Source organism: Desmodus rotundus, chromosome 7 (assembly GCF_022682495.2).
Source record: "Desmodus rotundus isolate HL8 chromosome 7, HLdesRot8A.1, whole genome shotgun sequence".
Taxonomy (NCBI): domain Eukaryota; kingdom Metazoa; phylum Chordata; class Mammalia; order Chiroptera; family Phyllostomidae; genus Desmodus; species Desmodus rotundus.
In genome coordinates this window covers 32994295-33046941 of record NC_071393.1, presented here as the reverse complement: position 1 = coordinate 33046941, position 52647 = coordinate 32994295, and the positions used below count along the sequence as shown (strand labels likewise).

Sequence of the window (52647 nt, the reverse complement as noted above, 5' to 3'; positions counted from 1 at the left end):
GTTGATGAACTCCTTTAACTTGACCTTATCTGAGAAGCACTTTATCTGCCCTTCCATTCTAAATGATAGCTTTGCTGGATACAGTAATCTTGGATGTAGGTCCTTGCCTTTCATGACTTGGAATACTTCTTGCCAGCCCCTACTTGCCTGTAAGGTCTCTTTTGAGAAATCAGCTGACAGTCTTATGGGAAGTCCTTTGTAGGTAACTGTGTTCTTTTCTCTTGCTGCTTCTAAGATTCTCTCCTTCTCTTTAATCTTGGGTAATGTAATTATGATGTACCTTGGTGTGTTCCTCCTTGGGTCCAGCTTCTTTGGGACTCTCTGAGCTTCCTGGACTTCCTGGAAGTCTATTTCCTTTGCCAGATTGGGGAAGTTCTCCTTCATTATTTGTTCAAATAAGTTTTCAATTTTTTGTTCTTCCTCTTCTCCTTCTGGCACCCCTATAATTCGGATGTTGGAACGTTTCAAGATGTCCTGGAGGTTCCTAAGCCTCTCCTCATTTTTCTGAATTCTTGTTTCTTCATTCTTTTCTGGTTGGATGTTTCTTTCTTCCTTCTGGTCCACAGTGTTGATTTGAGTCCCAGTTTCCTTCCCATCACTATTGGTTCCCTGTACATTTTCCTTTGTTTCTCTTAACATAGCCTTCATTTTTTCATCTAATTTTCGACCAAATTCAACCAATTCTGTGAGCTTCCTAATTACCAGTGTTTTGAACTGTGCATCTGATAGGTTGGCTATCTGTTTGCTGCTTAGTTGAATTATTTCTGGAGCTTTGAAGTGTTCTGTCATTTGGCCCTTTTTTTTTTTTTTTTTGTCTTGGTGAGTCTGTTACTTAAAGGGGCGGAGCCTCAGGTGTTCCCCGGGGCGGGGTAACGCTGGTAGCTGCACTGTGACGCTGTAGGTGGGGGAGGGGCAGAGAGGGAGCAATGGCACTTGCTCCACTCTCTGCCAGATTTCAGTCACTTCCTCCACTACCCACAATCAAATTGGGCCCCTCTGGTGCTGTTTCCCGAGTGGGTGGGCTTATGCATGCTCTAGGCCCCTGTGGGTCTCTCCAACGACCTCTCCTGTGAGGCTGGGAGTTTCTCCTGTTGCCGCCCCAATCCACACAGGTGTTTTCAATCAGGGGTTTGAGGCTTTATTTCCCAGTGCTGGAGCCCTGGGTTACCTGGTCTGCTTCGCTCCCCCACTGTTCGTCCAGGTTTATCTATGCGCGAATGAGGGGCTGTGGGGTGCTACCCGCTGCTCTGCCTGTCCCGTTCTCCACCACTCTGAGTCTGGCCCTCTTGGTTTATCTGTGTGCGAAGGAGGGGCTGCAGGGGTCTGCTAGTGGTCAGACTGCCTGCCCCGTTCCTCCCACACTCCGCCAGTCTCTGTCTGGCCACGGCAACTCGAGTCCTCTCTGTCCGGCTGCCCAGCTCTGCCCCTCCCACCGGTCTGGATGAATGTTTCTTTTTAATCAACTTGGTGTTGGACTTCCTTGCCATTCGATTTTCTGTTAGTTCTGGTTGTGCGAGGAGGCGCAGTGTGTCTACCTACGCCTCCATCTTGGTTCTCCTGCAATGCAAATTTAAAAGGGAGGATAGTCAGACTAACTGTACTCTCTTCTTTCTCTTATTTTCTGAGATAGGCCTGTAATGCTATGAATTTTTCTCTTAAAACTACTTTTGCTGTGTCCCATAGATTTTTGGGCTGTGTTGTAACTTTATTTTTTAATCATTTTTATTGATTATGCTATTACAGTTGTCCCAATTTTCCTCCTTTGTCCCCCTCCACCCAGCACCCACACTTCCTTAGGCCATCCCCACGCCTTTGTTCATGTTCATGGGTCATGTGTATAAGTTATTCGCCTACTCCATTTCCTACACTATACTTTACAGCCCCACAGCTATTCTGTAACTACCTATTTGTATTTCTTAATCCCCTCAACTTATCACCTATTCTACCACACTCCCCTCCCAACTGGCAACCATCAAAATGCTCTCTATATCCATGATTCTGTCTCTATTCTTCTTGTTCGCTATTTTGTTTTTTAGATTCAGTTGTTGGTAGATATGTATTGCCATTTTATTGTTCATAGTTTTGATCTCCTGTTTCTTAAATAATTCCCTTTAACATTTCATGTAATAAGGGCTTGGTGATGATGAACTCTTTTAGCTTTACCTCATCTGGGAAGCACTTTATCTGCCCTTGCGTTCTAAATGATAGCTTTGCTGGATAGAGTAACCTTGGTTGTAGGTCCTTGCTGTTCATCACTGTGAATATATCTTGCCAGCCCCTTCTTGCCTAGAAAGTTTCTTTTGAGAAATCAGCTGAGAGTCTTATGGGAACTCCTTTGTAGATAACTATCTGCTTTTCTCTTGCTGCATTTCACATTCTCTCTTTATCTTAAACCCTTAGTATTTTAATTATGATGTGTCTTGGTGTGGCCCTCTTTGGGCCCATCTTGTTTGGGACTCTCTGTGCTTCCTGGACTTGTATGCCCATTTCCTTCACCAAATTAGGGAAGTTTTCTTTCATTATCTTGTCAAATAGGTTTGCAATTTCTTGCTCTTTCTCTTCTCCTGCTGGCACCCCTATGATGCAAATGTTGGACCTCTTGAAGTTGTCCCAGAAGCTGCTTACACTGCCCTCATTTTTTTGGATTCTTTTTTCTTCTTGTTCTGATTGGCTGGTTTTTGCTTCCTTATGTTCCAATCATTGACTTAATTCTCAGGTTTATGCACTCTACTGTTGTTTCCCTGTACATTGTTTTTTATTTCAATTAGTGTATGCTTCATTTCTGACTAGATCTTGTTTATGCTGCTGAGGTCCTCACTAAGTTCCTTGAGCATCCTTATAACCAGTGTTTTGAACTCTGCATCTGATAGATTGCTTATGTCCATTTTGTTTAGCTCTTTTTCTGGAGTTTTGATCTGTTCTTTCATTTGGGCCATGATTCTTTGTCTCCTCATTTGGACAACCTCCCTGTGTTTGTTTCTATGTATTAGATGGTGCTGCTATGACTCCCTGTCATGGTAGCATGGCGAAATGTAGGAGTGTCCTGTAGGGTCCAGAGGCACAGTCTCCCCGTGTCACCAAAGCTAGTACTTGAGGTGTGTCCTCCATGTGGGCTGAGTACACCCTTCTCTTGCAGTTGAACCTTGGCTACTGTTGGCTGGTCAATGGGAGGGATTTACCTAGGCTAGTTAGCTGCTGGAACTGGCTGTGACCACTGACCACCAACCTCTGACATCTGTGGAGGATGAGCTGTGCAGGGTCAAGGTGATGGTGCTCTGATGTGGTCTCCAGTTGTCCACTTGTAGGCTCTGGGATTTCCCAGATGGTGCAGACCAAGGTCAGCCCCCACCTGTGTTCTGTCTGAGACCACCCTTCCTGAGCTATAAAGCAATCTGAGATGGCTGCTACTTTTGCTGGGCTTCGAGATTCCCAGGCAAAGCCTAACTGTGAATCTAGGCTGGCTGCTGCCAGTGCTGGGTCTGGGGCCATTTAGAAAGACACATGGGGGCAGGGGCTGAGGGCAGCTGTTGCTTGTTTGAGAGAATTTAGGAAGTTGTGAAGTATAATCCAAGATGAGCCATTCATATGGAAAAGTCTGTTAACAGCTTGAGTGGTCCCATAAGTTGGGTGGGATGGAGTCTCAGGGGATCTCCTGGCTGGGGCAAACAGTATTGGCCAGGTTGATGGAGTCTCAGATATGGCACCCATCTGCCGGCTCTGTGGCTCCATGGGGGAAGGGCTCAGAAACAGAAAATGGCTTCTGCCTGCTTTTCTGCCTGAGAAAATACTCCCCCAGCTCTCACCCTGATGCCCGACACTTCAGTTCCTCCCTGTCTTCCACTGATGCCTTTCAAGCTGTTATCCCAGTGCTGGAGCTCAGAGGGAGTGAATCTAAGTAAGTTCATTTGTCGGTTCTTTAAGGGGAACTGCTTGAGACTCCAGAAGTTTCTTCCACCAACTCAATCCCCACTGGTTTTTGCAGCCAGAAGACATGGGGACTGAACTTCCTGTCATTGGAACCATGGGCTGGAACTCCTTGCTGCTGTGATACCCCTCCCAAATTTTTATCCACACACATGAGTGTGGGACCAGCCCATTCTGCATCTTCACCCCTCCTTCCAGTCTGGATGGATGTGGTTTCTTTAATTCCTTAGTTGTCAGACTTCCATTTAACTCAATTTATGCTGGTTTTGAGTGATAGTTGTTCTATAGTTATAATTTTGATGTGGTTGTGCAAGGATGCAAGCCATGTTTACCTATGCTGCCATCTTCCATGTTTTTATTTTAATTTGTTTCAAGTTATCTTTTGATTTCTTCCTTTATCACACCATTTACCCATTCATTGTATAGTAATATGTTATTTAGCCCCCTGGTGTCTGTGTGTTTTACAGCTTTTTTCTTGTGATTATTTCTAGTGCATAACATTGTGCATTAGAGAAATGCTTAATAATATTTCAATCTTCTTAAATTTATTGAGACCTGTTTTGAGTTCTATCATGTGGCCTATCCTGGAAAATTTTCCACGTGCACTTGGAAAGAATGTATATTCTGCTGCTTTTCATTGAAATACTCTGAAGATATCAATAAATCCATCTGATCTAGTGTGGCATTTAAGGCCACTTTTTCCTTGTTGATCTTCTGTCTAGAAGATCTATCCATTGATGTCAATGGGGTGTTAAAATCCTCTACTATGACTGTATTACTGTTGATTTCTCCCTTTATGTCTGAAAGGTTTTACTTTATGTATAGGTGCTCCTATGTTAGGTGCAAAAGTGTTTACAAGGGTTATATCCTTTTGTTGGATTGATGTCTTTAGCCTTATATAATGTCCCTCTTTATGTCTTGTTATGGCCTTTGTTTTGAAGTCTATTTTTTCTGATATAACGTTTGATTGCTACCTCATCTTTTTAAAATTTTAATTTGCATGAAATATCTTCTTTAATCCCTTTCTTTTTAGTTTGTGTCATTCATTGTAATGTAGGTATCTTATAGAAATCACACATACACACACACAAATCTTATTGTCTTATCCATTCTGCTACCCTATTTCTTTTGATGGAAAATTTAAGCAATTTTCATTTAAAATGAAATTAATGGGAATTAGCAAGTATGTATTTATTACCATTTTATTCTATGTAACTATATTCCTTTCTCCTCCTCTTCCTTCCTCTTTTTCTTGACCCTTTTAACATTTCTTGCAATACTGGTTTGGTGTTAATGAACTCAATTTTTTTTTTTTTTGGCTGGGAAGCTCTTTATTTCTCCTTCAATTTTTGACAACCTTGCTGGGTTAAGTAGTCTTGGTTGTATGTCCCTGCTTTTCATCACTTTAAATATTTTATGTCCATCCCTTCTGGCCTGAAATGTTTCTATTGAGAAATCAGCTGACAGTCTTATGGAAGCTTCCTTGTAGGTAACTGTCTTTTCTCTTGCTGCTTTTACATTCTCTCTTTGTCTTTAACCTTTGCATTTTAATTATGATGCATCTTTGTGTAAGATTCTTTGGGTTCATCTTTTTGGGGACTTTCTGTGCTTCCTGCACTTGTGTATCTTTTTCTTTTAACAGGTAAGAAAATGTTCAGTCATTATTTCTTCCAATAGGTCTAGATCTGTTGTTCTTTCTCTTCTCCTTCTGGTATCCCTATGATGTGATGTTGTTATGCTCCACATTGTCCCAAAGGTTTCTTAAACTATCCTCACTTTTTAATTTAATTTTTCTGCTCTAATTAGATGTTTTCTCCTACCTTATCTTCCAAATTGTGGGGCAGGGTTTAAAGGAGCCATCAGATGAGGCCAGCAGAGTTTATCAGGCCAAAACAGACCAAGATTTGGCCACATGAAGGGAGGAATCTGCACTGGTTGGGTTTGCAAGGGGAAAATTTCTCCCATGGTAGAGACACACAACTCAGTCTGTCCAAGGTTTTGCATGGAATCTGAGCTTAACAGAATGATGCCACTAGGAGACAGGACAATAGTTCTAGTGGATCTCCTATAAGGGAGAGGTGAAAGTAAGGGGTCAAGAAAGCACAGGGCTATGACCTCCAGCCCAGAGTCACATAAGTTGGTCTGTCCTGGATGCTGTCCAGACCTTGGGAGGGTAGGACTTCTGGGCCTCTGAGGTTGGAGCTAGTGGATTTCCTGAGGAAAAGGCACCAGACAGGTTCATGGGAAAGTGTGGGTAATGGCCTCTGCCCCAAAGTCTCACCATTCATTCACTGACACCCCCTGAGTCTTCCCAGACCTCCACACCCATGCACAGGGGGCTGACTCTTCAAAGGCCATGAGCTACACAGGGTGGGTCACCAGGGAGTCACCCAGAGGGTAGGGATATTGCATTCCCCCACAGCTGATGCCATAAGGAGTGCTCCAACCAAGAAAAATAGCGTCTGTGACATGGAAGAGGGACTCAGCACAGGTGTCCTGGTGGCTGTCCCTTCAGCTCTCTCCCCAGAACCACAAACTGCATGCAGTCTTGCCTCACATTACTCTAATCAGCTCCACCCTCCTTCTGCTGGAGCACAGGTTTAGTGTCTATGAACAAGATTTTGTGCACTGGCCTTTAAGAAGGTGCCTGTATCTCTAGCAGACACCTGCCTCCCCCAACAGAGAGAATCTCCACAGATTTTCACAGCCAGATATTATGTGGGCATTTTTTTCCAGCTCTAGTGCTCTGGGCTGGGGAGCCTGGCATGGGGTTGAGACCCCATATTCCTCAGGGGAAACTTTTGCAGTTGAGATATCTCTCCAGAATCTAGCTGCTGTCCATATGAGTGGGGTCAGCCCTTTTTGCCTCTCTGGTCTTCCTACCAATCTCGATGTGGCTTCTGCCGTAAATCCTTGGTTATAAGACTTCTGTTCCACTAGTCTTCCATTTGGTATTCAGGTTGATTGTTCTATATTTTAGTTGTAATTCCAGATTGGACCTAGGTAGGATGAGATGTGTGAAACACCAACTTACTCTACTGACATCCTAGATCCCTATGCTCTTGTAACTGAATTGTAGTACCAGACATTTGTGGTTGAAGATGCTTGATATGACTTTAATCTTCTTAACACTGTGTAGGTCACGGCTTATCTGAGAAATACAATCTCTTTTCTTAAATATTGTTACATATATTGGGTGCATAGGTTCAGAGCCATGACTAGCTACACACTTGTACATGACTAATGTTAAGCCATAACATTAAGCTATCAGCTTGGTTATAACACATGTTTCATAAGGGTGTGTGACATTCAATAGTAAATTGTATCTGAGAGATACCTTAAACTCCGAAGTCAAAGTTGGTGCAGTTGTATTTGTTTACCATAAACTTTGAAGTCAGTGTTGTCGTTGTTGTTGTTGTTATTTCATTTACCATTGAAAATGGCTGGAAAAAATATAAATATTCGATAAGCCAAGAGATGTTGAAGAACTCCAGCAAATGCTACTTGAGTCTGATGATGAGAATTATAGAGTCAACTGAGAATAAAAGAGATTTAGAAGATGATTTTGTGGAACTTCATTCAGAAGATTCAGATACTGAGCAAGATATTTCTAGTGAAGAAAGTGAAGATGAATTAGACATGAATGAAGACTGGTTTTTCAATAGCCACAGGGGAGTGGGGAGGGGATAGGGGGGAGAGGGGTCTATAGGAGCTACTATAAAGGACACAAGGACAAAATCAAGGGGGAGGGTAGAGGTGGGGGAGGGAGGTGGGACTGGCTGGGGTGGGGTGGAGGGAAGGGGAGAAAATGCAGACAATTGTAACTGAATAAAAATAAATTAATTAATTTTAAAAAAGACTGGTTTTTTTTTGAAAGAATAAAGTATCAAAATAGAGGGGGAAAATCCAATAAGAAGACAAATTAGAAAATAACAACTGAATATTTTGTGTCAACTTCCATTAGTTTGGCCAAATGCAAAAAATGCCAAGACAGAACTTGAATCTTTGAATTGCTTTATTACAAATGATATTTTAGACCTAATCTTATTATATACAAATAAATACATCAAATCTATTTTGAGCCAGTTTTCAAAAGAAAGAGATGCTAAACGAACAGACAAAACCAAACTGAAAACACTTTTAAGCCTCTTATTTCTAGCTGGTTTATATCACAGTAATCAACTAATTTTGCAGGATTTATGGGCTACAGATTGTAGTAGGATTGAACTTTCTAGATTTACAATATTTTTATGGAGATTTAGATTTATTCACAATTGTATCAGGTTTGATGGCAAACTTACCTCCTTAGAAGGCCTAAAAGTGAACAAATTTATGGCTGTGAAACATTTTCTCAGCATTTGAAGAAAATTGAAAATTATATTATTGTATGGGACAGAATGTAACAATAGATGAAATGTTACCTGGATTTAGAGGCAAATGTGGGTTTAGATAATATATTCCATCCAAGCCCAGTAATATGGTATAAGAACTTTTGCTATGGTAGAATAAAAGTATTTTACACAGGAAATCTTCAAATATATGATAGGAAACAGCCTGAAGGTCCTTACTTGATTACTAATAAACCAGCAGACATAATCAAGGGACATGAAGAATCCATTTACTCATCAGGACGTAAATATTACAGCAGGTAACTGGTACACTGATAACAATCTTATCTCTGACTTGAAAAAGTAGAGACTTTCATATGTAGGTACTGTTCATAAGAATAAACCCCAGCTATGGCCTGAATTTGTGTATTCTAAAAATAGGCCCCAAAAATCCAACTTATTTGCTCTTGGTGCAGATTGACAATTGTATTCTGTATGCCCAAAAAAGGGGAATAAACATAATATTAATTTCAAGTATGCATTTATTGATGCAAAAAATGGTAGGTATTTATAATATGGCCAGGAACACCAGAAGATGGCTTATGGATATATGAGGTCTGTCCAGACAGTATCCAGCCATGAACTATGAAGAAGAGACATTTATTGAAGAAGATACAAGATACAAGGAATATTGTACATAAGGCAATAACACCTCAGATCTCTTCAAAGTAGGCACCTCGGGACCTCACACAGTTCTCCCAGTCACATCAGCCACCCCATCGTATTTTCCTGAGTCTCATTGATGGTCTGAAATCTCTTCCCTTTCAAAGGTGATTTTAGTTTTGGGAAAAGCCAGAAGCACCAAATCTGGGTACCAAATTTGGGCTGTAGTGGGGCTGAGTCACCTGGGTGATTTGATGTTTCAACAAAAACTCTGCTCGAGACGCGATGCACAGCAGGCATGTTGTTGAGATGAAACTACCAATCACTAGTTGCCCATAGCTGTGGCCTTCTGAATCATCAGAATAGTTTCTGTAGAGGAACATTGAAGCTTAACAAAAATTTGATACAGATTTATTGCTCTACTCACTCAGTCATTTTGAATGTGACCAACACACAATAGACACGCTCACTCAATGGGGTCTACCACGCCCACTGACTAGTACAGTGAAGTCATTGGTCGTGCTTGTGCATTCCAGTCCACTCTCCTTGGCTGCCAGTTAACACTGATGTCACACAAATGGTTCTTGTTATATTAACAGTGGCTGGAATTTTTCCAGACAGACCTTGTAAATGCTCAGGCTATTCATATGCTGAAGAGCAATGTAAAGATAAGGTGCAGAATATTTACTAGAAATCTAGTAGCTTGGCAGTTGGGGCAGAGAGAACATGTGGCAAGGCAGTGACTGGCAGACCAGGTGGTGAGGCAGTGGCTGGTGGATGGGGCAGTCCCACATTCACATGCGGATAAACCAGGAGGAAACAACTGGGGAGCAAGACAGAATGTGCAACCCAGGGTTCCAGCACCAGAAAATAAAAGCCTCAAAACCTCTGACTCTAAAAACCTGGGGTGGGGGGAGAAACTGCTAGTCTCACAGGAGAGTCCACTGGAGAGGCCCACAGGGCCCTAGAATGTACATAAGCCCACCCACCCGGAAATCAGCACCTGAGCAACACCTTGAAGGGCACAATTCACTTGGGGGAAGTGACTTTTCAGTGGGGTGAGAGCAGAGCAAGAAGAATTGTTCCCTCTCAGACCTCTCTCCTATATACAGTGTTATAATGCAGAACAAAAGAAAGGCATTCAGAAACCTCTACAAGTGTGCATTTACACCTGAAACATCAATTTCAGACACAAATTGAAGGAAATTCTAATGACAATATAGATACAGCTCCCTTGACAAGCAGAAAAAAAATAGATGAGTTAGGGTCTATGACCCCAAAACAAGTCATTTATCAAAATATTTTTGCAAGTGTTGTGAAAAGTACTTATGCCTTGAGCATCAATATATATTGTTTGTGATGAGTGCTACAAACGTTTTGCAAAGCCAACTATTGAAGATTCTGATTAATTAATGTTAAATAATTTTTTGGTTATAATTTTTAGCAATATCCATGTTTCCATTATTTAAAAAGAAACATTTTTATTCTTATGAATGTATCTCTTGGATAAACATGACCTACACTGTAATTTTTTTGACTACGACCTCCACAGAGTTGTATTTATTGACACTTTTTTTATGGCCTAACATGTGGTCTATCCTGGAAAATGTTCCATATACACTTGAAAAGAATGTATATTCTGTTGCTTTGGGGTAAAATGCTCTAAAAATATTAATTAAATATATCTGATCTAAAGTGTAATTTAAGGCCACTATTTCCTTATTGATTTTCTGTCTGGAAGATCTAACCATTCATGTCAATTCAGTTTAAAATCTCTATTATTAGTCCTTCTTTCTCAAAATTACTGCAGTTATTCGGGGTTGTTTAATGATCATATTTCCAAATAAGGTCACATTCTGAGGTACTGGGGGCTAGGACTTCTTTTGGGTGTCACAATACATAACAATGTGAAAATCCAGAATAGGGAAATACATAAGGACAGAAAGTAGATTAACCATTTCGTAGAGCTAGGGACAGGGGAAGGAGATAGGAGGATAATAGCTAAGGAATATTGGGTTTCTTCTTGAGGTTGTGAAAATGTTCTAAAATTGACTGTGGTAATGGTTACATATATCTGTAAATATATTAAAAGTTAAATTATACACTTCAAATTTTTTTGAACATTTCTACTATTAGTATGTTATTGTCAATTTATCCTTTTAAGTCTGTCAATATCTGTTTTATATATGTAGGTACTCCTATGTTGGGTAAATCAATATGTACAAGTGTTATATCCTCCTGCTGAATTGATGCCTTTATCATTATGAAATGTTCATCTTTGTCTCTTATAGCCTTTTTAAAAAGTACACTTTGTATAAATATTGGCATACCAGCTGTTTTTCCTTGTTACTTGCATAAAATAACTTTTTTAATCATTACTTTCAGTCTGTGTGTGTTTTTTGAGCTGAGGTGAGTCTCTTGTAGGCAGCACAGGTGTGGGTGTTGTTTACTTCTTCACTCACCTACCCTGTGTCTTTTGATTGGATGATATAAGCCATTTACATTTTGAGAATTATTGATAGGTACATTCCTATCACCATTTTATTATTCATATTTATGTTCTGTTTTTTCTTCTTTTTCTTAAGGAAATTCCTTTAACATTTATTGTAATACTGGTTTAGTGGTGATGGTCTTTTTTAGGTTTTTCATGTCTAGAACATTCTTATTTTTTCTTCACTTTTTCAATGATAGCCTTGCTGGGTAGAAAAGTCCTGATTCTATGTCCTTTCTTTTCATCTCTTTAAATATTTTCGTCCAATCTTTTCGGCCTGCAAATTTTCTGTTGGGAAACCAAATGACACTCTTATGGGAGCTTCCTTGTAGTCAGATAATTGCCTTTTTCTTGCTGCTTTTAAAAATCTCTGTTTGTCTTTAATCTTTGCTATTTTAATTACGATGTGTCTTGGTGTGTGCTTCTTTGGGCTTATCTTTTTTTGGGTCTCTTTGTGCTTTTTAGGCCTGTGTGTCTATTTCCTTTACCACAAAATGGAAGTTTTCAGTCATTATTTTTTCAAATAGGTTCTTAATTCTTTGCCCTCTGGCTCCTCTGCTGGCATCCTTATGATGCAAATGTTGTTATTCTTGAATTCGTCCCAGAGGTCCCTTAAACTATTCTTATTTTTTTATTTTTGTTTTTCTGATTGTTTGTTACCTATTGTTCAAAATAATTCACTCAGTCTTCTGTTTCATCTAATCTGCTATTGATTCCTTCTACGGTATTCTTCATTTCAATTAGTGTTTTCTTAATTTCTGACTCATTCTTCTTTATGGTTGCTATGTCCTTTTTTATGCATAGCATCTCTTTGTTAAAGTTCTAGCTAAGTTTCTTGAACATCCTTATAACCATTGTTTTCAACTCTGTTTTGTAGATTGCTTGCCTTTATTTTCTTTAGACCTTTTTCAGGAGTTTTTTCTTGTTCTTTCATTTGAAAGATGTTTGTCTCCTCATTTTGGTTGCTGCTCTGTGTCTGTTTTCATGTGTTAGGTTGGTCTGTGGCATTGCCCATCTCGGCTGAGTGGTCTCATGTTCCAGGTTCCTATGAGGCACGATTGTGCTGTCTCTCTGGTCCCTGGAGCCCGTTGCTCCTCGAGTGTCCCTTGTGTGGACAGGTGTGCCCTGCTGTTGTGGTTGAGTCTTGACTGCTGTTGGTATGTTTGTGGGTCAGAATAACTCTCAGGCTGACTGGCTATGAGGATCGGCCATGACCACAGTGTACAAGCTGCTGTGTGAAGACTGATCACACACAGCAGGATTCGCCCCAGTGGGGTCTGGTCCCTGCCCAGATACCCTTTGAGTGTGTCATCTGTGTGGTGCTCTGTTTCAGTCTGAAACTGCCCACCAACTGTTTTGGGTCTGGGGACTCTTATGAGGAGCTTCTGTGAAGCAAAGATCGGCCACTGCCAATGACCAGCCTTGGGGCATATGATGTAGAGCTACAAAGTTATCCATGGCTGGTAGCTGCCTGTCCTGGACCTGGAGGCACATGAAAGAGGCTATGTGGTGAATCCACGGCAGCTGCCATCAATAACAGGCCTGGGGCAGCTCAGCAAAATGCACCCTTAGGCGTGTCACTGCTTTCTGGCTTCCTGTTAAGCTCAGCTGCTAAAGAGTCTAAGGCAGTACACAATTTTGATGAAAAGGTCTTAGGGGGTCAACAGGGTGGGGCAAGTGGTGTTTACCAGGTTAATGCAGATTTAGATATGGCACCAATGCTGAAACTGGGTCCATTTAGCAAAAGGTCACACTGAGGCCAGCAGCCACCCACCTGGGGCCTGTGAACCTTTGAGAGTTTTTAAAGAGACTACAAGGTGGGCCAAGGTCTGCTTCCTTCCACCAAAATAGCCTCTAGTAGTGCACAGTTTGGGTGGAGTAGGGTCTCAGGGAGTCATCAGTGTGAAGTGAGCAGGTCTCACCATGCTAAGTGAAATCTGGATTGGCCCATGTCGGGGGAGGCTTCAACACAGGAAAGACAGCGTCTGCCGGCCAGCTGTGTGGGGGAGGGCTCAACACAGGGACAGCGGTGGTTGTCCTTCCATCCCTCGCCTTGAAGTCCCCCAACTATGTTTCTCCCTTTTGTACCTCTCAAACCACTGTCCCTATGCCGGAGCCCAGCATAAGTGCCTGCGAGCAAGCAAGGGTGTGCACAGGCTCCTCAGGAGGACACCTAGGTTTCCGGGAGCCTTCTGCTTCATCTGAATGGACAGAGTCCCTGCTGGTCTTCACAGCACATGCAGTGGGGCTCCTCTTCCCAGCACTGGTGTTCCGGGCTGGGGGGCCTGGTGTGGGGCTGGGACCCTTTGCTCCTCAGGTCAGAACCGATGCAGCCAAGATAGCCCTCTGGATTCTCAACAGCCAAACATGGGCACAGGGCCAGCCGTTTTGCACCTCTAGCCCTCCTACTAGTCTTAATATGGCCTTTTCTTTATGTGCTTAGCTGCAGAACCTCTGTTCAGCTAGTCTTCATGTGGCTCTCCAGGTTCATTGTTCCATAATTTAGTTGGAAGTTTGAAGTGATCGTGGGAAGAGGCAAGCAGAGTGTTTATCTACTCTGCCGTCTTGTCCGGAACTCCCCATTCATCCACTGATGGTCACTTAGGTGGTTCTCATAACTGGGCTCTTATAAATAATGCTGCAATGAACATGCAAGTGCAGATATCTTTTTGAATCAGTGTTGTCATTTCCTTTAGATAAATACCCGGAAGTGAAATTGCTGTGTCGCATGGCAATTCCGTGTTTATCTTTTTGAGAAACCTCCACACTGTTGCTCACAGTGACTGGCCACTTACACCTCACCCACAGTGGTGAGGGCTCCTGTCTCTCCCATCCTGACAAACACTTGTTCTTTCTGAGACTTTATTATCTTTTGACACTTCCAGCTCAACAGAGGCTTTGCGGTTCACCTTGGAGGAGGAGAACGTGGGGAATCACATTCCACAAGAGACACTTACCACTTCTGTTGCCATTTCATTTGCCAAAGCAAATTACATAGCTGTAACTAACTTTCAGGGAGCACAGAATTGTGAGCTTCCCATGAGCCTGGGAGGGAAAAGAACTGGAAACCTATAGTGACAGTTGCCACACTGTCCTGAGTCAGTTACCCCTGTCTGTATCACAGAGGAATACACCCACAGAAATAAAAACAGACCCCGCAGCTAACAGTCTGCAAGGCAGAACTGGAAGATGATTCTCATTCTTCAGTGACTCTCTATCTGAAACAAATCATTCGATGTCACAAAATCTTAACTTTGCTCTCTCTCAAATGAGAACAGTAAGCTTCCTTCCAAATATTCTTATGTTTTAATATAATATGCAAATGCAAACAAATGATAGTATATATTTAGGTAACTCCAGGACATTTTTTTCTGTCACTCAAAAAATTTTGCCTCAAGGAAAGGGGGATATGCCCACCCTTAGAAAAGTTTAAAAATGAAGTTAATTTGGGATATCATTAATTTGGTATTTGATAGCAAAAGAAGCAACACCTTGGGATCTGGTATTTCTGACAATTGGGAATTCTAAAATTATTTTCTTAAATTATTTAGAAGTAGGCATATGCTCACTCAAAATCCTAACAGCAAAACTTGAGAGTAGTAACTGTTTCACATTGTCTAATATTCTAGCTATTTTACATTTACTGAGAGATTGAAGTCTAGTGAAATATTTTTCAACCAAAGGAACTAATTATCATGTAGGTTTAGGCTAATACTTACTTTTTTACTAATTCAGAATCAGTTAAGTATCGACCCCCATTCTGAACCGTCCAGCCTCTCTTCTAGAACTCCGTGTGTCCTTGCTATTCGGTTCTGGTCTGGAGAACACGACAGCATTGTTTAGGGCTCTGACGCACAGCCATCTGAGGCACAACCCAATAAAAAAAGAATCTAACAGCACCCTCTAGTGTCCTTTTTTATTTTTGCATGAAATCCAAACGTGTATTGAACCACACCAATCAAAACGGGATTTCTCCCCAGTACTTGAAACCTTAGATGCAGAAAATTACCAGAATACAGCTTTAGAGAACACATAAAATGCCAAGGGCATTTTCTGGAGACCGGTGTGAGAATTTAATGCATGCAGTAAGCATCATTCCAGGAAAATACCAGTGCTTGTCATCTCATGCAAAATTTGCCCTTAATAGTTATTTTGTTAACGTGTTGCCAAAAATAGATGTTAAAAAATGTTAAGTATTTCTTAAAAATGTTAGGAAATAATCTGATAAAAACAAAACCTAGTCAGCAGTCTTCCTTTCCTGCAGCAGAATGTGATTTACTTTCATGCGCATTAAATCCCAGCAGCAATACTGGTCTAACAGAAGGCTCTGTTTGTGATGGTTTAGTCACGTTTGCTGAGATAAACTCTTCGTATAAGACATCTCCATGACAGAGGGATATATTTATGTGCCTATGGATAAAATTAAACACAAAAGACTCATGGTTCCATGAAGAACGTGGTAATCAAATTCTATCTGCTTAGGAAACAATGGAGGAAAAGCCTGTTCATTGTACATCTTGTTGCGTGTTTCTGCCAGCAGGTGGCCTCTGGATTCGCTACTATGTTATTTGCTGGCACAGCATACTGAGTTGAAAGAATCATGGCAAAATAGGTTCAGCGACTTGCTTACAGGGTAGAGAGCCTGCCCATGGGTTTCCAAGGTTCCTCTGTGGAGTAAATCTCCTGCTTATCTTCTCCCCGTGCCATTAGACTTGACACCTTGCTGTGTTGATCAGCTCATTTGAACCATTTAGAAATAGTTTTAAAAGTTTTAAAGAAGGAACCCTAAGTAGTTCAGTCAACTGAAGAATTAAAACTATTTTTTTTAAACCACAGTTTCTGTCACAGGGGCAGAAGATATGGGAATAAATTAATGGCTTTGAGCTGTATTTTGAAGGAAGAAGCTATGAGATTAAGTGATGTATTGAATTTGAAGATAAAGCAAAGGTAGGAATTTAAAATGTTTCTGATTTGTACAACTGGATGAATTGATGATGTCGTTTACTGAGATGGAAAATTTTAGTGAGATACAATTTCGGGGAAAAATCAAGTGTGCACCTTTGTGCACGTTGAACACGAGATGTGTGTAAGAGACCCAGTAAGAGTGTCAAGTGGGCAGTAACTTATGCAACAGGAGGCCAGCAGACTAGTGTGGCATGGCGATGAACCATGTGTAGGAATCATACAAGCTTACAAAGCATTTTAAGTTTAAGGCAAAATTTAGAGTATGACAATAGAAGGGGTCTCAGTCTCAAGAGACCTAAGAATCTACAGAATCAAATTTTAGAGGTTAGGAAACAAGGGAGAAATTGCTACAGGAAACTGAAGAATGGGCAGAAGCAGCCAAGATCAAGTGTGACTGATACTGAAGGAAGGGGATTTCCAGCAGCACAGAGTGGCCAACCCTGTTCAGTGCAAGAAGATCTTGGCAAGTTGCTTAATATTTCTGAGAATCTATAAAATCTATAAAATAGGGATAAAGGGATGATACTACTTATCCCTATGGATGTCCAGCCTATTAAGTGAAATGACAGAGATAAGTCACATAACACAGGACTCCATATATAAATGTACAGTAGGGTTTTTATCTTTGCTATCCTAATATCATCAATTATTGCTGTATTGCAGAATTGCAGAAGAGAAAGCTAATAGAGAATTGTGTTTATAAGAATGCCAGTTCAACTGGCTTTTAGTATTACTCTTGCCTTCTGACATTATAAATTACTAAAGAGGTATGAGGATAAATATCACTAAGAGAGTATAGCATCAATTACTTAAAAACCTGTTTTGCCAGTATGAATAGACCTGGAGAGCGTTATGCTAAGTGAAATAAGCCAGTCAGAGGAACACAAATACCATATGATCTCACTCAAATGTGGAATCTAATGAACAAACTAAACTAACAAGCAAAACAGAGACAGACTCATAGATGGAGAGCAGATGACAGCTAGTATGGGGTGGGGGGAGTTAGTGGGTAGAGGGATTGAGCAAAAAGGAAAAAGGACTCAGGGACATGGACAACAGTGTGGTGATTCCTGGGGTGAGGGGCATAAGGGGCTAAATGGTAATGGAAAAAATACAATAAAGATTAAATTTAAAAAATAAATAAAAATAAAAACAAACCTTATTGTTGGAATATAAAAAAACAAAAAAAACCCTGTTTTCCTTTTTCACCACTTCCTATTAATATATGGCCGTCCAGTAGCATGTGAGTGGTTTTGTTTGTTTTCAGTTAATTTTATCTATAATCTGGGGAGTGACCAAATCAGCACAGTTATTAACATATAAAACTACTAGCCTCCATACTGTGAAAGCATTCTACAGACAGCTCTTGTGGGCATATTCCCCAAAAGCCCTGCTGTTGCTTCCAGACACTGAAGTGCTGTTCAGAACAGAAAACTGTTAAGCACACAGGCTTCCCAAAAAAGTGAGAAAATGAAAAACTATTACAGACACTGAGGCATTAATTTACAAGGCAGCTTTCATTTATTAAAATTCTATAAACACACACATTCATTCTATAATAATTATATAAGCACACATTCAGACCCATTATTAAGGCACTTGGATATTTTTGGTAAATATTATCAGCAGGTAGAAATATAAGATTTAAATTTGCTCTTAACTAGCATTTAAAAATAGAAAGTTATTTTCAAAATAACTTTCATTAAGTTTTCATTAAGTTTTACTACAACCAGTTGGACTGATAATTATTATATTAGCCTATGAAAAATTCAACCAATAAAAAGTTAAAGATTAAAATAAATTCCTAAGCTCATGATAAAAACCTAAGAGAAATAGAAGGACTCCTCCTCCATCCTTCTCCAAATCAAACGTTGGGAAAATTTCCCCCATTAACTAACAACATATGTTGCAATCCTTTTGTGATTCAATGGAGACTGCCTCATAAGCAAAAACAATAAGTAATTACCCATAAAATAGTTCATTAACTTGTTTGTATTTACCCAATGGATATAGAATTAATGGACAATCACCCATGAAAGAGAGAGAGAGAGATGCCCGTGAAAACCTGTAAGATGAACTGGATGCCTTGACCCCGAGTCTGATGGTTGCACTAGAGCACGCATGAGCTTGAGCTGACCAAGACACTCAGGCCCGCCCAGCTGCTCATTTTTCTCCTCCCATCTATCTTCTCACACTCTCTTCCTTCCCTTGCTCTCACCATGGTCCACAAATGTTACAAGGCAATAACAAAAACATATAAACAACCAAAAAATCTATTATTTAGAAATAAGTAGGAAAAAAGGTAAGAATATAGAGTAGTATGAAAAATTATATGCTACTAATTTTGGTTTTAAGGTTTCTAGCAAACAATGCAAAACTAACTCAATTTAGAATCTATAGTAAAAAAAAAAACTGCTTAAAAATAACTGGTAAATGAAGTAGAAAAAAATAAGTATAATCATTTAGTAACTCCAACCAATGATTCACTTTTTTAGCTGGGATCTGCACCAGGGGAGGTACTTTTTGTCAGCTATGGTAACCATTTAAACTAAGTATGAAAGTAAACTGAACTAAGAACCAGACATTACTTGTTTTGGCCTATTTGATGTATTGTGAAATACTGTTGTCCAATATTAAACTAGAATTCTATGTATAAAAAAAAGAACCAGGTGTTCACATTGCTGTATTATAGAGAGTTGTGGCCAAGATGACAGAGTAGGGAAATGCTGTGCTCACCTCCTTCCACAACCACGTCGAGCATACAACTAAATTGTAGAACAGTCAGCTTGAAGAACCATCTGAAGACTAGCTGAAGAGAGTTTCATAACTAAAGACAAGACCATGCTGAGACTGGTAGAAGGAGTAAAGATGCAAAAGAGGCTGGACCCACACGCACATGTGGCAGTTAAGAATTGGGAGATAGATTCAGAAGTCCCCTCTAAGGAGCAAGGGGTCCCAGCCCCACACCAGGCTCTCCAGCTCAGAGCACCAGTGCTGGGAAGAAGAGCCCCCACTGCATGAGGCTGTGAAAATCAGCAAGGACTCCATCCATCCACCTGAAATGGAAGGCTGCTGAAAGCCCTACATTCTTCTAAAGGGCCCCTTCACAGATGCATTTGCTCATACTCACTCACCCTGGGCTCTGACAGATGAACAGAAGCTCAGGAGGCACCACAGACATACAGAGAGAGGCTGAGTTGTATGGCTTCGGGGTGAGGGCTGGAGGGACAGCTGCCATTGTCCCTGTGTTGAGCCCTCTCCCACGTAGCCAGAAGGTGGGTGCAATCATTCCTGGGTTGAGCTGTACCCCAACACAATCAAAACTGAATCTGTATTAGCCTACTCGCTCTACCCTGATGACTCTCTGAGACTTCATTCCACCCAAACTGTGTACCACCAGAGACTCTTTTGGCAGCAAGAAGCTGGGCATGTTCTGCACTCCAGTCTTCCTTAAAAACTCTCAAGGTCAAAGGCCCCCAGCCCGGGGTGGATAGCCTTGGTGTGCCATGTGCCTTTTTTTTTTTAGGTCACCCCGGGCTCAGCATTGGTGCCAAACCTGAATCTGCATTAACCTGGTGAACACAATTGACCTACCCTGGTGACTCCCTGAGACCCTGCACCACCCAACTTGCAAACTGCACAACAAACTTTCAGCAGCTGAGCTTTATGGGCAGCTGGTAGGTGCCAGTAAGACTCAGGGTGCCCTGTGCCTTTTGATGAATGGCCTCAGTACTGGCAGTCTGGGTTCAAAGCATGGTCTCTCCTATATGCCTACAGGTCCAGCATGAACAGCTAACAATTGCAGATTGATTTGTAGCTCCTACCAGGTAGCCCTGGGCTGGTCACAGGCAGCTCCAACAGAGGCCCAAGAGGCCTCAGAACCAACACACAGTGGCTGGCTTCAGACTACAACAGAGAACCACTCAAACAGCTCTATAGGTGGCACCCACGAGGGGTGGTTTCAGCAGGCACCAGAGCCCACTGGGTTGAATCACGCTGAACTGGGTCATCCCTCATGGGGCAGCCCTTACTCTGTGGCTATGGATGATCTTCACAGTCAGGTAGCCTGAGGGTCAGTCCCATGAACAGAGGGACCAACAACAACGAAGACTCAACTGCAACAAGAGGCACACACAACCCACACAGGAATTCTCCAGGAACACCCAGCTCAGGTGACCAGAGAGACTGGGCCACAGAGCCCCACAACACACCTACTACATAAGGCCACCCTGCCCAAACTGGAAGATCTAGCAGACTTACTTAATACATAGAAACAAACACAGAGAGGCAGTCAAAGTTAGGAGGCAAATAGGCATGTCTTGAACGAGAAACAGGGGAGAAAAAAACTACAGAAAAATATTTAAAGAAAATGACAGAAATCTACCAGACAGAGAGATTTAAAAAAAAAAAAAAACTGCTATAAGGATGCTCAAGGAATTTAGGAGAAGAAGAGATGAACTCAGTGAGAACTTCAACAAAGAGCTAGTAAAAGCCATAGAAACTATAGAAAACAACCAGTCAGAAATAAATAATACAATAGCTGAAATGAAAAATACACTACGAGGATCAAAAGCAGATTAGATGAAGCAGAGAACTGATTCAACAATTTCAAAGAAAAGGTAGCAGAAAACACCCAATCAGAACAACAAAAGGAAAAAAAACCAGCCCTGGCTGTTGTGGCTTAGTGGGTTGAGCACTGGCCTACAAACTGGAAGGTTGCCAGTTTGATTCCCAGTCAGGGCACATGCCTGGTTTGTGACCGGCCAACAGGTGCTTAGTTGGCAGCATGCAAGAGGCAGCCAACTGATGTTTCTCTCACACATCAATGTTTCTCTCCTCCTTTCTCTCTCCCTCATCCTCTCCCTAAAAATAAATAAATAAAATATTTTTAGAAAATATAAAACAAACAAAAAATGAGGATAGTTTAAGGGACTCTGGGACAACATCAAGCATAAGAACATTCACATCACAAGGGTACCAGAAGAAGTGCAAGAGTAAGAAATTGAGAACTCATTTGAAGAAATAATGACTGAAAACTTCCCTAAACTGGTTCAGAAAATAGACATACAAGCCCAAAGAATGTAGCATCTCAGAAAGTGAACCAAAAGAAGCCCACCCCAAGACACATCATAATTAAAATGGCAAAGGCTAAAGACAAAGAGAGAATCTTAAAAACAACAAGAGAAAAGCACTTAGCTACCTACAAGGGAGTTCCCATAAGACTGTCAGCTGATTTCTCAACAGAAACTGTGCAGGCCAAAAGAGATTGGAACAAAATATTTAAAGTGATGAAAAGCAAGAACCTATAACCAAGACTACTCTACCCAGAAAGGCTATGAATTAAAAGTGAAGAAGAAATAAGATTTCAGACAAAAAAAAAACCCACTAAAAAGTTCACTACCAAAGCAGTATTACAAGAAATGTTAAAGGTACTTCTTTAAGTAAAAGAAGAAAAAACAGAACATAAATATGAATAATAAAATGTCAATAGGAGTGTACCTATCAATAATTACTTTAAATGTATATGGATTAAATTCTCCTATCAAAAGCCATAGAGTAGCTGAATAAGAAAACAAGACCCTTACCTATGCTCTATACAAGAGACCCACTTCAGATGAAAGACACACAGACTGAAAGTAAAAAGAAGAAAAAAGAGATTTCATGTAAATGGAAACAAAAAAACAGCTGGGGTAGCAGAGAAGGCTATAATAAGAAACAAAGAAACATTTCATTGTAATAAGGGAGTCAATCCAACAAGAGGATATAACCGTTGTAAACCCAAATTTACCAACATAGAAGTACCTAAATCTATAAAGCAGATATTGACGGACGTAAAGGGAGAGATCAATAGTAACACACTCATAGTTGGGGCCTTTAACACCCCATTGACATCAATGGATAGATCTTTCAAACAGAAATTCAACAAGAAAAAGCAGCCTTAAATTGCACATTAGACCAGATAAATTTAATTGATATTTTTAAAGAATTTCACCTCAAAGTAGCAGAATAAACATTATTTTTAGAAGCACATGGAATATTTTCTCTGATATACCAAATGTTAGGAAACTAAACAAATCTGAATAAATTTAAGAAGATTAAAGTCATATCAAGCATCTTCTTCAACCACAAATATATGAAACTAGAAATCAATTACATGGAAAAAACCCCTGAAAAACACATAAACACATGTAAGCTAAATGATGTGGCAGTAAACCAATGAATGAGTTATCAGTGAGATCAGGAAAGAAATCAAGATGCCTTGAGCCCAAAGACAATGAGAGCACCCCTGACCAGGCAGCTCAGTTGCCTTGAGCACCCTCTGATAAGCAGCGGTCGTGGGTGTGACCCCAGTCCGGGCACATGCAAGAATTACCCAATGAGTGCACGGATAAGGGGAACACCAAACAGGTATTTGTCTCTCTCTCTCAAATCAATCAATAAATAACTCTCAAAGGAAAAAAAGAAAATGAAAACACAATGACCCCAAATCTATGGGACGCAGCAACAGCAGTCCTAAGAGGGACATATATAGCAATATAGGGCTACTTCAAGAAGGAAGAAAAAATCTGAAATAAACAAAATAACAGTACACCTAGAAGAACTAGAAAAAGAACAATAATCAAAGCTCAAAGTGACTAGAAGGATGGGAATAATACATATCAGCAGAAATAAGCCAAAGAGAGGCTGTAAAACCAAAACGATCAATTAAACCAAGAGCTGGTTCTTTGAAAAGATAAACAAGACTGATGATAACCTTTCGTCTGGCCCCAGAATATAGCTGAAGCCTGCACCCCTGCACCCCCCCACGTCCCCTCGCATCCCCCGCCCCCACTGCCACCCAGCCGCCCACTGCCACCTCTTCAGTGGGCAACCTACTTGCTGGTGTCAGCTTCTGTGAGCCCACCACAGAAGAGGGCTGCAGCTCTAGCTGGCGGATGGACTCGGAGCCAGAGCCCGAGGAACCTGGGCAGGAGGCAGAGGCAAGGACAGGGCAGACACCGGAGCAGCTGCGCAGCCTCCGGGAGAGCTAGCGACAGGCCCCACGCCAGTCCCACTCTGGATGAGGTCGCAGGGTGCTGACTCCACCACCGCCAAACCGAAGCGAAGTTTTTATGCCAGGAGGCGTTCGTACAAATACCGACCCCAGTACACACAGAACTTCAAGGATACCCCATATCAAAATGACTTGAGCAACCTTCGTTTTCATGCGACTAAAATTCCTTTTAATCCAGATAGCGTTTCCGTCGAAGAAGGTGTAAGCAAGTGGAAAGGATGGAGAAGGAGGCTCGAACTTTCATGCCAAAGAACTAACGGCAAATGAAATTGAGAACTTAAAAAAAACAAAGGGTGCAATTAGAAGATTTCTCCTGGTTTATAAAATGACGTTAGCATTTTTTAGAATAAAACTAATTGATAAAACTGGAAATGTCGCTTGGGCTGTTTACCGGAAGGAAAGGTTTCAGAGTCTGAACGTGTCCCAACGCAGCTGTACGAGAGCCCCCCGTCCTCCTCCAAGGCCCGGTGGGCCTGCGCGCCAAAGTTTTAAATCTCCTCTTGTAAAACCGATTCTTCATGAAGCTCTTGTGGAAAATACTGTTCCCAATATTAGACGGAGCGCTCTGGAGTATTTTGTTGATACAGCAAGAGACGGGAGAAAGCTCCTAGGGTTCGCCTGGAAGCACCACACGCCTTCGCAGAATTCTGTCTGGGCCCAGGGAAGAACAGACAGAGGGGCGCAAAGACCAGAAAATCCCTGCCCCTCCCGCTCCAGCCACCACAGTCAAACTTCTAAGCACAAAAAAACTAAGGACTCTAAAAACTCTTCCTCAGCCGCCCATGTAGATAGCAAAACAGCTGAAGAAAAAAAAAAAGTGGCCCCTAGAGAGCCTGGAGAAGACACAGGCCCATCACAGAGCGGTAGGACCAGCGGTCGGGCGGGGGAACAGAGAGAAGGACGGTGATGCAGAGCCTGCGCATACTCAGGGAAGCACAGAAAACTGTCCCGCAGAGAGAAAACGAGTGCCTCGCCTGCTGAAAACGATGACGCAGGTGAAAAGTCATAATGAAGACTTTGAAAATCCTGTCAATGCCAGTTCCCATCACGTTTTACTGTCACAGTGAATTATCAGAAGCCCACAAACCAGTTTTGGTAAGGGAGGAGAAAACTGCTATCTAGTTTACCCTAAAGAACTGAGGCCGCATTTCAAATTTTAGCCATCTGGTTTTATTTCTGTTGTGAGTATTTTGTTATTTTTTATTTTGGATGGCAGTAAGTTTAATAAGATGTTTAATAGGAATGTATTCTGTAACACTTTTAGGATGTGAGTTTAAAAAACCAACCAACCAAACAAAAAAACCCTCAAAACAAACTCCTTGGACCAGATAGCTAAACAGGGAAATTTTAGCAAACATTCAAAGAAGAATTAACACCTATCCTTAAACTATTCCTAAAAAATCCAAGAGAAGACAAAGCTCCAAAGTGCATTTTGCAAGGCCAGCATTACCCTGGTTCCAAAACCAGACAAATAACTTTACCAAAAAAAAGTTATAGGCCAGTATCACTGATAAAGACAGATGTAAAACTCTTCAACAAAAAATTAGCAAATGCAATTCAGCAATACATTATAAAAATCATACACCATGATCAAGTGGGATTTATTGTTGGGATGCAAGTTGGTTCATTCACTATCTGCAAATCAATTTATGTAATAAACCACATAAGCAAAATTAAGTAAAAAATGATATGAGCATGTCAATAAATGCAGAAAAAGCTTTTGATGAAATCCAGCCCCCATTTATGATAAAAGCTCTCAGATCAATGGGAGTAGAGGAAACATACCTGAACATAATAAAGGCCTTGTATGACAAACCCACAGCCAACATCATATTCATTGTGGAGAAGCTAAAAGTGTTCTCCTTAGTATCAGGATCAAGACAAGGAGGTTCATCTCAACCACTTTTACTCAACGTAGTATAAAAGGCCAAGCCACAGCAATCAGAGAAAAGAAATAAAAGGCACTCAAATTGGAAAGAATGAAATAAATTGACATTATTTGCAGATGACATGATCCTATAGAAAGAACCTTAAATTTCCTCCAAAAATGTTAAAACTAATAAATGAATTTAGTAAAATAGCAAAATATAAAATTAATATTCAGAAATTGGTTGCATTTTATATACCAATAACAAACTATCAGAAACAGAAATTAAGAAAACAATCTCATTTACAATTGCATAAGAAAATAAAATACCCAGGAGTAAATTATCCATTATTCACAGAGGTAAAAGACCTGTACTGAAACAATTGTAAGACACTAAAGAAAGAAAATAAAGATACAAATAAATGAAGCATGTACTGCGCTCATGAGTATGAAGAATTATTTAAATGTCCATACTACCCAAAGCAATCTATATATTCAATGCAATTACTGTCAAAATACCAACGGTATTTTTCACAGAAGGCCCTGAATGGCCGCTGAAACCTTGAGAAAAAAACAAAGTTGGAGGTATTGCTGTACTCGATACGGTGCTGGCATGAAAACAGACACATCCATCAATAGAACAGAACAGAGAGCCCAGAAGTTAGCCTATGCTGATGTGATCAGTTAATCTATGACAAAGGAGAGTAAAATATACAGTGGAGTAAAGACAGTAGATTCAATAAATGTTAGGAGAACAGGACAGACACATGGAAAAAATGAAACGAGGCCACCTACTTACACCATATACAATAATAAATTCAAAATAAATTAAAGACTTAAATGTAAGACCCAAATCCATTAAACTAAAAGAAAACATGAACAATAAAGTTTCTGACACTGTTCTTAGTAATACTTTTTCTGATATATCCCCTGCCCCCACTTCTTTCTTCACAGGCACAGTCTCCTAAACTCTGAGGCAATGGGCATCTGGCAGCTGGTCCCAGGCTAATTCCCTGAATCTGTCCCCAAACCCCCTTTTCTCTACAGCTAGGCAGACCCACTCAGGGCCCGGCCCCTGTCCGGTAACACCATGACCTGCTTCACAACCAGGTCCTGCTCAGCAGGGGGAACTGGCTGCTTCTGAGCCCAGTGAGGAGAAGGTCCCCATTCTTCTGTCTGAATGGCGGAAAAGACTTTGGATTCCTGGGGTGCCAGTGGGTGGCAGCCAGTCCCTCAGGCCCAGGCCCTCCCTGTCCTGTACAGGACCCAGCAGCAGGTCTCCACCTGTGCTCACAGAGGGCGCCTCTGCCACCTGAGACATGACCCTCCTGAGCCAGCTGCTTGTGGGACTCGGTCGGCAGCTGGGACACTGGATCACTGCTCTGGGAAGAGATAGGAGAGGCAGGAACTTCCCTGCTCTGGGAGCTACTTCTAGGGCATCAGTCTCTACCTGTAGGAGAAGAAACACAGTGATGGTGAAACAGGGTGTAAAGCCAAAGGACCCCAATATAGAGCATGTCCCCACTCCACAGACCATGGGTTGGGGGATGATATGGCTTAAAATGCTTTTTATAACAATGGCAAGCTGATGGTTAGCTAGTAGCTGTGCTATCGCCCGGGGGCTAAAGGTGCGTACAGGCCTTCCAGAATATATGGTGACTTGTGACAAAGCCAGGGGTTCGTATAGCACCTGTGAGAAAGGCAAGGAGGAGGTTTCCTCTGCATCACTGAGTCAGTCAAGGTGGCAGCTAAGAGAATGTAAATGACACAGGAAACTGGCAAATGTAGCTCATCGTGGGAGGAGCTGCGTAGGAGGTCCTATAGGAAGCTCCAGGCCAGGATTTAAACAAAGGGCGGGCAAGGAGAGAGGCTGGTCCACCACGAAGGCTGAGGGAGGAGGTAGCAGCTGTGCTGGTCTGTAGTAAAGAGGGCAGCCACGTGAGGAAGATTCAACCACACTGCCAGTGTCGAGATAGGAGCCATGTGGGCAGAGTGAGTGTCGAAGAGAAGGAGCCATGATGTAGCAGCTAGGCTTGCAGTCAGGATCCAGCCGTTGGCCTGGTGTAGTAAGGGAGAGAATGGCATGCTGCTGCTTGGAGTGTGCCCACCCTAGCCGACTCAGTAGCCATCAAGGACCATGCCTTGCAGACCTGAACTCTATCTGGACTCTTGGAACTCAGGACACACGGGGAGGCCACTCTTTTTTTTTCTTTCCTTAATTGTCTTTTTTTTTAATTTTTAAAAAAATTTTATTGTTATTCAATTACAGTTGTATGCCTTTTCTCCCCATCCCTCCACCCCACCCCAGCTGAACCCCCCTCCCTCCCCCACCTCCACTCTCCCTCTTGATTTTGTCCATGTGTCCTTTATAGTAGTTCCTGTAATCCCCTCTCCTCACTGTCCCCTCCCCACTCCCCCCTGGCTATTGCTAGATTGTTCCTAACCTCAATGTCTCAGGTGATATTTTGTTTGCTTTTTTCTTCTGTTGATTATGCTCCAGTAAAAGGTGAGATCATATGGTATTTGTCCCTCACCGTCTGGCTTATTTCACTTAGAATAATGCTCTCCAGTTCCATCCATGCTGCCGCAAAGTGCCCATCAGCAAATGAGTGGATCAAAAAACTATGGTCTATTTACACAATGGAGTTCTATGCAGCAGAGAGGCCCCTCTTTTAGGACTTGTGCCTTTCCTGGACTCCACCATGATCCAATGCAACACAGCACATACTTTCCTAGGCGGAGGTGGAGGGCAACGTTCCCCAGATCCTGAAGGAGAGAGCTGCTGCGAGGTTGTTTGCACAGCCAGGGTAAGCACAGATAAGGAGATGGGGAACTACTGGGCTTGGCTTTGGCTTATAGCCTTTTGGGGAGCAAGGAGAGGCTGGGTCTCAGGAAAAACAGGGCTTCAAGCTGAAGTGTTTCCAGCTCCTGCAAGGTTGGAATATTGTAAATAAAAGCCTGTTTCTTCCAGTACTAATTGTTGGGTCATACACCAAGGCGCCACAAGAATGGGACCCTGTTTTCTCAGTTACAAATCTGCCTGGGAAGTTGTCTGAATGACAGTCATGAGATGCTCCTCTTCAGTGACAATGTTGTAAGAAAGGCTAAAAACTGAGGACCGAGACCTGGAGTCTCCTTGACACAGTTCTCACCAGGGAATGTGCCCTGGCTCGTGGGACCGAGGCCGTGGGAGATGGCTCTTCTTCCTGCTTCAGCCACAGAATTTACTGAATTCAATTCAGCAAACCTTTTATCAGAGTATTAAGCAAGAAAATGTTACAAAGTTCAGTTCCTGGGAAATCAGGCCCTAAGAGAGGCGACTGCCCTGATGTTATTTATTCATCGTTTGTTTATTAATTATGTTCATCTTATCATAGTTATGTATTTATGTAACTGATGTTTGCCCTAACCTTGTATTAAAATTTACAAGACATGTTTCCTATTTTTGTTATCAAATTTGCATTTTCATTTATGAAATTCTTATCAAACTTCTTGATTTCATTTATTCTGGAATTTAAATCCTTACATGTTTTCTATATAAATCTCAGAATAGTACTTGTCTACTAAGACTCAAAGAACAGTTCCACCACTAGTCAGAAAATCCCTACCAAAAGCTGAGGACCTATAGAATTAAAAACAGTCCTGGGAAATATGGAATACGTTCAGCACTTGGGTCGCAGTTGTAACTGATTTAAATTCTGGCAGCAAGGAGCAGTGGGTAGAAATTCCCCAGAGGGGTCATCCAGCCTGAGGGGGGAAAGACACACGCTATTTATTGGCTGATTGTGGCACCTGGTACTCTTCCTCCCACCCTCTCTTCAGTCCCTGCTTTACTGATGGCATTTACCCCCTTGTACAATGCCTTCCCCCACCCATCGTGCTGCCCACCTGCACAGGTGCTCTGGTTCTGTTGTGGGTTCAGCTTCAAGGTTGCTACTCAGAGTACAAAGTCAAAGGGATAGAGCAATAGTTGAGTGGAAAGTGTTTGTTTTTCAAATCCCCGTAGGCAGGGCTGCTTCTGTGAGTCCTGATGGAGATTAGATATTGGGGCCCTGAGCCAACACCACTGTCACAGTGAAGATGTAGGTGAGGTGCTGAGGTGAAAGGAATCAGCTCAGTTCCATCCACTGTCTGTGTGTGTTGTGTGAATTTCTCAGATAGCAGGGAAAGGTATCAGTTTGCGAGGATTTCTTGAATCTTTGCCCCAGAAGACCTCACCAATGCTTTAGTAGGCTGTCTAGAATTTGTGGGTAATATTTTAATACACTTTTATCCTGTATCTTTTTCTTTTCGACTACTTCTTCTCAGAGGACCAGTTTAGTAGGAGAAAAGCCTGCAACTCTTAACTTTGATGTATCTTTCTTTGATTGACTATCGCCTTTCAAACCTGTGCTTCTCCCTGAACTCCTCCAAAAACGTAAAAAGGTAAAGCAAATTGTCATTAAATTACTTAAGAAAGTAGGTCATGTTCTTCTGTCTAATCATGATTTTGTAAATTCATGACTTACTATGTATTTTTTAAATAACCCCACGATTTTGATTTCATGTGTTTCTCAGCCTATGCAGAAATGTGAGTCGACCTGGGGCTTAGCATACAGAGAGTTATGAATGTCACTTTCTTGTTCATTTCAGACTTTTCTTTGAAGATTGTTTCCTGAGGGGAGGGCATTCTTCAGCTCCGACTCTGACAACCTCCCAGGCCCAGGGGCTGTATTTCTGCTCTTTGTGGTGGTGATGGATCCTTTGCACAGACTTCCGGACAAGAACTCCCAAGCAGGGACAAGAATTCCCAAGCAGGGACAAGAATTCCCAAGCAGGGACTTCCATCTGATCCAGGTGTTCTAGGCTGTGACCAGGCTCCCGAGCAGCTGGCAGAGGAGGGAGCGGTTCCGTGTGCACGGCTGTGTCCTGCTGTGAAGAGTTGGAAGATCTGCTGGAGCATCGCATGGTGGAAGCAGGTGCGTTGTGTCTTTTGCCTGTGGGAGACAGCCCCTCCTTTCCAAGGAAATTTCAAGTCGTTTTTGTCATGTAGGCATGACGGAGGGGGAATCTTCTTCAACCGTCTACAAAAATTAGAGATTCTCCCGTTGTTTCTGCTGTGGCTCCAAAGAACAGCCTCGCCAAGGGAGCCGGCAGCAATGGAGCAGGGCAGCATCACTCCAGCCACCAGCCAGGACTAGGTCTCGGCCTTGAGCACGCCGGTGATTCAGGGGACGGCCGCCAGGGGGCGTCGCGGGCTTGATTAACACGAAGTTTCTGCAGCTGGTTCCCTGCAAGCTTCTTTTTCAGGGTTGGGTCTCAGGACAGATCCACCTTCATGTCAAGTCGTGGCCCCACCGAGCAACTTCCAGCTGCTGTAATACTGAGCAAAACACCTTCCTCTGGCGGCCCTGCCTGCTGAACCCCGAGCTCTGCCCGGGCCTTGCCAGGGCACTTCCCTTAGGTACTGAGCAGAGAACCTTGCCTTTTCTGCGCTTTCCCCCGAGTTTTCAGCTTTACTGTGCACAAAAACTCCAGCGAAGCCATTTTTACAAAGAATCCTTTACTGAGGGCTTTGAAGCTGGGAGTCAGCGTGTTTGGTTCACTTTACAGATTCTGGACTGTTTCTGCAGGAGATGCCCAAGGACTCAGAGACTGGAGCGCCGAAAGGGTAGGGCAGGACTGGGCCTTGTTGGGGCCACTGCAGAAGTGAACTGGGGTGCGGCCACCAGGGCCGGAGTGCAGGAAGAGACCTCTGTACAGGATTTTAGACTTTTATGGTGATTTTTCAACATTACAACGTTACACCAGTGGAGCAAAGGATAACTCAAGAGGGAGATCATCAAAAGAGCATTTCCTTCAACTTTTTAAATTATTAAAATATTTTAAGATTCAATATAAATATCAAATGTAAAATTTAAAAATATTTTAATGTTAAAATGTCATTGTATTAAACTTTAAAGTATGTAAATACTTTAATATTAAATAAATGTCAATATAAAATTTAAAAATTTTAATTTTAACACTCAGACCTTTGAAGCAGCATGTATGAAAGTTCAACCTTATTTAAAGTGTATCTTACTTATACCGAAACAGAAATTTAGCCCTGGCTGGTGCAGCTCAGTGGCTTGAGCATGGGAGTGGGAACCAAAGGGTGGCAGGTTGGATTCCCAGTCAGGGCACATGCCTGGGTTGTGCCAGTAGGGGGCGCGCCAGAGGCAACCACACATTGATGTTTCCCTCTCTTTCTTTCTCCCTCCCTTACCTCTGTCTAAAAATTAATAAAATCTTTTTAAAAAACATATAAAAACAGGAATTTAATGTTACTGTTTTGACTTAATGGAAAGGGAAAACACGGGAATTTCAAGATTACGTTTCTAATGGACAGTATTGCCGTGTTGGACACCCTCTCCTGACTCCATGAGAATACTGGTTAATTTTTCTTTAAGGTCACGTTACTGAAACGTGTTCACGGGACCCCACCCGTGGGTGCCAGATACAAGGCACAAGGCAGACCCATTGCCTGCTGCCACAGCGCCTCTTCCAGGCTGGTGGTCACTGAGCCCTCCCTCCGTTAAAGCCATGCTCATGCATAAGACACCAGCAGGGGGTCCTGGGGCATGTAACTCTTGTAGGGTCAGCGAGAGCTTCCAGAGCAAGCAGTGCTGAGCCCGCCTCCCCAGGAGCCGCCTGCATTAGCCAGGTAGGTGCATGGTCATCCTTTGTGGACATGTAAAGGGCAGGTCTCCTAGGGAGCAGGTAAAACAGAGGCCTCGTGTTTGGAGATGGGACCGAGTAACGACGTGCATATGAAGTCATAATTGCAGAGATGACATTTAGAACAATTTGGGGGGTTGAGACTGTACGTGCAGAGGACGAAGTGTGGCGCCTGGCTCAGAATTCTGAGGGACCGCAAGACCCCCTGAGACAAGACGGGGCGGGATGGTCGACAAAGGAAAGAGGGCAGGAGGAACTCAGAAGGTGGTGAGGACAGAGAAGCCAGGTAATGGTCAGGCTTCAGTGCAGGATGATGCTTCAGCGTCAGATGCTCCCGAAACGCCAGCAGGGCCGACAGAGGGTTGTCACTGGCCTGGGCACGAAGTGGTTTGTTGTAAACTCTGCCCCAGCAGGGCAGGAGAGAGAATGGGGAGCCTGAGGGCACCTCGCCCTGAGTGGAGAAATGAGCGGCAGGTGAAGTAGGGAAGGATATTGCAGAGAACATTCAGGAAGTTCAGGTGTGAACAGAATGGCAGGAGCAAGACAATGCAGGTGGATACAGGCCTGAGTAATGATCATACTTGGGATGAAGAAGGTGAAAATAAAGCACATGTAACATGGACCAAAAGCGGCCAGTCCACAGGAGGATGTTCTTCAGGAGAGAGGGGAGGTACCTGATAAAGCATCAGCATCTCACAAAGGCTGCTCTGCTGTCCTGCCAAGGGCTCTTTCTCCAGGGCTGAGCCTTCGAGAACTGTCTCTCTGTGTGGTGTCACAGAGGTTTTGCATGTGGGACTAGGCACCACAGGGAGGCTTGGGACAGGCAAGAGGGCCTTTGGTGCAGGAAGTGACGTGAGGTCTGAGTGTGAGAAGGAGGTGGGAGTGGAGACCCCTCGGGCTTGCTGCGCTCCTCTCAGGCCCGTCGGTTTTCTACAAGCGTATTTATGAATGTTGAGGATGTCAACACTCTGTTCCATGAACAATTTAAATAAACTTTGAATAGTTTTTTAAAAGTATTACAAGGGATTCTCTTCTGGAAAATGAAAAATACAACTGTTCGGCATAGAAAAAAAATCTCATCACATCAATAAGAACGTTTGCATATTCGGTGGCTGTGATTTCACTTTGGTATCGTGAATTAGCAAAATCAGACATCAGATTGAGGTGGGGTGTATTTTGGATGCCTCTCACACCACATGTTAAGTCTGTGTAAGCACAAACATTCATGGTAATCTTAACCATTTACAGGAATACATTGTGCTAAGGGACAGATCTTCAGATCAACAAAGTGTAAAATTAAAAAGGTGTTTAAACTGGACACACCAGTGATTTCTTTCTTCCTTATCTATCAGCTTCTGTCTGGTAGGTACTACGTGCCCACTTTCACGATACGGGGTAGGGGGTCTGCTAAGCAACCAGACAAAACGGACTACTGCCTCAAGACAAAGACGGACTGTTTGTCTCTCTCTGACTGACTTACTCACTATGCCTACTACCTACCCTCCAGGTCCATCCATGTGACAGAAATGTGCACATGACATCATTCTTTTCTGTGGCTGAGTAATAGTCATTGTATATAAGTACCACCACGTTTTAAACCACTCGACTGTTGATGGGCACCTGGGTTGCTTCCACAGCTTGGCTATGGCAAATAATGGCAAATGAACAGAGGGCGCATATATTATCCCAAATTAGTGTTTTCGCTTTCTTCAGATATATACACAAAAGTGGAACCGCTAGGTCATAACACAGCACCATTTTTAATATTTATGAGAAACCTCCATACTTTTCCCCACAGTGGCTGCACCAATCAGCATTCCCACAAACAGTTCATGAGGGTTCCCCTTTGTCCACATCCTCACCAGCACCTGTTGTTGATTTATTGGTGATAGCCATTCTGACAGGTGGTAGTGATGTTCCAATGTGGTTTCAATATGCATTTCTCTGATGAGTAGTGACATTATCTTTTCATATGACTACTGGTTATCTCTACATCCTCTTTGGAGAAACGACTATGCAGGTCCTAGCCCATTTTTTAGTTGGATTGCTTGTCTTTTTTGGTGTTGACTTGTATGTGTTCTTTATAAATTTGGGATATTAACCCCTCATCAGATGTATTACTGGCAAATATGTTCTCCCATTCAGTGGGTTGCTCTTTCATTTTCTCGATGGGTTTCTTTTGTTCCTACAACATTTACCAGTGAGCCAGTCCCGGGGGCAACCCAGGCTGGAACACCAGACACTCCTCCTCTGCCCCGGGGTCGGGCAGCCTGGTCCTGTCCCCCTCAGCATTGGTGGCCGGGCCCGGGCAGCTTCTGTCCCTGTCTGCCCCCAGAGCAGCCCCTGGTTTCACCCACAGATCCCAACGGGCCTCGAGGCAGGATTCACTACAGGGTGGAGATAATTCAGAGGACACCCATTAGGGTGGGTCAGGGTGAGTCTGAGGCCAGTCTGGGAGCCTTTCGGTTCTTAGTTAAGCCATCTGCTGGGTGAGGAAGCATCGCCTCCTATTTCTGAGGATCTGTACAGACACTATTGCTCAGCCTCTCAACAGGGATTGCAAGGCAGGAGTTGCGTGGTTTAGTTCACAGAGAGCTTAGGTAACTTGCCCGACGTCTCCCAGCCAGGAAGCTGGGGAGTGGGGCTGCCTGGGACCCCAGTCGATGTCTGGAGGGGACGTGGGGTGATGACAGGGACGCGGGGTGTGTCTGAAATTGCCTTGCCCCTGGCACACCACCCCCAGGCTGGTGGTCTGGGGGCAAATTCCAGTGAGACGCCACCTGCAGGATGGTGGCAGCTGCTTGCAGCAGGAGGAAGCCGCAGTAACAACAACCACAGTCCGGCTCAAGGGCTGCCTCAGGGAGGTGGGAACACTCTGGTAATGGATGGAGAGGGTGGTCTGCTGGCTGGGTGGAGGGGGTGCCCCCTAGGGGTCCAGCACTCTGAATGAAGACTTTCCACCAGGCCCCTCTTTTCAGCGCCAGACCTTCCACGGCTCTGCTGACCTCAAGTGCTTCGAGAGTCGTCAGCAGTTCTGCAGGGCCCCCCTGACCCTTGTCACAGCCGTCCTGCTCTGCTGGCCCTTGGGCGTCATGTCAGTGCTGCTAAACCCAGTCACTTTGGCTCCATGGCCTCCTAACAGCCCGTGAACTTTGATCGCAACCATCTTGGTTGTCTTGTGTCCCTGTCACTCTATGGGGACTTGGGGAACCAAAGGTGATAAATCCGTGGACCAATCAGACAGGGCACTCAGGGCCAGCACTGCCACTGGCCTGCCTGGAACAGATGCCCAGCCCTGGGTCAAGGGCAGGACTAGAGATGGGGTTTGGGACTGAGATCTGAGAAGCCTGAGAAGTCGGGGCCGGCAGCCCCTGCATCCTCTCCGGGGGACGGCACACCATGTGTAGTTGCTCTGGCCCTCTCTTCACCATTGCCATTCCAGGGGGAGCAGTAGCGGGCCAGGTGGAGCCACGACCTTTCCCTCAGCCTGCGAGGGCAGCAGGGGGCAGTGGGGAGGTGAGGAGGGGCCCCTCCAGGCTGTGGTTCTACCAGGCTGTATCGTGTGGGGAAGAGGTCCTTCGGGCTTTGCACCCTGGGGAGCAGTTAGAAAGGAAATGGAGGACAGTGTGTGAAGCCCTCTCTCTAAGTGGCTGGCTGTCGCACCTGTACCGGGACCTGTGTGCGTTGACTTCATGCCCTAATTCTCAGAGAGGTTTTACAGACGTGGACTCTGAGGCTCAGAGGAAGCCCAGGCATCCCTGACACCCACCGGGCGAGCCCTGGGCCTGGGCCAGCCCTCCTCTAAGTGGAGCATTTGGTCCAGTTGCCCTCTCAACACTGAAGCCCAAACATCCACGCTGACAGGGCCCGGAGAAAGTCTTGGAGATGGCCTCCCTTCCGAACAGTTTCCCCACTCCTGAGTCTCCTTTTCCTCATCTTCACCTAAGAAACTGGTCTCAGGGGTTGAGCTGAAGCTGTTTCAGAGAAGGCAATGTGCCACCGGGCTCCACTCTTGGGTACAATGGCCCTTCCACCTGCCTACGCAGGCCAGGCCTCAGGAGAGGCCATCACCAAGCACTCCCCAGATCCTGTCCAGGCCTTGACGGGGAAGTGCAGAGGTTTTCCGTACCTCCCACCCAGCGTGCAGACAGTGTTGGAGAAGGAGAGATAACTCTGAAGTGGAGGGGTGATGCCGAGACGCACCCCCCCGCCCTGGGTGCTCTGACCCCTGCAGCCTGACTTTTGCTGAGAGAGGCCCCCGGGGGCCGGTGCCTGGCCACTCGACCTGCTATGCAGTCAGGAGCCGTTCATGCCCGGCCCTCCTTTCTTTTGAAGTGTCAGCTTTCAACCTCATGGCAGAGTCCCCATGAGGGCAGAGGTCCAGAGACAAAGTGCCCTGTCACCCAAGGACATCGGGCAAGACGTGGCTGTGCAGAACCTGGAACCGAGAGCAGGTGCAGGCCTGGGCACCCCGGAGACAGCACTGTAACCTGGATTCCCAGTCCCTGTGTGTGTCCCTGAGTCCGTGAACTGCTCTCCTCAGTGAAGACTTTGCTCAGGACCCTCCCACACGCCCCTCGGGCTGCTGCAGGCTAGTTTCAGAGCCACTTCACCAGCTTTCCCTAAAGCATGGGCTACGGGCAACACATCTGTGGAACTTGGCTCTGGAAGCTGATACTCAGAGTGTAGCCCGTGACCCAGCAGCTTGGGTATCAGGGGGGACCATGGAGGCAGTGCAGACCCTCAGGCCCATCGCAGACCCACAGCATCAGAACTTGCCCAGGTGATTCATGGGCAATGCAGTTTGACAGGCAAGGGTGTCTTCAGCAACAGGACTAAGGTGGCAAATGATTGGCAGGTGGTGCACGTGCTCTCCGAGCCTCCCTGTGCTGGGATCCGGGAATTTGGGGGTGCTGGCCGAGGTCAGAGCCTCCTGGCTCCCGCAGTAGCTGGGCCTCCACACACTCATGGCCACGCTGACCAGCTGGTGCTGGGAGGGAAGGAAGTGCCAAAACCCCTGGGGTGTGCGAAGTCCTCCATTGGGACAGGATCTGCCCTGATGTTCTGCCTCAGAGCAAGCTGTGGGAGCGGCCCTGGATCCTCTACATGTGGGGCAGAGCCGGGGCTGGGACCAGGAGCCCCTGTCAGGCATCCCCGGGGTGGGAAGAGCTCAGACAGAGCCATGCAGAGGAGTGAAGCAGGCAGCCCTGGAACAGGTGGGTGGAGACAAGGACCTGGACCTTGGCATCAGGGCTGTCTCTGGGGGTGGGGGGATGGGCGAGGGCAGCACCCTCTGCTTCTCCAGCCCTCACCTGCTGCACAGCCAGGGTGGGGTGGGCTGTGAGCAGAGCCCAGGCCTGCAGGGTCTGAGGGCACTTCAGCAGGTGACTGGAGGCGGGCATTACCCACTCCCGACAGCAGGGGGCAGCAAGAAGACAAGCTGCAGAGACCCACCTACTGTTCACTGGGCCTGAGGCAGGAGGCTAGGGCTGAGCTGGGGTGGGATTCCCCTGTCGGGACGCAGGAAGGGTTTCAGGGGAAGCAGCCTGGTGTGGGAACAAGGCTGTCAGGAGCCCCTTCCTCAAAGCCCTGGGTACCCTGATGTGGCAGGTCCTGGGTCTCCCTGCGTCAGGCTGCACTCTCATCCTCACAGCCCTCCTGTCCCAATGGGCTCTGTCAGAGTTTGCTCAGTGACTGAGTGACCTGACAACTTGGCCAGGGCCTGACCTGTAGGGGACCCTCGGCACTGGGTGCTGCTGCCCTCTGGTGGCCGTGGCCGGGAGGGCTCTCCGGGGTTTGGCTGGCTCGCTCCCTCAGGCCTCCTGGAGCTGGTTTCTGAGCTGCTTGCGCCTCAATTATATGGGAGCTGTCTGTCCAGTGACGCCTGACAGGTGGGGAGACCGAGGCCTGCAGGAACACCTAATTTTTCATGAGCCACCCAGGCTCCAGACTCTGAGGCTGCGTTCCTAGTACCCTGCACCCAGAGGCCTTGTCAATAGTGCACCCAGTTAAACTTGAATTTCAGATGAACAACAAATAACCTTTCCATATTCACGTGTCTCGTGCAATAGTTCACGCCTGATTGGCTGTATCTGGCAGCCCTACTTGTCAAGCCATTGAGCTGAGCCTGCACAGCCCCGGGGCAGGTCGGCAGCTGGAGGGGCAGCTCCCAGGCCACCCCAGGGGCCAGGGCACCTGGCCCCCTGATGGAGCCACCCCTCATGCCCAAAGACTCTGGCCTCGGTCCAGCTCCAGCTCCCTGAGAACCACTGCTTAGAGGCCCTTGGGCCCCTGCTCAGCCCTCACCACCAGGACCACCGCTGAGGAAGGTCATCTCCACTCAGGTGCCACCTCAGCAAAACCTGTGGCCAGGGGCACAGGCTGCCCCATCATGACTGGATGTCACTGTGTCCCTGAAACTGTTCCTGGGTGCCCCAAACAGAACTGGCGGGAAGTTGCTGTTGGTGGGGGAGCTGGACAGTGGGCCAGCTAGTGAGGGGCTTCAGGAGGGGCCACCCCACATCACCTGCCCCCTGCAGGCCTGCAGCCATGAGCACACAGCATCCGAGCTGTCCCCACTTCCAATGGCCACAACTCCTGGTCCCCAGAAAGAAATGAACCAAAACTCAAACTCAAGGAGCTGAGATCACCAGGGCTGTTGCAGCCCTGTGATGGGGGTCCCCTGGACCCTCTGGAGCAACACTAGACTGAACTGGCCCCCTGAGGCCTGAGGGCAGGTGTGTGGGGATGGGGACAGGTGACACATCCGAGTGTGAGCCTGTCTGCAGTCAGGACCCTCTCCTGCCACGAGGCAGCTCACAGAGTGGCAACTGCAACTCTGGACCGAAAATTGACATGCAGGTATTGACCAAAAAAAAATTAGGTTTTTTCATTCATGAATTTATTCATTTGGGATGTCCTAATGAAGTGGAAGAAATCATATGTATTTACAGGTTAATGAATCAGTTTTATTACTAAAATAAAACTGTAAGAAATCAGAGAAGAGCACTTCCCTTCTGAACTTTTTCAACACGTGTGTGCTGTCTGATCCTCTGTGGCCCTCACTGTGCCTGGGTCTCAGGGGCAGGGCCTTCACAGGCCACCGTGCAGGTGCTGAGAGACAGGTGAGCAAGAACAGCACTGTATTTGGAAGATGTACAGACTTAGGTGATGAGACTAGGGAGAGGTAGGGACGATACTGGATTTCCATTGCGGCCCTAACACCTGGCCTCAGACAGAGTGGCCCACACCACACAGTGTGCGACCCATCGCAGGAGCTGTGGGTCAGAACCCTGAGCAGGTGCGTCAGGCTGTGCTCAGCCCCTGAGGCTGCAGGAGGCCCTGGCCCCTGCTCCTGCGCTGCTGGCAGAATCCACTCCTTCCGGGACAGTTGCCTCCCTTGTCCCTGCCAGAGCCGCTCCCGGACTCCAGGGGCCCCCCAAAACCTTGGCCTGTTGTCCCTTCATCCAGCCTCAGCAGGTTACTTGGCCTCCCTGGCTGACCCAGGACGGTTTACCTCCATGACCTGTCTCGCCGTTGTGACCTGTCTTAGCTCTGTGACCTGCTGTCCTGTGATACCTCACGGTGCTGCGTTGGGACCTATGCAGTGACTACCCAGCAGGGTCAGGGAAGGGCCCCCCAAGATCTTGTCATATTCAAACCCAGAATAACTGTTATGACAGACTTAGCTGGGCACATGGAGAATTGGGGAAGCGTCTCCAAAAGGGACAGCAAGTGCCCGCAGGACAGTGACAGCCAGGCTGGCTGGGGTGCAGGGCAGGTGAGCAGATAAAGGGCCCTCAGGTGGGCTGAAAGTGCTATCACAACAATGAAAGATTTTAGGCATGAGAATGGTATCACCTCATGTATATTATTTAAAGATCGTGCTGTGATCTGACATTTGAATTCCTATTTGAGGTTGGCCTTGAGAGCACAGGTAGGATTTACACAGAGGAGGGTGGTGAGGCAAGTACTTCAGGAACAGTGACCTGAGCACGAGGCCCAGAGGCAGGAGACCTGAAGACCAGAGACCAGAGTGCACGGCAGGAAGAGACCTGTGAGTGAGGGACAGGGCAGGGAAACGGAAGACCCTCCACGGAGGGGGTGGGGCAGGGGAGATGGGGACCCTGCATGGAGGGGCCAGGGCAGTGGGTGTATGGTACTCTCCATGACTGGGACAGGATAGGGGTAATGGGGACCTTTTATGGCTGGGGAAGGGCAGGAGGGACAAGGGATGAGGGACCTGTGACATCCGTGGAGGGCCCCCTGTCCCCGCTGCTGTGCCCTTTCCCAGTCTTCTGTTCCCTGCCCTGCTTCCTCCATGGAGGGTCCCCGTCGCCCATCCTCCCTTCTTCATAGAGGGTCTTCTGCTCACCTGCTCTGTCCCCTCACTCACAGACCTCTGAGGGACGGCTGCCCTGGTCTGCTGGCTTCATCTCTCCTGCCTCCTGGATGCGTGTCCACTCTCTGTACCTGAAGCACACCTCACCCTCTTCATCTGAGTGATCTCCCCGTGTGCCACGCAGGTTTTTAAAACATGAAATACCTGACTGTTTAGTCAGGGGCACTGACCCTTTTCCCTTAGATTGTCAGATTTTTAAAAAATGACAACATGGCTTCAACCAGGAGCCTAAAGAAATGTCTTTCTATGGTCTGTTGGCCACTTCAGAACTTAGGAAATGTAATGGTCAATTCATTAGAAACATCTGAGAATAGAGGAGAGAAAGAGAGAAAGGAGAAACGAGGGGAAAAATGGAGAGAAAAAGAAAAACATATATAAAAGCCTTGAAAAGAGACCAGGGTCCCTGACTAAATGGTCAGATAGTGCATGTTCTAAAACTTCTTGCAGGACACCATGTGCCGCAGCACACCGGTTAAAAACCCCTGGTCTGAATCCCACCTACTCTCAGGACACATGTCAGCTCTCATCTCAAGTGTCAAATCACAGTGTGGTGTCCAGAGGGGAAGGGGGCGGGGGGAGTGGAGAGGGTGCAGGGCGCATACATGGTGAGGGAGGGAGACTCGGGCTGGTGAAGGCACTCTGCACAGGTGATGCGGCACTGCACGGTGTACCTGACACCTGTGTGATTTGACGAACCAAGGTCGCCCCAATCAACTCAATTAAAACAGATAGAAGGTGGGGGCCTTTGAGAGTGATTAGATCATGAGGGCAAACCCCTCATGAATGAGATTGATACTCTTTTAAAAGCTACCCCATACTAGACTTCTCGGCCGGACCACTCTGTAAGTTTTATAAGTGTCTAACCACCATGCTGTAAACCTGAAACTAATATCGAATATCAACTGTAATATAAAATTTTAAGAAAATTTTGAATATATAAAAATAAATGAAGTAAACAAATAAAATTAAGATATGTAAATAAAAATATAAATCAGAGTGATCTTTAAAAAATATAAATCAGTTCATGGCATTCTCATGTCCAAAAGCCTCACTGGCTGCAGCAGCAGTCAGCTGTGCAGACGGGCTCACTGCTGGGATGGACAGACACTGCGGGAGAGAAGTGTCCTGTCTTCTCCCTCCCGGTGCCTCTGTCACTGTGCTGGTGGCGTCTGGCAGTGGTGCAGGCAGAACTGTGCTTCCTTGAGAGTGTGCTAAGCATTACTTTGGCTGCTCAGTTCTAGCATGGGAGAAGACACACACACACACACACACACACACACACACAAATTTTCTTTAAGAGCCTTTATGGTTCTGTCACTATTTTCAACCCACCCCAGAAACCTTCATGCACCGACCACAACCCTTAGCACGCCAGCACCCCTAGCCAGCCTGGCTCGCCCCACCTTGGGGTCAGAAGGCCAGGCTGGTGCACACCAAGCGGCCAGTGAACATGCTTCTGATTGGGTGTCTGACCAGAACTGCAGCTCTCTTAGGAAGGAAATGGAGGGAGGCCCCTGTAAGATCAGCTACGCACGAAGGACTAAACTGTTCTGGACCCAGTGACGGGAGCACAGCTGCATGAACCCCCCCGGGTCTCACTCCCCCATCATATCCCAGGGGACCCATGAATGACCCCAGCAGGAGGCACCTCTCTGGACTCTGAGAACCCATGGACACTCTGTAGAGCCCTTGAGCTCCCAAGGCTGATCTCAGACTGTGGGTCCCAGACACCTTAACTCCTGGGATGTGGCCAGTTTCAACCTTTCAATTCCACTCTTATGAAGAAAGCCAGGTCTGGGGGCCTTGTGCACTGCTCTAAGATGTGTGAGCACCCAGCCAAGAGCAGATAGACCTAGTGCACCCTGGACCATGTGTGAGGGGCTTTAGACTCAACACTGACAGTGCGTTCACCAGCCTGTATCAGTCTGTGAACACTAGTCACCTCTTCCTGGAGACTCACTGAGAACCTGCCTCATGCAACTCAAGTACTGCCAGAGGCTCTTTCAGGGACTGAGCCTAATAGGCAGCCGGCAGCTGGGGGCACGTGGAAGCAGACCTTGAAGTACCTTGGGACATATGCTGAGCTGCCCCAGGGCCCGGTGCTGGTAAAAGCCAGCCTTGGTGCCTTGCTTGGACCTTCCCGTGGTCACTCAGGCCCAGCAGAGGCAGCCACAAACTGGATTGCTTTGTACCTCGAAGCAGGTGGCCCAGGGTCAGTCCAGCAAGCACCTGGCATTGGCTGGCACCAAAGTCCACCGCAAGAGACCCCAGCCCCAACACACCTGGTGGGCCAGCTTCAGACAGCATCAGAGCAGATCCATTAGCTTCACCAGCAGCATGTCCAAAGGGGGAGCACGACAGGCAGCAGACTTCACTGAGGCAAATTCCACTCGGTGTGGTCAGCACCCGCCCAGCAGCTCATAAACTGTGGTCCGTGTTGAGCCTCACAGTCAGCCAGCCTGAGGGTCCACCCCACACACGAACGGGCCATACTAATCAAGACCCTGTTATAACAGGGGGACCCACATAACCCCCCCAAGGGCATTCCTGGAGCACCCCTGGGCCCCACAGGACACCCCCTACATAAGGCCACCCTACCGGGACTGCGAGCCATGGCAGATCCACCCATGACACAGAGCAAACCCAGAGGGCCAGCCGAAATGTCGAGACAAAAACACATGCCTCAAAATAAAGAACAGGAGACACCTCCAGAAAAAAGCTCAATGAAGACGAGGCAAGCAATCGGTCAGATACAGAACTCAAAACAATGGTTACAAGGATGTTCCAGGAACTTGGGGGAATAAGGGATGAGATCAGTGAGATCTTAAACAGAGGGATAGTTAGCATGAAAAAGGACATAGAAACAATAAAAAGAACCAGTGAGCCCCGTCTGCTGTGGCTTGGTTTGTCAGAGCATCATCCTGTAGACTGAAAGGTCGTGGGTCTGATTCCTGGCCGGGGTGCACGCCTAGGTTGGGGGTTTGGTCCCTGGTCAGGGCGTGTACAAGAAGCAACTGAACAGTGTTTCTCCTTCACATCAATGTCTGCATTTCTCTCTCTCTCTCCCCCCTCCCTCCCCTCTCTCTAAATGTGATGAGCCTGTCAGAGGATGATAAAAAATAAAAGGAACAATCAGAAATGAAGAATACAGTATCTGGATGAAGCAGAGGATTGAGTAGTGATTTGGAAGACAGGGTAGCAGAAGACACTCAATCAGAGTAGAAAGAAAAATTAAAAATGAGGATAGTTTAAAAGAACTTTGAGACATGAAGCATAACAACATCCACATCATAGGGATACCAGGTAAAAGAGAGAACAAGGTATCGAGAACCGATTAAAAGAAATAATAACTGAAAACTTCTCTAACCTGGTGGAAAAAAAAGACACACAAGTCCAGGAAGCCCAAAGAGTCCCAAGTAAAATGAACCCAAAAAGGCCCAACAAGACACAGCATAATCAAAATGGCAAAATTGAAAGAGAAAGAATCTTAAAAGCAGCACAAGAAAGACAGTTAAGAACAAGGGAGCCCACATAAGACTGTAAGCTGCTTTTTCAACAGAAACATTTCAGGCCGGAAGAAACTGGCACAAAATTTTCAAAGTGACGAAAAGCGAGGACCTACAACCAAGACTACTCTACCCAGCAAGGCCGTCATTTAAAATTGAAGGAACCCTGGCTGAATGGCTCAGTTGGTTGCAGCATAGTCCCAGTGCGCCAGGGTGGCAGGTTCCATCCCCAGTCGGGGCACATACAAGAGTCAACCAATGAATGCGTAGATGGGTCGAACAACACGCCTTTGTTGTTCGCTCTCTCTCCTTCTCCCTTCTTCTCTGTAATCACTAAATTAAAATTGTAAAAGATAATAAATTTGAAGAAATACAAAGCTCTCCAGACAAGAAAAAACTAGAGTTCATTACCACAAAACCAGTGTAACAAGACTCTTAAATGGTCTTCTTTAAGAAGAAAAAAAAAAACAGAGGAACATAGTTAAACAAATACAATGCCAACAAATATGTACCTGTCAATAATCACTGTACATGTAAGGAGCGTAAATGCTCCAATCCAAAGGTATGGTACCTGAGTGGATATGAAAAGAAGACCCGTGTTATACGCTGTCTACAAGAGACCCAACTCAGAATGAAAGATACACACTGCCTAGAAGTAAAGGGATAAAAAAAGATACTTTATGCAAATGTAAATGAAAAAACAGGGGTAGCAATACTTATATCTGATGAAATAGAATTTAAAACAATGGCTACATTTTTAAAAAACGTTTTCTTTTTTAAAAAAAAGATTTATACAGAGTTTTATTTACTTTTTTTAGAGAGGGGCAGGGAAGAAGAAAGAGGGAGAGAAACATCAATGTGTGGTTGCCTCTTGCGTGCCCCCTACTGGGGACTTGGCCTGCAACCCAGGCATGTGCCCTAGACTGGAAATCAAACCAGCAGCTCTTTGGTTTGCAGGCCAGCAGTCAATCCACTGAGCCACACCAGCCAGGGCAAAACAAAGGCTACATTAAGAGACAAAGATGGGCACTACATAAAGAGATAGATACTAAACTAACAAGACGGTAGAACCCTTGTGAACGTTTATGTATCCAACATAGGAGCACCTAAATATATGAAGCAAATCTTGGTGGGTGTAAAGGAAGAGATGGACAGAAATACAGCCACAGCAGGGGATGTTAACACCCCATGACATCCATGGATAGATCTTCCAGACAGAACATCAACAAGAAAACAGCGGCCTTAAATGACACCCGAGACCAGAGGGATTGACTTGGTATCTTCAGAGCATTTCATCCCACAGCAGCTGAGCACTCATTCCCTTCAAGTACACATGGAAAGTTTCCTAGGAGAGACCACACCCTGGATGCAAAACAAGTCTCAATAAACTTAAGAAGCCTGAAATCATGCCAAATATCTTCTCTGACCATAATGGTATGGAACCAGAAACCAATCACAAGAAAAAAAAGCCTGGTAGACAGACGATGTATTCTGTAGAATTGTACACCTGAAACCTATGTAATTTTAATAACAATGTCATCCCAGTAGATGCAATTAAAAGGAAAAGGAAGGACATTGTGACATATGCTACCACCTGGATGGATCTTGAAGACATTACGCTCGGTGAGAGAGGCCAGTCTCAGCAAGACAAATACTCTGATTCCTCCCATGTGACATCCCCAGAGCAGCCGTGAGTCTAGAGACAGAAGGTCCCGCTCACTCCTTGGAACTGGGACGAGTCAAGATCTCCTACATGTGAAATGCCATCAACAGTGTCCTCTGTTACCTTGGCCTCCTTCCTGCAGCAACCTGCGCCCTGCTCCAGCTCAGCACGCCTGTGTGCCCCTCCCCAGACTGCCAGGCCACTCTGTCAGATGACAGGCGGCAGGGTAGGCCCAAAAAGAAGGAAGAAAGAGAAGGGAACAGAAAGCCAGTCGTGAAGCCCTCAATTCATAGGACCACTCAGAGCTCAGAAGAAGCTGCTGAGTGCTGCACAATCCTCAGGTCCCAACCTCTCTCTTCTTCATGGATAATTTACGTCCTTTCCTTTCCAGCTGTCATGTGAAATGGCACCATTTATGAGAGAAGAGAAAGAAGTGAGAGGCGAAGAAACCCCGCCACTGGCTGATGGGGGAATGGAGGCAGCCTGGCTCCCTCCTCAGGGACGTGCCCATGAGCGTGGCCGCCACCCCAGTGGACTCCCTCCCATCACCTTTCATGTGCGTTTCCTCGGGCAGGTCGGTGCTGTGAGACTCAAGTGCAGGACCATGTTTCCCACACCACACAGCCACGGGCAGCGTCACTGTAGCAAACGCAAACTGTCACATCAGTGAGTGTAGCAAGAAGGAGGGAGGAGTTACTGATGTTCACTGTGTGTCCAGTGTGTACTAAGGGCTTTCCGTGAATGGAATGAACTTCATTTAAACCTCAAAACAGCCTGTGGTGCAGTTATCAGTGTCCCGTTGTGCGGATGTGGAAATTGAGGGTTAAACACCCTTCTCAAGATGGTAAAGCTGCGTTCAAGGTCAAACGCAGATGTTGGAGCCTGACCTTCTCCACTGAGGTGTGGCTCCTGTGGGTGCTCAGGAAGGCTCAAGGGGAGGCTGGGACAAGGGTGGATGCAATTAATCACCCTAAGGGGGCTGCTATGTTCCCGGGAGACAGACTATGAACAGAGTGGGCAGTGACCCTCACTGAAGCCTCACTGCCTGTTCCCAGGCCACTCTGTGGGCAACCAGGAAATGTGGTAATGACCCAGTGCCTGAGCTCACATACACTGTCACCAGTGCGACCAGCCCCAGTCCCGCGGTGATGCATGGATGAAGGCCTGTCCTCCTGTCTCCCCCCACTCAGACCCAGGAGCTGCTTCTGACCTGTGTCCCCCTCACACAGTGTGAGGCCTGGCCCTCAGCACCTCTATCACTGGCTGAATGGGTGGACAGATAGATGGACAGATAGATGGCAGGTGATTTAAGGTAGAGAAAAGGGCATGCCTACATCTTTTCCATTTTCTCCATGAATGCGGCCCAACACAAAATTGTAAATTTAGTTAAAACCTTTTTTGTCCTCATCAGTTTTCATTAATGTTTCTGTATTTAACGAGTGGCCCAAGATAACTCCTTTTCTTCCAGTGCACCCCAGAGACACCAAAAATTTAGGAACCCTTGGCCTAAAAACTTGAAAGCCGATGAACCTGAATTAGTTAGTAGAGTTTACCTCTGTAGCAGAAACGCCCCCAAATGAAGCACAACACCAACACAATCATCTGTGTCCTGTGAACCTGCTCGTGAGGCAAACAGGTGTGTGAGTAGCCACCTGGGACCCCAGGATGAGGCTCTGCCACCCTGACCCTGTGATGTCCACAGCTGCCCCGGTTGCCCCATATCAGCCACAGCCTGGAAGACCTGCGCTGGGTCCACTCCCAGGTTGGCCACTCCTGGTCACACCCCTGCCCCCCACCCAGGTGGGAAGTCCCCAGGCATGCCAACCCCTGCAGCACGTCACACCCACACCCCTGCGCAAGGGGACCATGTACTTGTCCTGCCTCGGGGTCAACTTCCTCCCTGCACAGGAGAGGCTCCTTGTGCCAAACTCAGGAGAGTCTTCCTCTCTTACACTTGACCCAGTACCCAAACCAGCCCTGTTTTCACTCGGACTGGGCCGTGCGTGTGTCATAGAGCGTTTCCTAACCGCCTGTCCTGGTTGAGAGAGAAGTAGCCCCGGCTTTGGCACCGTGATACTGTGCACTGCAGACCCTGCTCAGGCCCAGTCAGTCTCCTCTGCGGTGGGCGCATACTCACGCTGCACCTCCTCGGCCCAGTGGCCCCATCATTGCACTGTAACTTCTTGTCTTGCTTTGGAGCAGCTGGTTTGTTCCTTCATCCTTTGCCTTTCCTGGTCCCCACACCCCACCCTATGGAGCTCGCTACCAAGTCCATGGGTATCTTCTCTAGGAGTGTCTCTACTAAGCCCCCAAGCAGCGGGCTCCTGTGTAACTGCTGTGGTCCAGCCACCCAGACGTCCCCCAGCTCCGCAGCATCACACCCCTGGCACCTTGGACCTATTGTTTCATTCTGTGTACAAAGCAACGTGACGCTGGTGTGATCACCTGTGCCTGTCATGTGTGTCCCTGAGGGTGGCAACCGGAGACTAAATCCTAGAGTGTCTACAACATGTCCCTCTACTGTGAGAACACTTCTGGCCACGGTCCCCACGGTTCAGAGCTACTCAACCAGAGAAGCACTTTGAGCTGTAGGTGGACACCAGAAGATGACCCAAATATCTGTCTTTACAGCATCATGTCAGGGACAGACACACCTGTACCTGTGTCACATTCACATGCACACACCTCAGGAGAGACCACCGTGTTCCACCCTCCGCACTGCATCTCCCTGTCAGAGCTCTGGGCCGGATCTGACGTCTGCAGGGTCTGACATTCTGACAAGTGCTTCCGATCAGGGAAGCAACCTCCCTGAGTTGGCACCAAAGTCCTACAGGCCTCTGCCTGGGCGGGGGGTTGGGGGGGTGGAACGGTTCATTCAGCAGACCCTGGAGTCCTCGCTGGGGGCCTGGCACTGTCCTGGGTGCCGGAGAATCAGCAGATCCTTCTCCATCCAGACCGCACAGCTGACACAGGTGATAAAAGTGCACAGAACTAAACACTCTCCCGCACAGATGGGCACAGAGGAAACCTGTCCAACATCGTGGTTTGTGTCAACGCTGAAACCTCGGAGGTGAGATTTTTATGTCATTATTGAGGGACACTGGGTCCGAGTACATGTGCCCTCTCCCTATCATTTCTTAAGAACAATGTGAATCCTCAATGACAACAAAAAAGGGTTAAAAAACAACGGCAACCCAGATTTTCCTGCCTTGTCCTAGAGGTTCTGGCCCAGTAGGTCTGCCTGGGGCCTGGGCTGGGTATGAGGAAGAGCCCAGGGGTCCTGGTGGCCTGGGGGGGACTGAAGGCCCCCACCCAGAGCGTCCGCAGCTCCCGGCTCCTCCTCCCAACCCAGAGGTGCACATGCCTTGAATGAAACAGCTGGGTCTCCACCCCTCCTAATGAGTCCCTCAGGTGAATGGCTCCTTCGCTTTCCCAACTGGTTTCTTAAAGGAGCTCCTAAATGTTTTCTCTGTCTCACAAATCACAACGCAGGAGGCACAGTCCCCCACAGGGACCCTCCCCTTCATTAAACCACACCTCACAGGTGACAGGATGGGCCAGTGTCCTGACCACAGAGGAGATTCACTTCTTGGCGCCTAGGCTGGGTCCTGGCGGCTGTCACAGGCACTGTGCCCGTGAATGACGCTTCCTCAGGACGTGCAACGGTCAGACAGAAGGCGGCGTTGTTGGCAAAACGTGTGCCTTTTAATTGCCTGCAGATCGCAACTGCAGAAGCAATGTGCTCTGTCAAAGTGAAGGGATGATGAACAGTTTTTCTGTGAGTACTCGGCAGAGAGCTGCTCAGAATTGTGGTGATAATAATGCCTTGTCTTCACATGCTCTCTCCTTCCAGTGACGGCTCTGATTTCTCTTTCACCTTGGCTGTGAGTAGGGAAAAGTAATGCTGGTGGGTGAAATCAACACACCCCACAGACCAGGGGGTTAAATGAAGATGAGACACAAAAGTGACCCATCAAAAGTCTGACACGTACTCAGCAGTTGAGCCATGGAGTCTAATTGCCTGTCAGACACTCTCTTCGCAGGGTAACAATGTCAAGCTGACATAATGACTTTACAGTATCTGACCCCAGTGGAATCTACTTGTTCCTTGAGTCCCACAATGTGGGCCAAGGAGCCACCGCGGCTCTTCTTCTCCACACAGTGACTCAGGGACCCAGGGATTCTCCATCCTGTGGCTCCACCAAGTGCTCTGGAGGCCTGCTGACCCGCTGCATTCATCTGGCAATGAGCACAGACCAAGGACGTGCAGGACAGACAGACAGGAAGTGTCAGGAAGCCCGGGAGAGCCACTCGCAGCTGGTTCCACTTTTGGCCGGACTGGAACTGCATGGTGAGAGAGACTCAGAAATGCAGAACAGCATGAACACCGTGCATCTGGGAGCAGGAGACAGCACACTTACCCACTTGTCCCCACATCTGTGCAGCCAACTGCATCCACGTTCCTCGGGAAGACTGCCCACAGTGAAGAATAAAATAAGAGTACATCATGCCAACCAACGTAGCACTTCAAAGGCCATGAGAAAACATTGTCCACTCCTTTCTAAACAAAGTCTACTTGCTGTCCCCACTCACTTCCTTCCCTTTCATTTTCTTCAAGAAAGAGAGCACATCGTCCTGGAGCCACCAACAAGGAGCAGGTCCATGGCCAGCTGTCCCTCACTGATGACAGCCACGAGCTCAGGACAGAAAAGAAAAGCCATTATCCATGGATTCTGGAAGGAAGCAGCAGTGGGCAGACAGGGGACAGAAGTCAGAGCTGGACGAATGAGCAGCACCAGCGGTGATCCCACTGGTTTTCATGCCTTAATCTCAGGGTTGTCCTAAAGGTGGTCAGTCTCAGTGCTGCTCCACAGGCAGCAGGGGAGTGAGGCAGAGAGGACTGGATGAGGTGCCTGTTGGAGGCACAGGGGGGACTGCTGAGGACCCTCCCCCTCTTCTCCTGGCCCTGCTCCTACCCTGAAGCTGCAGCCATGGCAGGGGGTGAGGGGTGGGGTGGGGTGTAAACTCCTAAAATGCCCAGGAAAACACGTCTCTGGTGAGGACTGGGAAAACGGGCCCCTGTGTTCCACAACTTTGAGGGGGTCCTGCTTATTTTTTCTCTTTTTTTCCCTTGCCAGTTTGCCCCGGAAACCACCCAGCTATATGAAGCTTCCACACAGTTGCACAGTCGGGAGAGAAAGATATCTAAGATTCTGAGAGAACCCAGAGCTTCTAGCTGGAGGACCAGGGGATGTGGCAGAGAATCCAGGAGAAGACGCACAGGGCGCACCCTGGAGGCCGGCACAGGCTGTCCACCAGTGGTTCTCAACCTCTACTGCTCAGTGGTGGGGAGACAGACTACAGTCCCCATTCAGGAAGGAGGAAGGGGGTACATCCATCACTAGCTCCTTCTGAAGTTTGGAGGGAGAAAGTGATTGAATTTGAACAGGCACACAGGGCAAGTGGGAGAAGGCCAGAGCTCTGAAGCCCCAGCCTGCACACCTGCCCCACCCTGGATTTTACTTCTGAGACAAGTTCATTTTTGCAAATGAATCTATTGTTCTTTCGTGTTTTCATGTTTTCCTATATTAAAGACTCAATTTCTTGTCAGAAAGGTAAACATAAGCAAGAGCAGAGCAGCTCTCAGGCCTCTGCCTTCCTGGGGGAGGAGGTGCTAATTCAGCATGAGTTCCTGCAAGTGCACAGGCCCAGCCCGACCTCAGCGCTCAGGGCCCACAGGCTCGGTTTTGTGCCCTCAACTGGGTGCGCCTGGTGGGTCGGCCTGTGACTGTCGACAGCCCATCAGTTCTCCCGGTTCTGGTGGTAAATGTGGAGACACCGTGACCAAAGCCATGCCCCTGCTATACATTCAAGGCATGGACTCTGCTGCTGAGTCACAGGGGCTCCTATGATGAGTATCTGTACTGATATCTGTACTGATGAGTAAAGAGAGACTCTGCTCCAGGTGACTTTGGGGGGAGGGGACGGGTATAGGTAACAGGCCTCCACAGGGAACTGCCCCAAGAGTTGCCCCCAAACACCTCACCCTCCATAACATGTGGAACAGTTTAGCACCAAATCACCCTCATGATTAGGGTGTGGGAACTAATAGGCACATCCATATGGTCTCTTCTCTGCCCTTACTCCCAGTCACCCTACTGTGTGTTGTAACTTGTTTTACAGCCCACTCTACAGCTCACATCCCATGTCTGGAAGTGGGCAGGAGGAAAAGACAGAGAAAGAGAGAGAAACAGGGAGGTGTCCACCTTCTCCAGGAGCTCAGAATACCTGAGAATCTGCTGGGGGAGAGACCAGGACTTTCTGCCAGATTCCACTGTGTTGGGGGCATTTAGAGTATGGCCTGTGGGACCAGCTCACGAAAGCTTTCAGCCCCTGAGGGTTGCTCTCCTCTGCCCCACCTCTGCCAGATCCCCACTGGAGGCACTGGGTCACTTGGCAAGAGAAAAACATTACTGCCCTATGAGGATAGGAAATGCTAGACAATGTGACCTCAAATTAAAGAAAAATAAAATCACCCTCACAGGTGTGTCTTGGAAGTCAGCCCACATCTGACTCCACACAGGTCTCACTCGAGAACAATTTAACCTTAGTTCTTAATAGCACTTCCTTGACTTGATCACACTTACCCCCACCTGCTCTCCAACAAGCAGAGAAATGTGAACTCTCACCACCTTGGGGCACCTCTCTGATGTTACTAGAGCAGGAGCCCCAGCACAATGACTTGCAGGGACAGGCAGGAGGCAGCCCCTCACACAGGACAGTGGAGGGAGTGGGAAACTCGATGCTTTTCATTAGCAGACCCTCCACCCAGCCTGATCCGTGACCATTCCTCCTGATTACTTGACCAGAGCTGTGTCTGAACCAGTCTCCCTGAGGCCGGCCTTGCTGCCCTCAAACTCACTGACTACATCAGACAGAGTGATGGTCTCAAATGCAGATCTGATCCTGGAACTGAAGCAGCTCCAACAACACCCCACTGCTTTGTCAGGTTGAGGGGCTCAGACTCCTTCGCTATTTTCACTCTACCCTCCGGGACACCGAAAGGAAAGCAAAGGAAATGCTTGGGTA

At 46.2% G+C, this 52647-nt stretch overlaps 1 protein-coding gene across 1 annotated transcript; it reads left to right on the top strand.

The window, feature by feature from the left end:
• The first annotated feature begins 22731 nt into the window (after positions 1–22731).
• Positions 22732–36477, top strand: LOC112301697 (opioid growth factor receptor-like protein 1). Its single transcript, XM_053928202.1, is given in 8 exon segments — positions 22732–22779; positions 23214–23376; positions 23379–23646; positions 23648–24288; positions 24320–24488; positions 34732–34852; positions 34967–35082; positions 36324–36477. Coding segments are annotated over 8 exon segments (1680 nt in total).
• The last annotated feature ends 16170 nt before the right edge of the window (positions 36478–52647 follow it).